General features: G+C 38.4%; 3 protein-coding genes across 3 annotated transcripts; 1 reads left to right on the top strand and 2 right to left on the bottom strand.

Annotated features, from left to right (window-relative positions):
- Window positions 1-9,285: 9,285 nt before the first annotated feature.
- LOC145980559 (uncharacterized) lies at window positions 9,286-13,991 on the top strand. The gene is made up of 3 exons (XM_083113585.1): window positions 9,286-9,362; window positions 11,916-12,376; window positions 13,725-13,991. The coding sequence occupies exons 1-2, from the start codon at window positions 9,351-9,353 to the stop codon at window positions 12,351-12,353; spliced, it is 450 nt and encodes a 149-aa protein (XP_082969711.1). The 5' UTR covers window positions 9,286-9,350; the 3' UTR covers window positions 12,354-12,376; window positions 13,725-13,991.
- A 19,795-nt stretch (window positions 13,992-33,786) lies between these two features.
- LOC145980676 (uncharacterized) lies at window positions 33,787-40,913 on the bottom strand. The gene is made up of 3 exons (XM_083113733.1): window positions 40,848-40,913; window positions 35,763-36,314; window positions 33,787-33,926 (listed from the first exon to the last, which is right to left on the bottom strand). The coding sequence occupies exons 1-2, from the start codon at window positions 40,905-40,907 to the stop codon at window positions 35,790-35,792; spliced, it is 585 nt and encodes a 194-aa protein (XP_082969859.1). The 5' UTR covers window positions 40,908-40,913; the 3' UTR covers window positions 33,787-33,926; window positions 35,763-35,789.
- An 8,056-nt stretch (window positions 40,914-48,969) lies between these two features.
- Window positions 48,970-57,801, bottom strand: LOC145980664 (uncharacterized). Its single transcript, XM_083113717.1, has 3 exons — window positions 57,720-57,801; window positions 50,007-50,483; window positions 48,970-49,168 (listed from the first exon to the last, which is right to left on the bottom strand). Exons 1-2 carry the CDS (start codon window positions 57,729-57,731, stop codon window positions 50,034-50,036), a joined length of 462 nt encoding a protein of 153 aa, XP_082969843.1. The 5' UTR covers window positions 57,732-57,801; the 3' UTR covers window positions 48,970-49,168; window positions 50,007-50,033.
- Between the last annotated feature and the right edge of the window lie 14,288 nt (window positions 57,802-72,089).

The following is a 72,089-nucleotide window of genomic DNA, read 5'->3' as shown; positions in this document are numbered from 1 at the left end:
ACACGGTGCACAGAACGATAGGCATGAAGCCAGCTGACGTTACCAAGTCTGACGAGCAGCGTTTAATTTCTAGCGTTTACTGTCCAAAGTACACACCCACGACAAAGAAAGCTAAATACAAAATTGGAGACCAGGTGAGGGTCAGTAAATTGAAGCGAACGTTCGACAGGGGTTTCACACGAAACTGGAGCACGGAACTTTTTACCGTAGTTCGAGTTTTACCCGGGAACCGTCACACGTATATAATAAAGGACAGTGGAGGTGAAATTTTATTGGGGCGCTTCTACGAGGAGGAACTCTCTAAAACTAAATACCCCGACACGTACCTTATCGAAAAAGTTTTGCGTAAGAGAGGCGACAAACTTTTGGTGAAATGGCTGGGACTTCAGGACACGAGTTGGATCGATTCGAACGAAGTGATTCTATGAGTGCGTGGAATGTCGTGAAACGTCTACCTGATTCGGAAAGTCAAACGAAGAAAAGGAACGGCGAATTGCTCCCCGACAGCATACGGTGTCTGATCGTAGGACCTTCGGGGTGCGGAAAGACGACACTGCTCATTGATAATTTTATCCTCGCACCCAATTGGTTAGACTGGGAAAACAGACACCTCTACGTATTTTCGAAAAGTCTCGAACAAGCGAAATACCAGCAACTTATGAAACTGTACGAGGGATTGGACATTGCAACTTTCGCATCCGAAATCATTCCACTGGACGATTGTCTCGAGAATTCCGTTGTGGTGTTCGACGACATGATCTTGGAAAATCAAAACGAGATTCGTAATCTTTTCACTCGAGGTCGTCACAAGGGATTGGATTGTTTCTACCTGGCACAAACTTTTTCCAAGGTTCCGAAACAACTGCTACGCGACAACGCTAATTTCATATGTTTGTTTCGACAAGACCACACCAATTTAAAACACGCACACGATGATTACGTAGGGGCTGAAATGAATTACAATCTATTTTCTAAATTCTGCTCCCACTGTTGGAACCAAGGTGATTTCGGATTCGTGACCATCGACATGACTCGAAAAGCAAACCATGGAAAATATAGAAATAAAATAAACGTTTATCTAGACGTCTCAAAGGCTAACAAGAGGACAATTTCAGATTTGCAAAAAGAAGAAAAAAATCCAAAAAAATCAAAAGTCGTGAATCTAAAAAATAAAATTTGAAAAAACGTTCTTTTTTTCAAACGTCTGACAAGCATATATAAAATAACCATTACAACAAAAAGTGAGTGTTAGAAAAAGTGGATAGTGTCAAGCGGGTGACGGCAAGAAAACTAGGAGAACCGAACGTATAGGCTGAGAATTCGACGTTTCAAAAACGTTTCAACGTATATGGAAAAATGTCAAAACGTCAATTTCAAGAAGACGAAAATCTCAAGTTATTAATAGAGGAGAGAGGAAACAGTCACCAAACGTAGAAAATCTTCAAATTTTCGTGACGATTTGTCACATCATCGGGAGTAGAAAGAAGGTTCATGTAGAGAGCGACATCAACAGTGTGATAGCGTGACCTGCAGGGTTGCCAGGTCGAGAAAGAAAAAGTAGACAGTTTCACACATGAAAAAATCATCTTGTTCCCTCGCTAGGCTGTCGAAAACTGTAAGTGGTGAAAGGTGTAGGGGGAGGTAAAGGGTGTTGCTGAAGGTGAGGGGTGCTTGTGGGGGGACATTACTGGGTGGCCTTGTTCAGGCCTGGGGGTGTGGTTGCACTCGTGGCTGATATGCAGGCCCTCTCCCATCTTCTACGTACGGAGGTGTTGGTGAATTGAGGCAAGGAGTGGACGATCGCTTCCTGGAAGCAGTCATTGAAAGGAATATTGTGGTGGTTGGTGTGAATGGTAACAGCAAAGTCCAGGTTTTGGTTTTGCCACACACACCAACCACCACAATATTCCCTTCAATGACTGCTTCCAGTAGCGATCGTACACTCCTTGCCTCAATCCACCAACACCTCCGTACGTAGAAGATGGGAGGAGGCCTACATATCAGCCACAAGTGCAACCACACCCCCAGGCCTGAACAAGGCCACCCAGTAATGTCCCCCCACAAGCACCCCTCACCTTCAGCAACACCCTTTACCTCCCCCTACACCTTTCACCACTTACAGTTTTCGACAGCCTAGCGAGGGAACAAGATGATTTTTTCGTGTGTGAAACTGTCTATTTTTTCTTTCTGGACCTGGCAACCCTGCAGGCCACTTATATCCAGTGATGTGCGTCTACACGTAAACAACGATAGTCTACATTCTACAAGTAGACTATTTTATACACGTAGATTACGTAATCTATGTAAACAACATGGCAAAAGGTGATAACTTAGGAAAGGACGCCGTGGAATTAAAAGAAAATTATACTGTATATCAGTTGCTGATGTGTGAAGAGAACTTTTCATACTATTTTTTCCAAATTCGAACAATTTCTCACCTAGGAAGAAACCTAACATAGGAAATATTCTAGTGTTTTATGGGAAAAAGCCCACTCTTGGCTCACGACTGCCATCTGTTGTTGTTTTTTGCATACTATTTATCTTCTTCCATAGTTGGTAATAGAAGAGACGAGAAATTTTGTTGTAAATAGGATTCTTTTCATTTCGTTAGGAACAAATATAGTTGAAAATGTCATTTTTCTTTCATGAAAACCCTTGAAAATTAATTTTAATGGACTTTAGATTGTCTGCGTAGTATAAGTAAACTACAACCAAATGTAATCTACGCGTAGATTACGTGTAGACAACACATGTAGACGTAAACGTATAGTCTACGGCACATCGCTGCTCATATCACACTGTTGATGTCGCTCATTACATGAACCTTCTTCCTACTCCCGATGATGTGACAAATCGTCACGAAAATTTGAAGCTTTTTTTTTATACGTCTAGTGAGTGTTTCCTCTCTCCTCTTTCACTTTATATATATATTCTCTCAAATGTGGACAGTGAACAGGATACATAGCTGAACCATGTCGTGGATGACCACCAACGCATGTTTCTCCGAACGTGCCATCCTAGGTATAAAGCCTAATTAAAAATCCTCAAGCGTCCTTGAGATGCAAGCATCCATCTGGATGACGTTGAAGGTCGCTGCATTCCGTTTTGCTCCCCAGGAATGTCTTGGATCACGCCACAGGAGAAAGCAAGATGGATGGCAGCCATGTTTTATCCCTTTCCTTTTTCCCCAGAATTCTAATTGAGCCAGTTATACCAACTCTCAGATTTTACAATATAGACACATACTACTTTTATGAGACACCAGAAGAACAAAAGGTGTTTTCTGGGGTTCCGGTGACGTGTACATAAAATATATACCACGTGTGGGTTTACTAAGAACTTGTAAACTTTGGCCTTCTATCCAGACCAATTTAAGTCCACTTAAACGTAGCCTTCTGGCGTTCTTAATTGCTAATTACAAATTCAAGTGAAATCCTTCATGAAGCACAGATTCACCAGTAGATGACTCGCCTGCTGTGCTATGCCCACAATATAGCATATTCTTTTTTTATTTCGGTAATGTTATTATAACTCATTCAAATTTCTACACTTTAAAAATATATTCAATCCTATTCTTATTTTACGAACGAGGTTAGTAGTTTTGTCCTGTAAGGTTAATTTTAATATAAGGTTCCAAATGAGAACAACAAGAACGAAAGCATTTCCCAATTGTCCACCACAAGGAACGAAAACAGATGGAACAGGTAAGCTAGTTAGAGATCGGTTAGTTCATCGAACTATGCAGCCTAATATTGCCTATTTTTGGGGGCGCAAGAAAAGGTTTGTAGTATCCTTGCTTTGACTGATATCATCTTCCTGGAGATGAGGCCTGCTCGTAAAAGGTTTATAGTAAGGAACGAAAACATATTGTTGTTGCAGAAAATGTAATTTTTTTGTAGCACTAAAAGTGGATGTCAAACCCAATTACACCTATCGCTAATTCGTTTCGCAAAACACCTTTTAACGCACATTTACATTTTCTTGTAATAATCCGACGTATAGAAACATGACTGGCTCGTTATAATATTACAGCCCTCTTCTACCTCCGTACTCCAATTATATTGAGAAGGGTAATGTTAGTTCCTTGAAACAGGACAAATATAATATTTGTCCTGTAATGGGAATGAGTTTCCGTTTTTGATTTAGGTCCACTGTACGCACAGATAGGCTAATCGGGATTGGACCATTATTTTAAAGTGGGATTCGAAACACTTGGTCCATCCAGTGGGTGTCGAACTTAGGACCACTTGATTACAAGTCGATGGCGTTACCACTACGCCATCGGGAGAGCCCAAATTTTAAGTTGTACATTTATTGTTGTTGGTATATTAAGTTGTAATTAATCAAAAATATTTATTTCTATTCAATGTGAATATACATACTGATATGCAGTAATTATTAAAAGGTAAATATGTCCCCTGAGTATCGATTCGTGCCATAAAGGTAGATACACTTTCTATCTGGTCCGTATTGGAAGAGACGAGGTCAGCACCACGCTACTGTCGCCTTTATCTCCATCCTCCAAGGTTGACCCCATGTATCCATTGATAAGAGGCTTGGTGAACCCCAGAACCATGCAGGAACATGACCTGAATATTTCCTACCACATATAACCTACGCAGGGAATCGAATCCGGGTCTCCCACGTAGCAGTTAGATTTCACATTAACCTATTAGACCGCCGAGCGGGTTTTCGAAAGTAGCCTCTCTCTGGCCGCCGTCTTTGCGCCCGATTTTTAAATTTTACACTTATTTCAGAAAAGCGATATATCTCGGAGACTATTTGAGCAATCTACTTCGGGTAACTTTTGTTTTGCAGCTAGAACATCAGGGCATGCAGCCGTGCAGGAATCATAAAAATCATAAAAATGGGGAGTTTTTTTCACATATTCGATTATGTAATGCACCCAGGAACATTAAATGACTTTCATTCGGTTGAGAAGAACATTTATTTGAAAATAAGGCTAAAGTTTGCCTCCCCATCCCAAAATAGCGGGGAAAGAGGGGCAAACTCCCGTTTTTTATGATTTTTTCATTGAAAGTTGGGGCCGCGGCCCACCCAACCTCTCTTATTCACTTTGGCGTATTGATTCCTGCACGGTTGCATGCCCTGATATTTTAGCTGAAAAACAAAAGTTACGCGAAGTAGATTGTTCTAATAGTCTACGAGTTATAACATTTTTTCGGTTTCGCCGAGGCCTTTTGGCGCGAATTTCAAATTCGTACACTTATTTGACAAAAATGTTATAACTCGTAGACTATTTGACCAATCTACTTCGGGTAACATTTGTTTTTCAGCTAGAACATCAGGACATGCAACCGTGCCGAAATCAAAACGCCAAACCTAATAAGAGGGGTTGGGTTGGCCGCGGCTCCCAAATTTCTATGAAAAAATATCATAAAAATGGGGCGTTTCCTCACATATTCTATAATGTAATGCACGCAGGAACATGAAATGACTTTCATTCGGTTGAAAGAGGACAATTCTTTGAAAATAAGGCTAAAGTTTGCCTCTCCTTCCAAATATAGCGGGGGGAAGAGCGGGCAAACTTACCATTTTTATGATTTTCTCATAGAAAGTTGAGGGCCGCGGCCCACCCAACCCCTCTTATTGGCTTTGGCGTTTTGATTCCTGCACGGTTGCATGTCCTGATGTTCTAGCTGCAAAACCAAAGTTACCCGAAGTAGATTGTTCATATAGTCTACGAGTTATATAATTTTTTGTCAAATAAGTGTACAAATTTAAAATTCGCGCCAGTTTCCATACGTAACTTTGGAGTCGGGGGGAGGGGGGTCCTGGGTGGGTGGGTTTTCTTCCACATGACATTTCAAAGTTTTATCTCAATATCTGTCAGCGTTTACAACCTCACATACAAGTATGAAGGTCCTAAAAGCACATGAACTTTTTAACCAGCATGATGTGTCATAAGTGACCCATCGGCCGACTACGCCTATATTTTCTATGGGTCACATGTGACCCATTGGCCGAGTAAAAGTTAATTTTTTTTTTGGTTCTATTTTCAAATTTATCAACCAAATTAGTCATTATTTGGTTCGCTGAACTGTTATTGCCAAAAACATTTCATTTTGAGCCGGCAAATGGCAGTAATACACCCATGTAATTAACAATGTAATCTTTACAGCTTGTATATAAGAATAAGTCAAATCAAAAAACGATATATTAGCACATCGCGCTACGACGCCAGGGGTCCCCGGTTCGATTCCCGGCATGGGCATGGATGTTTGTGAGTGTCTATTCATCAATTTCATCATATCATCACCCATCCCCATTTTCGCAAATTAGCCAAAAGTGGCACAAAAAGCGAAGTAAAATGAAGCAAATCAATGAATTTCATTTTTGATGCACGAAAATTTATTCTTAGATAATGAAGAAAAGTAACATTTTTAGAATTGAAGACATGCATGGCAGTCCATATTTGTGTCTGTGAATCCTCTCCTAATCATAAGGTGTCCCGGGTTCGATACTCGGTAGAGACACATTGCCTAGTAGTTCTAATCCCACTTTAAACTGTAGGCCCAGTCCCAATTAGGCTGTCTGTGCACCAACTGCATTTAAAAGAAGGCATATTCTTAATCACAAGTAAAATTTTGCAAATCATTTCAGACGCTGCAGTGTTTTGATGAATTGTTAATTCAATACATTTTTTTTAGTAGCCAATGAGAGGGATACATGGATGATCCATGTCCTATTATACTATATTATATTTCAACCCTGTTTACAAAAAATACTTGTCTGAAACGCGACGTCAAGTTCGTTTGTATTACGATTTCCTTAATGACATAAACTTTTTTTTTCACAACCTATCACGTCATTATTTACACAAGGTGGATATCCACAACAATAGCAATTTTTTTAAATGAGTGATTCCGCATTGTTGAACAAAATGGCTCTTTCCGCGTCGCCTTCCGCTTAAATTTTGCCTTGCGGTCTGAGCAACGGATATCGCTGTCAACCGTTGCTCATCATTCATCCTACACAACCTTCGGGCTCCCTATGTTGCATACTGAGACGCGAGAAACCGCTGCAACAGAACTTCTGTTGTCTGCTTCTATTGAAATCAAATGGTGTAACGCCCACTAAAGCGAAACGCACGGAATTTCCATGCCAGAAGTCTACAGTTTATATTAAAGGTTATCGCCCACAGAGACGCCGGAAGTACGTCAGATGCGTTCTGTTGCCGCGTCTAGGTGGGCGTTAAGCTTTACTAAGGGGGCTGAAATTGTAAATGTTGATACTACATTGATGCGTTCTTTGACGGGGGGACGGGATACACAGCAAAATATTTCGTAATTACCATTTTTGACCGTAGCCGTGGTAGCTTAGTCGTTAGGGCGTCTGACTACCAAGTCAGAGAGTACGCGGGTTCGATCCCCGGCGGGTGAGACCCGGGATTTTTTCCACCTGTTCAAGCGGCTCCGGCGCCCAACCAGCGTTGTGTAAAGTGGGTACCTGGAGGAATCTCTGGTGGGTACAGGAGCGTGGTGCTGATCACATCACCCCCACCTTCGGCCGTGATCAAGATAGTGTGGGGCCCTAACCCCACACCCCCTATACGCCTTCATGGCGTGGTGCATTGCACAGGGTAGCACTTTACTTTTTTACATTTTTGACCGTTTAAAAAAATGTGACAAAAATGGTGATCGGGTGCTACATAAGAAGGGGGGGGGGGGTGCATTTTTACAGTTTGTTTTTCTCCTCCCAAGTTCTTTATTTCTTTTGAAAATGTTCATTTTCGCGAAATTTCGGAAGGGGCTATAGCTCCATCAGCTCCTCCAGCCATTGTGAACGCCAATGTTCTCACTTTTATCTGCTTACTTCCAGTGAACATCTCTTAAATATTTATTTCGGAAATGTTGTAACTGTTAGATTTCTTATTCATCAAGACTACCGTTATCCACACTTATTGTTTTATGTACAGTCACGGACACTTCTGGGTTATCCCATTAACTTTCAATGCAATCATTACAACCCAGAAGTGTCCATGGCTGTACAATTTATACGCAGACGAGCTAAGCATTGACTGAATCTATAGTTTTGAACTGGAATTCAAAAGCCTGAACTGTGATGCCCGACACTCCTGGCACCTTCCGTGCGCACGCCCGTTCAGGTGTGTGTGTGTGTGTGTGTGTGATTGTAAGGATTCACTTTGAGGGAACTCGAAACTGAAATCTTCGGTGGCCAGGTGATGAGCGCTGAATTATAATCTCCAATTAATTTAGCTTGCTCCGACCTCCGTGACGGCGTGCTTAGCTCACCGCGCTACTACGCCACGGCTTCCGGGTTCGAATCCTGGCCTCCCCGATGGCGCAGTGCTAGTGTCGTCGTCTTCTAATCAAGTGGTCCCGGGTTCGACACCCGGTGGAGGCACATAGCGGTTCGGATCCCACTTTAAACTGTAGGTCCAGTCCCGATTAGCCTTACTGTGCATAAAGTGGACTTAGAACACCAAATCAATCGAATCCTGGCCTGGGCATGGGTGTGAGTGTCCCTTCATCAAAATCATCACTCATCCTCATCTTCGCGATTAGCCAACAGTGGCAGAAAAGTGACGCTAAATAACCAAAACCGAAATACTTGAGCTTCAGCAGAATCACGAAAAGATGGTGTCGTAATTTTTCACTAAACTTTTCACCAACAATGAACTTACGCAGTTGATAACTGAGCTGCACACCGTGCTTATCGTCCCTAGAGGTACCGGGTTGAAATCCTTGCTGAACCATGAATGCTCTGTAAACCTTTACAAACCTTCAAAGTAGCTGGCGAATTGGCAGTAAGCGGAAGTTTACTGCAATACAATGCACAATAAAGACACAGTCAAGGAGTAACAGAAGTTGTGACGTAATTTGCGTAACGTTCAGCCCGAGTCTACCTCCCGCCGATCTTTACCAGAAGGTTCCGAACTCTTCGGTTGCTTAAACCGCCGGCGAGCAAAAAATAAATACAAAACCGTTTGCACGCTCAACCCGTAACCTCGCAACTACAAGTCACGACATCCGCCACACGAGGATAATAAGGCAGTGGGAATTCACACATGTCAAGCGTTATACAGGGATTAAGTTTGTAGGCGAGGAGGGGAAACACGCATGTGTGTGTGTGTGTGTGTGTGTGTGTGTGTGTGGAGCATTGCTTCGGTGCAGACTTTCGATGACCCGTTTCCGACACTTCCGACCGACTCGTTGCTGGAGGACGCTGCAACTTGGAGAAAGGTTTGAAGGGCGGAGGGCGGGGCACAGCGAAAGTCCGGCACTCGTTTCATATATAAAGCTCATGGTCTCCATTGCTCGGCACATCAGTTCCAACAGCTCTGATATCCAACAAACTACATCACCATGAAGGTTTTGGTAGGTATCTTGCGGCAGGAGACAGTTCCCTCGCACTAACAAACACTTGGTGCCTTCTTCAGCTAGGGCTTAGCTTTTTGGATTTACCAGTACATCGTCCACAAACTGTCAGTTTACAAGAACGACAATTAAGTTTCTTAGCATTTACCAATTCATCGTCCACACGTAGTCAGTTTACAAGATTCACAACTCAGTTTCTCAGTATTTAACAGTACATTATCCACACACTGTCAGTTTACAAGATCCACAACTCAGTTTATCAGTATTTAACAGTACATCATCCACACACTGTCAGTTTACAAGATCCACAACTCAGTTTATCAGTATTTAACAGTACATCATCCACACACTATCAGTTTACAAGATCCACAACTCAGTTTCTCAGTATTTAACAGTACATCGTCCACATGTAGTCAGATTACAAGATCCACAACCCAGTTTCTCAGTATTTACAAGTATATCGTCTACACATAGTCAGTTTGAAAGAACCACAACTCTGTTTCTTAGTATTTACTAGTATATCGTCCATCACACTACAAACATATGCTAAGTTTGTTCAATGTAAAGAGCCACATCCTAGCTATTCCTTACCAGTAGGATTAACCACACAATACCAACAGGAGAATGGCCAATTTACAATAATCACAGCTTAGATTTTTTTACCAGTGTTTTTAACATCATTTCGTTCAATTCACATCAAACGGGATATGGTTCTTAAACCAGTATATGGTTCATAATTCTTCTAACATCAGTATCTTCAATTTATAACAGGCACAAATACGTTTTTTAATAGTGCATCGTTCAGACCTTTACTAACATTAGTATGTTAACTGTGTCTAAAACTTCTATTCTCTCGCAATACTTTGCATTGGGGATTTAGTGTGTACACCTGAAAATGCCCATTGAGCAATTTGAGTCAGATTCTAGATCTCCCCTGTATTGGTCTAATTCATTTAATACTATCGTACGTTCAGTCACTCTGATCTTAGTTAGAACTACGGGAAATCGTGTATTGTTTATTACAGTTTTCAATTTTCCATATTAATTTTCTTCACTACTTTTCTGAAACTAAATTCAGGTGTGTTTAGTACACATTAAGTAGGATGACTAATACGAAGAGTGTATGCAATGTTACAAAGAATATAGTCTTTCAATATCAATATTAATTCAATCTGTATATCCTAATGTTAAAACAATCCCGAAGTTCCATTTCGAATTTTGGAATTGTTTCCTTTTTTCTTCTTCCTCGAATGGAAGATGAATTTGTATCGTGATTGGCAATTCGTCTAATATCATGCAATTTATAGCTTTTGACATTCGTGACTTAATCTACCAATGCTTAGTTTCATTTCGATCACACGATATCTCATCTCAGTCATGTAATTTAGAACAATACCAAACATTCGATATACACTGAAATTTATTTGTGTAAGTTACTAAAATTTTAGTCGGTAGATGTCAGAGTTAATTTACTTTCAATATTTTGACATAATCTGTGCTCGTCTTTTCATATTTGTTTATATTTCAAGCAGAAATTCATTTAAGCTACTTTAGTTGCTCTACTGCAGGAAGAAATAAGTAAATAATTGATGGATACTTACTTTTGTTTGCACAACAAAGCATATCGCACATGTAATTCAAGAACATTAGATATCCTGTGAGTTTTGCATTCTCTGAATTCCAATTGCAATAATATGAACTCCTATATTATTACAGTTCGATAGATCGATGAAAGTCTTCCAGCAATTTTATGAATTTCTTTATTGGGGAGTGGCTTTCTATGCCTATGCATTTATAACATGTTAAAAGTTGTATCGACTTCCGAGGTGTAGTGGCTAGTGCAATGCCTCATGCTTTAGGAATCTAGTCTTTGGCCCATCTTTGCGCTTATCGTAGAAGCGTAATAAAAACGACTTAACGTAAGTATTAAGACCTATATATGTCGAAATGGACTTTCAAATTTAAATAGAACCATTTGTAATTTTGCATAGGCTAATCGGGACTGCAAATATAGTTTCAAGTCTTCCCACTGGAAATTCGAACCAGAAACCCCCTGCTTATAAGGCATATTAACTTTCTGAGAATCGAACCCTTGAAATACGTTTCTAAATGTCAACAAACTTTCCTATAGGCTGTGTAGTACGTGTCTCAGAATGTTTGAACTGGCTGATTTTTTAAAAATTATTTGCATAGGGTGCCCCGTAAGTCTGGACCCATAGACGTTTTCAGCAAGATGGTGCTTCTCCTCATTAGCTTCTGACAGTGCAACAATATCGTAACACACAGTCCCACGCACATTGGACTGTGCGCCGTGGATGAATGAAGTGACCTCCAAGAAGCCTCCGCTTCATTTTTATTTCTGGTGCCGTTGTACACGAGGTCAAAATTCAGAGTATTCTTAAGTAATGCACTACGCAGGTGTGTCTGCTTCTGGACTGGTATCCTTAAAGTGTTGCAGATTTTGTATGGGGGATACTTTGAATATACTCTATAATTCTACGTAGAATTGTGGGACACCCTGTATATCGTACTTTTTCTTCTCGAAAACCACAGGCTGTCGTTGTTCTCGCCTTGGCCGTCTGTGCCTTCGCTGAGGAAGAGAAGAAGGAGAAGCGTGGAGCCGTCGGTCTCGGCTACGGTCTCGGCTATGCCGCCCCAGTCGCCGCTGCCGCCTACGCCGCCCCAGCCTACGCTGCACCAGCCTACGCTGCCGCCCCAGTCGCCGCCTACCACGCCCCAGCCGTCGCTGCCCCAGTAGCCTACGCCGCCCCATACGCCAAGGCCTACGCCGCCCCAGCAATCGCTGCCCCAGCTCTCGCTTACCACGCCCCAACCGTCGCTGCCCCAGTAGCCTACGCTGCCCCAGTCGCTAAGGCCTACGCTGCCCCAGCCTACGCTGCCGCCCCAGTCGCCGGATACGGTCTTGGTTACGCTGGTTACGGAGGTTACGGAGGTTACGGACTTGGCTACGGCAAGGCTCTTCTTGGTTAAGCTATTTCGTCTAATGTAACTAGGTAAGTTACACTTCGTAATCATACAAATGCATGAACAACACATTATAATACAGTATAATAATAGTAACACTCTCACAAAGTATTTATATACAATAAAATACTATAAAACTCCCCTGTGCTTAAGTAACTTTGCACAATATTTGTAACAATATGTTTGTTTTCAAAGTACTAAAGGCTTGATATTTATTACTACACATGTAATGATTCAAATGAATCAAAATAAACAATTACATTTCTATACATTACATAATCGAAGATAAAGTTGTAGTTTGTGCCACTTTATCAGAACAGGAACGTACAACTGCAATCAAGAACTGCAAAAGACAAAACACTATCTACTTTGTCACAGTATATTCTAACTTTTGCTTCTTCTTTCTTTACCACTCGTGTTGCACAAATACTAACTACAAGGCAAATTGTCCACCACGGTGTTCATTCATTTTGTATAATGCCTTGCGAGGTTGAAGAATTAGAACACCAAGCAACATCAGTTCAGTTCCATTGTTTAAAAACTAGTAACACATATAAGAAAAATTAGTTAGTGAATTTAGATGTGTAATTTGCCCACTAGTACTCAAGCACACACTGCACGACATAAATATCATTAGACAAGAAACAACTGCAGATACTAAGATAAAATCCAGTACTATCAAATTAACACCATAAGTCTACGTTCACACTTCGCTCGAAGAAATTATTCCTCATTTATGCACATTATTATATATGTATCACTACTGTAATGATAGCACCTGCGCTATTTTACGAACAAGTATGCAATTTTTATGTTTTTTGCTTGAGAAGCTTATTCGCTTCTATTAATAATTACTTGTATTACATTAAGAAACTTAAATCAAGGTTTTAAAAAGTTCTTACGGTGCTTCTCTATAATAATAATAATAATAATGCTTATTGTTATTATTACCCTCTAGCGTGCACCATATGAGCTAATGCTTTAAATTTTAACAATTCTGCCCCATCTCCTGATGGCAGATGACACTACTAGTAGAAATGTACAAAAATGAATATTACTGCTCTTGTAAATATATTGGCATGTAGCATAAGTTTGGATCTATCTCGATTTAATTATGTTTTACATATATATGATATGGAGGAATTAGATATGTTTATTGTTGTCGAGTGTATAGATCTAAATTGTACTAACTGTCATTCACATGCATGTATTTATTGGTTTTGTAGATTTCTATTGTTTCAAATAATGTTATACGTGTTTCAATTACTTCTTTGACGTTTTACATGTATCAAGTTGCAACATACACCATTATACTGTTCATTATTGACACCGCTGTGAAACTTATACGTCATATCGTGTTTCTTATCTCCATTTCAGATTGGCACACGCGTCTTTCTGTGCCCTTTCCGATGACATCGTTTGTGTCTTCCACTTTCTCATCGCTGACGTCTTTTCCCCCCACTTTGTGTGTCGTAATTTATTTCGCAACGCAATTCCCGAACGCTACATAACCATCGATACCATCATGCTTATGTGGTCGCTGACCTATTTCAACTCAAAGCATAAAAAAAATTGAAAATCTTATACGAATTCTTGCACATTGTACAGAATTCTGTAAATTAAACGTTATTTTCGTATAAAAAACTTGACTGTTTTTATTCCTGCTCCTTCTGTTTACTTTTAGCGTTTTCCTCTAAATTGTGTTCTGTTTAGGGATGGACGATATTGAAAATTTGATATCGCGTTAAGAAAATATCGTCACAGACGATACGATATTCTTTCATTATCGTGGTATCGGCGACATACGTCTCCACGATATATATCGCCACATTTCGTGACGATTACCGCCAAAATATCGTGACGATATATCGCCAAAATATCGTGACGATGTATCGTCTAGTTGATATCGCCTGGACGATATATATTTTTTTTAATATCGCGATACATCATCTGTATGATGTATCGCCCAACAATAGTTCTGCGTCATTATAATAACTCTTGTGTTCTAAACAATATAACTGATTAAGTCAGATGATATAGTGGACGGTTGAGGGCAGTAATAATATGATTGTAGGTAAATTCTAAAAATGAATATTCCTACTTATGTAAAAATGTTGGTACGTGAATGGCTTAAGTATGAACATTCATTTTTGGTATGCATTTATTCTTGGTTCCACCTAGCCTCATTTACATTACAATGCAATTGTTAAGATTACATGAATCATACATACGTATATGACCGTGCAGGTAATATGATAGTAATTTGCTACTTTGGCAAATGATTGTTCCATATCAGCTATATTATCTAGCAGTGGCGGTGATTGGGTTCCAAAACCGGGGGCGGGGCAAAGACAGTATATTTCCATTTGTATATAGGCTAAGGTTTAGCATAGTGTGGGGGCAAAAGTGGCGAAAAGTGGGGGCAGTTGCCCCCCCGTAATCGCCGCCACTGTTATCTAGTGTTGAAGTCTCCAAAGAATGACTGTTGTTCGAAAGGATCAAGTTTATGACAAAGAAAGGTTCGTTGTGCTCCAGATCTATGAGGGCGGCTTGTCACCGTGTGACGCGTCGTGAACGCATCCAGTTACATAGCCCCTGTTTTCTGGCTTTTCGAGACCTCAGTCCACAACTTGTTTTCACGTAGCACCCCAATCGTCCCAGTGGCGCACCCACAGGGGGGTAGCAGGGGAGGCATTGCCCCCCAACCTTGGAGGAATGTCAATTCTCCCATTCATCCATTTCATAATATCACCCATCCCCATCTTTGCAAATTAGCCAAAAGTGGCACAAAATGCGAAGTAAAATAAAGCAAATCAATCAATCAATCAAATTTTATTTAAAAAAATATTTCGTAAAATTTTGTTGCTCGCATCGCTCGTAGTACTTGCTGCTTTTTTACTATAATCTCCTCAAGTTCAGAGCCGTAGCTAGGGGGCGGCGGGACTCTGCTGTGGGAGCCGAACGATCTAAATGTAAATAGTTGTAAAAGAGAGAATGTCATGGCACTCCGTGAAAATACTTGCGCCGTATTAAATCAATATTGTCTTCAGTTTGCAAAAAACTTGGATCTAAAGATTTTCTTCCTCGCTTCGCTCGCAATCCGTTTCTTTTCTAAAATGCATTATACATTACCAGAGAGAGAAGTAAAACTTCTCTTAATCGATCTTGTCTTAAATGCATGAAGAATTATTTTGAGGAAAAGAGCGTGCACATTTGAGACAATTTATATCATTTTTGTTGTTGGTTTATTATGAGGTGGATGGATGAATTGATTAAATAAACGAGCACTGTTTTATTTTTCGTCAATTTTGTGCTTGTTCTGGACAAGTGTTCTGCGTGACCTTTCAGCCTTATAAGGTTACCTGGGTTTGATTGATTGATTTGTTTTAAGTCCACTTTATGCACATTAAGGCTAATCGTGACTGGACTTACAGTTTAAAGTGGGATCCGAACCACTTGTGCCTCCACCGGATATCGAACACGGGACCCCTTGATTACAAGGCAACAACGCTACCACTGCGCCATCGGGGAGGGCAAGGTTACCTAGGGAATCAAATTCTACCTCGACTAGTACCAACTACGTAGCACAGATATTTATTAAAATATGACTCGACATTTGAAACGATTATCTATTTTTGATGGCTTATGGTTAAAGCACAGGTGTTTGCGCAACTTCAATTATTACAGTTCTTGCAACAATGAATTTAAATGCATTTTCTGCCAATTGTTTTAGCGACAAAACTCGAACAGTTGCTTCTACAAGGTACAAAATTACATTGTGAAATAAACGCGCCACCATGTAACCACTTTAAAAGTTCGGAGTTCAAACCCTGTGCGTTGCCACTGTTTTGTCGTGGTCTTCCTTGGTCTGAGGATTCTGGGATGGTTCTCATAACGAAGGTCTCGGTAGCTTCTTGCCGGTTTCCTACTTATGTTTATACTTAGGATATTTTTGTGTCGCTTTTTGTCTTTAGGTTAATGATGACGATTTGGATGGAACTGATAAAGGATCATCATAAACACCCATAACCAAAAAAACATTAAAATACAAGGTAGAATGTAAAAATATATATACACTAAGTAGGTAACGTTTCCAGCCTCTAACAGGGCATTATTCTGACAAATGTTCACAATAGATTCTATTGTGGAAACGTTACCTTTTTAGTGTACATACTTTTTATACTATAAATTCTGCCTTGGTCAGTATTTTAGTGTTTTTTTTTAACATGGAAGCAAGGATTAACAGTGTTACCCATAAGCCGGCTGAGATTCGAACAGAGAACCCCTGGACAGTGTGTCAAGCACTCAACAGGTTCGGTGTCTACCGTTTCCCATTACTTTGCATCCATTTCCATGTTGTGGTTAATTTTAATGGTGGGAAATAAGATACACACACTAACAGTATCGTCGATCATAGAAGAAATTATTATTTACGTTAGCTTTCAGTTCTGATGCTAGATATATTTCTGGTGACATTAGATATATACCCAGTGCCGGATCTACAACCCGCAAAACCCCGGAGTGGGGGGGGGGCGGAGGCAAGTAAGCCTTTAAGGAAGGCCCTAAACCATTGACATAGTAGAGGATTTGTATATACGTATGCAAAATATAAAAGTCGTTACTCAGGGGTACAATATATGCAGGTAAAGGTATGTTCCCTGTACATATAACACCGTGTCATGAAGGCATATTTAGGGTATGGCCCCACATATTTTCGATGTCGGCCATCTTGGAGGTGATGTGATCAGCACCACGCTGCACCCCACCCCCGGTGCCATTTGATTTGAGCCTGGGTGGGCCCTACAGCCGCTTTATGCAGGAACAAAACCGGAAAAATTCCGGGTTTCCCGCGTTGCAGTCAAGCTAGAATTTCGCGAGAAATTCAGTGATGAAGGTTTCTTCAACCTATCATTAATCAGGAAAAAGTTATGACTGTAACAAATGTATCATTTTCCATTCAAATTGTTTTAGTTGAATTCGATATTGTGGCCACAAATGTGGTTGCCCTTAAGCCTAACCTGTTTCTATTATGACCAAACCTAAGCCTAACTCCTTTACTTTTGATAGGGGGTGTTAAGGGACTTTGAATCAACCTCTAGGCCCTTATATGTGACTTTGTCAACATGAGATCAAGAATTACACACACACACAATCATATATATATATATATATATATATATATATATATATATATATATATATATATATATATATATATATATATATATATATATATAATATATATATATATATATATATATATATAATATATATGCGGTGTAAAGGTAGGTATGTAGATCGGGCCATTGGTAATATTTTGCGGGGAGGCCCAAGATTTGTAGATCCGGCACTGTATATACCATTTCTCAAAGCTAATGAATTGCATATTTCTTTAAAATGTCGGTATTTCTATTAAAATACTTATATAGGGCAGTTGATCTGAGATTATGCTTGATACTTGAGCTAACGATCAGAGACTTGGAGATTTGTTGTCGCAATTAGTCCCCCTGGACTTGGACGTCATATACACGTCAAATCATACACCCAGGGACTCTAGTCGCAATAAAACAAGCCCACCATCTATCGGCACGCCCCTGAGATTTCTGGAAAGAGTTAATGTCATTCAAATGGTTAAATTGTAGAGATATTTTATAACAAAAAGTATTGCTTTGTGTGACTTACAGGCTGTAAATTACAGCAACTAGTATTATTATTATTATTATTATTATTGAAGTAGGGTTACATTTAAGCTTACAGTCTACTTTACACTGATTATCTAACTATAAAAACAGCTTTTTGTCATACATGAATTAATGTTAAGTATACAGTTATGCAAATTGTATATAGATATACATAATGTGGAAATTATAAATTATGTATTTTTGAAAATAACATTAGTAGTAATAGTAATGTAATAATAATAGCTAATAACGGCAACAAAAATAAAAACAATAATAACAGTAATAGCAATAAAGTAATAATAATAATAAGTTTCTATGAATGCCCCCCCTGAGAAAAATCCTGCGGCCGCTCTTGACTGTCGGTCTTCTGGGTAAACTAAATTCAGTCGATTAACCTTTACGATTATTGCCTTTCATAGTTAGCCATTGATATGGAATAGATAAGATGATATTTTGTTCAGGTAATCCACTCCGCATAAGAAAAACACGCTGCGCAGTACTTCTTGAGTAGCAATAACAGTTTGATAATTCACACTATAGTTTTTCCCTGTCGTTGTGGCTGGTGTCCAACACTTGGGACACACTCCGTCCAAACTTCCTGTAGCCCGTTCTGGAAGTTCTTCATACTCAAGTTTCTTATTACACCGTTACATTAAATATTCTTCTTTTTTCTCTAAGTTTTATATTACCTATCTCTCCAATATTTATTTTGAGTGCTCTAATTTTCGTGTCTCGTTCTTTCCCAGCACCACAGAAGCTTTTATTTTGCGCTTTTAACGTACAACGGAAGTTTTGGTTCTCCAAATAACGTAATTCCACCTTCGAATTACGAACAAAGATATTTAAACCATGGTTGTAAAAGGTCCAGGAATTTTAAATAAATTCAATTCCGGTCCAGGAGAGAAAATCAACAAGTGTAAATTGGTTCTGGACCGTAAAGAACCTTTTTTATCTGTAGAGTATTTCAATTCGTTCCAGGAACACTTTTCCGGATAAGTTTCAATTCGGTCCAGGAACCTTTTTTCCTCATCAATTTAAATACGGTCCGGGAACCTTTATTTCGGATTAGTTTAAATAGGGCCCAGGTTCCGCATTGAAGTGAAACAATACTCAACTTGGACAGAATTTAAACTGTACGAGACAAAAGTTACCGGTCCAGTTGCGAAACCCAACAGAACCCATTAGAATATATGAGTTTCCGGACCATTAACAATCCTGCCTTAAGCTCCTACTTCCTTCCACATGGCCAACATGGCTCATGCATGGAGGTTCAAATGAAACCAAATAATGAATCTGTATAAAAATACTGTGATAATCAATTCCTTAGTGACAAATATTTATTTTATTCACCACTGTTTATATACTAAAGCGTGACTTGTAGTGGTCGGATTGACCATTACTGGTTTTTGTATATTGTATTAATTAATTTCTGGCCAGCTACAAGGTGTAGGGTTAAATAATGTGTTTCCATGAGTGTACTTTTATGTTATTATTGCATGTAAGTGTATGTGCTTATTGCATTGTGCTTTACTGGATATTAGATTCCCCTGTTTTTTATCTCCCCGGTTGGGGGAGCTAGCTGTCTTACAAAAGACCGTTGGCAGTGGACTTTTCCCAACGCTACGGGGTCCACGTCCACGGACGTTTACCCCTACTATAAAAAAGGCCAATGGACTTAAGCAGAATAACAGTGTTTCCCCATTGATCGACGAAGAGGAACGTCTCCTCAAGTTTAGTCAACTTTTGGTGGCTAGACTGGATATAATAATGTAGCATCTGGTTAAGCCAGCCCCTGTGGCTGTCCCAAGTCCCCTTTTAGAAAAAGCTTTGATTATGTGGATATTTCCGTATTGAATAATTGATGCCCAAAAGAAAGAGTGAAGGCGTAAGGAAACGCATTTGTAATGAACGGAATATCATTTAAGCTGAGGGTAGGCCCGCAGAGATAGTTATGCTAACTCTGCGGTAAAGGAAGTGCCGATGGTGTAAGCCATAGGTGCGCAATTATGTTGATTTAGAGATTTGTGAATTTGGTCTATGCAAGACACACATGGAAACGCCATGTAAATATGTATATACCATATCCTACTGGAAATGTTATGATTCCAAGAAATACGGTACTGTCCATTTTAAACCAGTTGTATATTCACTTGCTGTACATGTGTAAACGAACCAGGCACTAAAAAAAATGTTATGTGAAACCCCCCTTTGTAATTCCGGTGCAAATATAATCTGCTCGCTTGGCATCCAGGGTGAGGTGAAAGGAGAGATTTTGAGGGATTAAAGCAGAAAGTAATCCAGAGTGCCGGTTAAAACAAGGGACTGGGGCAGACTCAAGGCGAAACTATCATTTTTCATTCATTAACTTCTTTGACTGACAATTGTTGATGTGTACGTACTTAAATCATTATCTTGCCAAAACTGACAGGCGATGACAAGGTTATTGTTTATAGTTTTACCACTTTACTTCAATGACTTGCAATGACGGTAAAGTTCCCATGCCTCATAATGTTTGCACCAGAGATGGCACTGCTACGATACTCGGCTACATCTCGTCTTCTTCTGTGTCTGATAAATCCTGTGCCTTTCTCGTTCCCGCGTAAAGCCTTAAATATTAGGTGCGCCAAAAATGCAAAATACTTGTTAAAGCAAACTAGAAACACTGGTGTTTTTCACACTAATTATTATTGTGACTTGTGTATAAATTGCAAGACAGTCATTATATTAGTTTGTCTGAATGATTCGCAGGATGAAATCTAGGTATCTTAAAATAACAGTTTAAAATAATAGTGTATAAAACAATTTGTTGTAAACATGTTTTTTTCAGACTGGTTTAAAACACATACTGATACTTGATGTTTAATAGTTTGTGGTTGTTTCCGTATTTTGTAACTTTGTTTTTTCATTCATTCTGTTTCATTTTGTTTATTCTGTGCAGAAATCTGTTCAGTGACTGAAAATCTATAATCAGTTAACAAAGAAACATATCGTGGGTCTCTTTAAAACACCTGGCTGTTTTTTTTTACAAGTGTATAAAAAATAATTAATAATTTTTCTCTCTTACTTAATACACTGCCCACAGTTGTTAATGTCAATATTTTGTTGCATACACGAAAAATGTATTTCGAAAAACAGTAGCTACCATGTGTATAGTGGGACCTAGCAACTGTGTATTAGTTTAAGCTTCTTGAGCAGTCTACATGAGAGATTTAACCTTTTTTAAAAAATTGCTATATTTTGGCTACCTTTTCTCAATTTCTTCGTGCATCTCTGTCATGCAAAAATTTCATGCATCTTTGAGTCATGCACCCCTAGGTTCATGAACCAAATTCATTTATATCTAGGGTCATGCACATCTAGGATCATGCATTAAATTAATTCACCTATTGGGCAATGCACCAAGTTCATGTATTATATACATGCACCTCTGGAACAATGCACCAAATTCATTAATCTCTTGGGTCATGAACCAAATTCATGCACCGAATTCATGAATCTCTAGGGTCATGAACCAATACTCATCTACCTCTAGGGCCATGCACAAAATTCATGAAATATCTAGGGCCAAGCACATAATTCATGAATTTCTAGGGCCATGCACCGAATTCATGAATCTCCAGGGCCATGCACCAAATGCATAAATCCCTAGGGTCATCATCATCTAATTCATGAATCTCTAGGGCCATGCACCGAATTCATGAATCTCTAGGGTCATCATCAAATTCATAAATCCCTAGGGTCATCATCAAATTCATGAATCTCTAGGGCCATGCACCGAATTCATGAATCTCCAGGGCCATGCACCAAATTCATGAATCCCTAGGGTCATCATCAAATTCATGAATATCTAGGGCCATGCACCCAATTCATGAATCTCTACGGTCATGCACCAAATTCATGAATCCCTAGGGTCATCATCAAATTCATGAATATCTAGGGCCATGCACCGAATTCATGAATCTCTACGGTCATGCACCAAATTCATGAATCCCTAGGGTCATCATCAAATTCATGAATTTCTAGGGCCATGCACCGAATTCATGAATCTCCAGGGCCATACACCAAATTCATGAATCCCTAGGGTCATCATCATCTAATTCATGAATCTCTAGGGCCATGCACCGAATTCATGAATCTCTATGGTCATCATCAAATTCATAAATCCCTAGGGTCATCATCAAATTCATGAATCTCTAGGGCCATGCACCGAATTCATGAATCTCTAGGGTCATCATCAAATTCATAAATCCCTAGGGTCATCATCAAATTCATGAATCTCTAGGGCCATGCACCGAATTCATGAATCTCCAGGGCCATGCACCAAATTCATGAATCCCTAGGGTCATCATCAAATTCATGAATATCTAGGGCCATGCACCCAATTCATGAATCTCTACGGTCATGCACCAAATTCATGAATCCCTAGGGTCATCATCAAATTCATGAATTTCTAGGGCCATGCACCGAATTCATGAATCTCCAGGGCCATGCACCAAATTCATGAATCCCTAGGGTCATCATCATCTAATTCATGAATCTCTAGGGCCATGCACCGAATTCATGAATCTCTAGGGTCATCAAATTCATAAATCCCTAGGGTCATCATGAAATTCATGAATCTCTAGGGCCATGCACCAAATTCATGAATCCCTAGGGTCATCATCAAATTCATGAATCTCTAGGGTTATGCACCGAATTCATGAATCTGTAGTGTCATGTACCACCAAATACATGTACGTATAGTGTCATGCACCAAATACATTTACTCTAGTGCCATGTGCCAAGTTCATGTACCTCTAGAATCAGGCACCGAATACATTAATATCTAGTGTCGTGCACCAAATTCTGTACCTCTAGGGTAATGCACAGAATACACGAATCTCTAAATCATGCACCGAATTTTTGTACCTCTACCGTTATGCACTATATTCATGAATCGCTATGGTCATGCACCAAATTCATACACCTCTATGCCAATTAAACAAATCGATGTACAAATTCATGTCCCTCTAGTGTCATGTGCCAAATTCATGCACCTCTAGAGTCATACACCAAATATATGAATCTCTAGTGCCATGCACCAAATTCATGTACATCTTGGGTCATGAACTAATATTCATGAATCTCTCGTGTCATGAACCAATCTTCACGAATCTCTAGTGTCATGGACCAATCTTCATGAATCTCTAGGGTCATGAACCAATATTCGTGAATCTCTAGGGTCATGGACCGAGTTCATGAATCTCCATGATCATGCACCAAATTCATACACCTCTATGCCAATTAAACAAATCGATGTACACTTTGGGTCATGAAGCAATATTCATGTACCTCTAGGGTCATGAACTAAATTCATGTACCTCTTGGGTCATGAGCCAAATTCATGTACCTCTATAGTTAGATACCGAATTCATTAATCTATAGTGTCATGCATCAAATTCTTGAATCTCTAGGGTCATGCACCACATTTATACACCTCTAGGGTCATGCCCCAAAATCATGGATCGGTAGGGTCATGCACATGGGCGTCCGCAGGATTTTTTCCAGGGAGGGGCAAGCTAGGTATTTTTTTTCAGAGGGGGCAAAGGAGGCATATTTTCCCCATAATAGTGATGCCCCTCTCAAAAAACACTGTTTCAGTCTGAAATTATCATATTCCTTCTACAACCTTATAATAATTAACATAAATTACTGGAACTGAAATGAAATTATGTGTGAAATACATACCTTTTAGGTGGACATTCATTTTCCAGGGGGGTGCCGTGCCCCCCCCCCCCTTCCGGACGTCCATGGTCATGCATCAATTCATGTATCTCTAGGGTCATGTACGAAATTTATTTATCTCTAGAGTCATGCACCAAATTCATGCATCTCTAGTGCCATGCACCAAATTCATGCATCTCTAGTGTCATGCACCATATTCATGCACCTCTAGGGTCATATGCCAAATTCATGCACCTCTAGGGTCATGCACTAAAGTCATAAACCTCTAGGCCCATGAACCAAATTCATGGATCTCTATGATCATGCACTTCTAGGCTCATGAACCAAATTCATGCACCTCAAGCTCATGAAACGAATTCATGTATTTCTAGGGTCAGCCCGACTGGGCCTAGAGTTTGGTCCTGGTCTCATGTCGGTTTTAGCCTCATCCGTATTGAACCGAGTAACATCTACAGGTATACAATCAGGCCAAATATTTCTCACATTAAACAAGAGAAAAACATGCACAAGATGCATTTGAGAGAGAAACGTATGAAAAAGATAACATCTTGAAACAGTTACAGTGCAAGCAAATGCGTTGTCTTCATCGCACCTTACATAACACCTCGTTACTCCACACGTCACAGTCTAGCCTGATATACAATTGCCGTTAAGACGTGTGATACGTCGCACACCGACATGTGAATCTCATGAATGCCCGGAATACATTCCAGGAAGGCTGAGTGCATGGGAGAATGCCTTTTTTGCGTGGTTTATGATCTGGTGGGGGGAAAACCCTATGTACTTACAGTCAAGCTTCTCTGAGAATTTTCTCTTCGAGCTTGTTTCGTTGAGATTAACTGCTGTTTGTGGAGTTACGTGCGGCGTTTCTGCAGCGCTTTTACACGGGGGAAAGTATTTTTTTTATGAGGTACAAATTATTGTCGTAGTTACACCTTCGTAGCTCTTGTAACATATATCACAGCCATGTCTCTTCCCTCGTTGCTTGCACACAGTGTTGCAGCAGGCTTAATGTAGCTACTTACAAGTACATAGACGCTCTATGGAAGGGGCAAGGCGGATTATTATCTTTAATGTATGCAACCACGCGGATATGTTCAAGTTGCCACTCATGGATTGGTTTTGAAATTACTTTAAAGTAATGTAAATTTTAAGTAAATTTTTCAACGGAATCGATAGTATCCAATGCTGTCTCGGTTACGTCTTGATTTTACACTGTCTTCTCCAATCAAAAGTCTTGAAAGTCCTGTGCTCATCTCGATTTTTACAACGCCGTCTCTGCACTATTCCTGATTTGCATTCATTTTCAATTAGATGGCGTTTTGAGTATGCATCTGGATATATGACTTGCAATGTTGTTATTTCTAATCTCAACTCTTGTTAGACTTCACTTTGAATGTGCACATAAATTCTCCACTTGTACGATATTTTAACTTAAGTGTGGTTATTGCATGACTGGGACATTTTCTTCATCCATGCAGGGTGCTTATACAGCTTGCCACACATGATGACGGAGCATCATGGAGATGGAAACACTGAGAAACAGGCGGGCGTGGATTGGCTCTTGCAGTCACGTGACTCCTCACTGCTCACCGCGCATGCGGATTAATCAGCCGTTGTGTATGGCAAGCCGTATAGTTGGGATATTGTGTGAAAAGCCATCTTTGCCTCAATTAGATTCAAGCTATATTTAAACTATATTTACACTATGTTGTAAGATTATGTATTTTAATGGTCTGAATACTTTTATGTTCAACTAACGTGAGATTTTGGACTTGTGGTGTAGTAAATATATGAAGTGAACTAGTATTTGAAACTTTCAGTGAATATTATATCTACAACTTTAGAGGAGAAGGTCTAAATATGGGCGAAGGTTTAAATAAGGGTTTTGGAATTATCAGCGCTGCCGGGTGCTGCAGCATGGCAGAGGCTATTGGAACTAGTTATCTGTCAAGGACAAAGGTTGAAGCGCCAATTCACAAGAGAAAGTGGTGGTTAGTTTCGGCCTTGGACGCTGTTATAGAATTGCGACCTCCGAAAACTTCTTGCAGGTATGTTTTAACTCAGAGTTTTCTGAATTCTTATCTCCTTTGTATAGGTTATGATATTAGAGGTACATAAAACAAATGTGGGCTTTTATAATGCCATGATTTGTTTGTGAAATATGTACCACACAGAGCGAAAATAAATTTAAAATATAAATAGCGTGATGGTCTAAATATGGGCTGTGACATGATGTCTAATGTTGAGATCACATTGTCAACAAATATTTGGATGTTTTTCTTAATTTCAAGTTTTCCCATTTCGCGTGATTTTCAAAACAACAGATTATTCATAAATATGAATTTTATAATGCTTCAGCGATAAATGACTGTTCTTTTTAATTGTAATTGCTTTTTGTGATATTGCCACTAGTAGCCCATATTTGGACCACAATTTTGAAATACATCATGTTACCATTTTTTTGGAAATTGATTTTCTTTTAAAAAATGGAGACCTTCTATACTTTAGCATGCTATTAGATTTAAGTACATATTTCATAGATATGTATTTTAAAGGCAGGTGCTTCATATATGAATTTTTTTCCTCCGAAAATGACAACATGAAAAGGGGGGCCAATATTTAGACCTTTTCCTCTATTATTGACAGAGATAAGACGTCACGTGATTTAATTATTGCTTCTAATAGGTAGGAAGACTAGCATACGAGATATTTTTATGATGCATTCAACTGTTACGAGTATTAAATAGTATTATCGGCCTACCAAATTTTGTATCTGTAGCTATATTCGTTTTTGACTCCTGCACTGTCGTCCTGGCTTTCTTTTCCGTATTGCTCTTAATGTCTGAAAATATCGACAGGTATTACTGGAGGAAGGGAAATGGGTAAGAACGTTCGATTATTCGAAAAGTTTATAACGTAACGGTGTATCTAGGTAAGGATGTCGAATCGACCCTTCCTACTAGAAATATGTATGATACAACGTTGGAAAGGGTATGAATCAAGTATTCCAGAAATGTAGGATTTCTGGTGAGGAAACAACAGGAAGTGGAAAAAAAGTAGTATTAATTGCCCCCAGATTCCGAGCTCCGCCTCTGGGGTAATTGTGCAGTCCAGCCTAAAAGACAAAGACAGTATACAGCGTGTCCACAAAGTCCTGCTACCATTACAATGAAACATAGCTCCTAAACTATATGAGAAAAACACATGCGGTTTTTTGCAACGTGTTCTACAGCTCTCAAAGTTTTAATAAGTAGTGGCATTTTATTATTATTATTTCAATTTTTTATTGTTTTTTGCAGATTACGTTGTGAGCGACAATGACGACAGCACAGGAGAAGGCACAATGTGTGTGGTGGTATATTAACGGGGCTCATGTGGAAGTGTGTTAATTGTAAATATAACTTTGAGAGCTGTAGAACACGTTGCAAAAAACCGCATGTCTTTATGTCATATAGTTTAGGAGTTAAGTTTCATTGTAACGGTAGCAGGACTTTGCGTACACGCTGTATTTCCCTTTGTATATAATATTTAGCATAATGTGTGGGAAAAAGTGTGGGGGCAACTCCCTCTTCGCCCTCCTAATCGCCGCCACTGGTTAGATGTTTTGTATTAACAAATTCAATAGCGACACTAACTTGGAAAAGCATTTTCACTTTTTTAAACATAATTGAAAAACAATTGTTTTCCGTCATTCTCCGCAAATTCCTGCCTTGCCTCTACGATGAATTATAACGCCATATAGTATGAAAATTCAAGTATACGCAGTTTTCGGGGTGGAAATAACCTTTTTTTATAGTTCCATGGCAAAGTTCGTTTCCAAAATCAACAACGAACATGGCAAACTCGAAGTAATTCTTGTACCTCTAAACATTCTATAAAAATGATATTTTCGTATTGAGTATCAATATCTATGTACCTGGAATCTTCCTACGTAGATGTCGCTCTTGTTTGAGGCACTTTTTTAAACTAGGAATTGATTCATCTGTGTTACTGATCTGTGAGAAACAATTTAGGATTTCTTTAATAACCCTAAACACACGTTGCTAAGGTCTTAAAAAAGGTGGGAATTCTATCCTTAAAAAGGGGTGAATGAGTGATTTTTTAATTTTCTCGATCTTTTGGGACAATTTCAGGGGGTTCATAATGGAGCATTTTTTTCTTTGCCTACGGGGCTTCTTTCATGGAGAACATTATGTCAGTGAGTGGTGGGATCCGAAGCGACACTGGAAACCTTATATAAATGTAACTTTTCATTCCGAACTGCCAGACAAGATGCACGTGTCGCTCAGATTGGGCCGTTTTCTGAATAGTGTGCATCGTCTTGTCTCGGTCACAAACTCAGTGAATGTCTTTTGCTGCTGTTGTTGTTACAGACTGCAGGAGAAATCGCCTATTCCTGTGTGTGTACAGTTTGTGGTTGTGTCGTTTGTAAGTTTGGTGTGAAATCCCTGTGTCGCTTGCCATTTGTCGTTTTGTCACTTCTGTTTGAAGCTGACAAATTTTCGACGTAAAGGTATTCACGATTAAAATTACCACCTGAGCGCTAGTGTCGCTTCCAATATGGCCGCTCTACGTAGGATAGATCTTTGTTTACATTCAGTAGTAATAGCAGCGTGTTGTCATTGCTGGGATGAAAGGAACGTTTAAATTACGCGTTATATTTAAATATTGCGAATGCGATGTGAATTCCAGGAACTATAACGAAGGTGAAGCTGTGCTGAGAGCGAAGCATTAAATTATGATAATAAAAAAGTAACACGGGAAACGCACACGAAACTAATGTATACGCACTGGCTTTTCAAAGCGGTGCTGTTTCATCTGCAATGCACCTCGGTTGTAACTGCCTAACTCGGGCTCTCAGAAATGATTTGAAAATAAAGCAATTCACCTGTATTGCAAAGCTTGGGAGGAAATAAATGAAAACATGCTGTTGCAGTTTTTCCCCCAAAGAGGCAGGCTGGATTAATAACACACCGGATAATGATAATAATAATAACAATAACAACAATTTTATTGAGACTATTTTCACTCTTCACTGAAAATTGACATACTGAATGAAATAGCAACGTTAGCATGTCAATTATGTTTTTCTGAGTTACCTATATGATTACGGACATTAATTAATTCTCAAACTATTTTCATCTTTGCACTTAATCGACTTGCACCTGTTCCAAATTACATACATAATACATTGTTTTCGAAAAAAAGGTTATATTCATAAAGAACAATTTAAAACTTACTTTCATGGCAATAAATTCATCTTTCCGTCGTACATTCTTCGTAATTTCCTTTCCGCATTTCAGTTATGCCAATCTTGTCAATCAGTTCTGTTTTCCCTGACTCATTTAAACATTTCATTTTGTTGATTCCACGGGGTGGAAAACACATGTAAGCTTTTCACTTGTCCTGAACCACAAAACGATTTAGAGCAAAAAACTGAACAGTATACATTACTTTTTCGCATGTTCCCCATGCTTTGAATGGCTTCAACACGGCGAAGCGCAGCGAGGTGTCCTACGTGGAGTGGTTCCTCAAAATCTCACCAGATGGCATATCGGATAATTTTAATCGCGAATTGTCGTGGACAAAATTTAGGTGGACATTCATTTTCCGTGGACGTGGCCGTGAACCCCCTTGCTCCCCTTTCGGACGTCATGCACCAAGTTCATGCATCTCTAGGGTCATGCACCAAGTTCATGAATCTCTAGCGCCATGCACCAAAATCACGAATCTCTAGGGTCATGCATCAAATTTATGCATCTCTAGGATCATGCACCGAATTCATGAATCTCTAGGACCATGCACCAAATTCATGTACATCTAGAGTAATGCACCAAATTCATTAATCTCTAGGGTCATTAACCAAATCATGCACCTCTAGGGTCATGCGCCAAATTTATGTACGTCTAGAGTCATGCACCAAATTCATGAATCTCTAGGGTCATTAACCAAATCATGCACCTATAGGATCATGCACGAAATTCATGCTACTCTAGGATCATGCACCAAAGTCATGAAACTCTAGGCACATGCACCAAATTCATGGATCTCTAGATCATGAACTTCTAGGCTCATGAACCAAATTCATGCACCTCTAGGCTCTTGAAACAAATTCATGTATCTCTAGGGTCAGCCCTACTGGGCCTAGAGTTTGGTCCTGGTCTCATATCGGTTTTATTGTCGTCAGCCTTCTGATCATAAAAACAAACGTGAGAACAATGATAATTAACTTTTAAGTTATAGTTTGTTGTTGTTTGTGTATGTCTTCGTGTGAAAGCAACATAATCTGTATAAGTCCTATTACGCCACCTACACTGTGTCGAGAATGGGGGGAGGGCTAGTCGTCCCCCCAACAGTGCCCTCTGGCAGAGTGCAACCCTAAAAATCTATTTTTTCCTTGACATGCCGTTCCGCAATAACGAACGAATATTTTCTCATACTGCAGAGTAATTTTTTTAAATATTATAGTTGAGATAATTTTAATTTACTTTAAACAGAGAGAATTGTGAAAAGGTTTAATACAAAATATGTTGGAAATACTTAAAACGATACATAATAATAATACCTTATTATTATTTAATTTATTTTCCTTCGATTTTGTGTAACTTTTGATTGTTTGATTAATTGATGTAGTTTGATTTATTTTCCTGCGCTTTTGTGTCACTTTTGGTTGATTGTTTATATTCCTTCGCTTTTGTGTTACTTTTCATTGATTGATTGATTTGGTATATTTTCCTGCGCTTTTGTGTCCCTTTTGATAGTTTGATTTTTTATATTCCTTCGCTTTTGTGTCACTTTTGATTAATTGATTGATTTGGTTTATTTTCCTGCGCTTTTGTGTCCCTTTTGATAGTTTGATTTTTTATATTCATTTGCTTTTGTGTCACTTTTGATTGATTGATTGTTTATTTTCCTGTGCTTTTGTGTCACTTTTGATAGATTGATTGTTTATATTCCTTCGCTTTTGTGTCACGTTTGATTGATTTGGTTATTTTCCTGCGTTTTTTGCCACTTTTGATTGATTGTTTATATTCCTTCGCTTTTGTGTCACTTTTCATTGATTGATTGATTTGGTTCATTTTTCTTCGCTTTTGTGTCACTTTTGATTAATTGATTCATTTGGTTTATTTTCCTGCGCTTTTGTGTCACTTTTGATAGATTGATTGTTTATATTCCGTCGCTTTTGTGTCACTTTCATTGATTGATTGATTTGGTTTATTTTCCTGCGTTTTTGTGTGACTTTTGTTTGATTGTTTATATTCCTTCACTTTTATGTAACTTTTGATTGATTGATTGATTTTGTTTATTTTCCTGCGCTTTTGTGTGACTTTTCATTGATTGATTGTTTATATTCCTTCAATTTTATGTAACTTTTGATTGATTGATTAATTTGGTTTATTTTCCTGCGCTTTTGTGCGACTTTTGATCGATTGATTGTTTATATTCCTTCACTTTTGTGTCACGTTTGATTGATTTGGTTATTTTCCTGCGTTTTTTGCCACTTTTGATTGATTGTTTATATTCCTTCGCTTTTGTGTCACTTTTCATTGATTGATTGATTTGGTTCATTTTCCTTCACTTTTGTGTCACTTTTGATTAATTGATGATTTGGTTTATTTTCCTGCGCTTTTGTGTCACTTTTGATAGATTGATTGTTTATATTCCTTCGCTTTTGTGTCACTTTCATTGATTGATTGATTTGGTTTATTTTCCTGTGTTTTTGTGTGACTTTTGTTTGATTGTTTATATTCCTTCACTTTTATGTAACTTTTGATTGATTGATTGATTAATTTGGTTTATTTTCCTGCGCTTTTGTGTCACTTTTGATTGATTGATTGTTTATTTTCCTGTGCTTTTGTGTCACTTTTGATTGATTGATTGTTTATATTCCTTTGCTTTTGTGCCACTTTTGTTTAATCTGCGAGGATGTGGATGAGAGATTCTATGAGAAAGTGATGAATGAACACTCACAAACACCCATGCCCAGGCCGGGATTCAAAAAATGGACACCTGACGCCTTAGCACGCTGTTCTCACTCCGCCAAAATGGTCGCTTATCTTATTCTAAATTTCAGTGTTCACGTTTTAAAAAAAAAGGCAGAAATCTGTCACCTTTTGTCTTACTAAAGTCTGTTGTACTACATTTTAGTTAAAATATATGGTTGAAACTTCCTTTCCTCCTTCAAGATGGGTTGAGGAAGAGAGCAATTCTTGATAAATTATGATCAAAGGATTTATTTAAATCTCTTGCATCAACATTTTGTTGCTGAATACACTAATCCAACACATTTCAACGTTAGTCTGAACAAAGTTATTTATAAGACAATCTTATATTTTGTGTGTGTTCAGAGGAGATCTCTGAACATATCCAGAGGAAAACCAAATGCTTTCAGACATCGGCAAAACCCATCATTTTGCAATACTTTCTCCATGTTTGTTTTGAGTTTTATTTTGGCATAGTAATCTTATTATCTCTCATAGAAATGCGATGATTGTCTCAAATTATGTGTCAGGAATTTTCATACCGTTATGGAAAAAGAGGAAACCATACTATTCATAATGTCCAAATGTTCAAATATTTTTCTAAGGGTTTTATTTTCAACTTCTCTAAATTTTATGTAAAAGTAACATTTTTTTACATGCTATTATATAGTACTTACATCAAAGAAAACTTTCAGATTTATTTTCTAATATTTTATCGTGTAAATACAGATAACGATTATAATGTGTCTTTCCGTACACTATAGATATACAGGGTGTATCATAAGTAATAGCGCAAATTGACACAGTTGAAAGTACACGATAATAGAAGCAAAAAAGTCTCAGTAAACATGGGTCTGCAAACGAGCCGTTTTTGAGATATTTGCGAATGTGTGGTTAGAAGCCGCCACTGACTTCATTGTTTGTAAACGTCGTCCTAGTTGGTAAAATGCTAATACTACATTAAGAAAAGTCATAGGAGATCTCATTGCTTTTATTGAATATTCTACTTACATTACCAAACGTTAGTATGTTACATGTTACAATTACTGTACACTCGTACCTGTTAAAGGAGGTGTTCAAAGTGTCGTCCTTGCATCTGGATGCAATACTGTACGCGATTTCGAACACCACCGGTTCATTTCGGAATTGGTCACAAGCATGTACAATTCTCTGCACTGATTGTATCCATCCTGTTTGATTACAACGCCACCTCTCGGAAATGTTCTGTTTTGTAAACAAAGAGCAAACCTAAGGGAGTAAGGCACTCGGTGTTTACAAAATGCAATCAGTGACGGCTTCTAACCACACATTCGCACACCTTATTAGCATTTTACCAACTAGGACTACGTTTACAAACAATGAAGTCAGTGGCGGCTTGTGACCACACATTCGCAATTATCTCGAAAACGGTTCGTTTGCGGACCCATGTTTACTGAGGCTTTTTTGCTTCTATTATCGTGTATACTTTCAACTGTGTCAGTTTGCGGTATTACTTATGATACACCCTGTATATATTTTTAAATGTATTCATTAAAATTACATTAATATGTTAACAATGAAATCCTTTGTGCGTACTTCTAAAACCGTCGTGGTTATTTTCTTACTTTAGCGGAAATTGGCCCTTAAAACATCATTTCTCTAATCAACTTTCTACAGCATTGAGTAACTTCTTCCGTAAGAAAATATTTTGTTGCGCTGCAAGGGCAACAAATTTTTCAAAGAAATGTGTTGTAACTATTTCGTTCTTTCTTTAAAGTGTAACACGTACACATTTCAGATGTATATTTTTTCTCATTCTGTGAACATTTCAAAGAATTTCCCCTAAATGAAAGCCCCTTTGCAAATGGAGACCGGGGGCTCCAGCACTTCCCTCAAATTCGGACATACCCTTAATACGCATTTTTGATGTTTTAACAGAAGTGGAACGAAAATCGTTCTACCCCTCACACATTTGTTGGTGAGACGTATTTTCAAAATTCCATGAATGATCCTGTAAACAGTGTAGGCACCTGAGTTAAATTGTTGTAAATAATAACAAAGCATTTTTAAACTTCAAGATTTATTTTCCTTTTTCAAACATTTATTTACAAGTTGAGATAAATTTTGGTTTTGTAAACGTAATTAATTTAATTTCAGGAAGGGTCGCTTCCTTGGCAACTGAAAAACAGCACAGCTGTTGTTGGACATCCCTGAAAGGAAGAATAAAATAGTGTCATTTGATATAATTTGGCTGATTATTAAGAGATAAGTTGAGGCAAAAATATAATTTATTTTCAGAAATTAACAGGTTGAAATGAAGACGTCATTTGTAATTTCTATAATTTTGAATCAGTACCTGATTTGTCTTTTTATATCGCAGAAATGATGTAGGATAAAGTTAAGAAATATACGAGGGCTGTACCGAAAGTAATGCAAAAGTGGGTACGTTTTTCATTAAGTGACATAGGTTGTTCAAATTGCACACATTGGTAGATTGATAGATTTGCCTTCTTTTACTTAGCTTCTTGTGCCACTGTTGGCTAATTTGCGAAGATGAGGATGAGTGATGATATGATGAAATTGATGAATGGACCCTCATGCCCAGGTCGGGATTCGAACCCGGAACTCCTAGCGTCGTAGCATGATGTGCTAACCAATTCTCCAGGAGGCCGGCACACATTAGTAGAGTAACTCTTTCTATACTAAGGTGTTACTCACATCATCTTCATAACAAGCATGCACTAGCGCCATAGTTGAATCCAATTCTCGAATCATCTTTGAAAGTTCCAGGTGTGCACCGTTGTAGCCACTTCTTATCAGCCTAAGAAGAGCCCTTCCAAAGATTGATTCTTCATTTCCGGATCATAAAGATACAGCAACGTTTTAAAATCCCGTCACTAGATGTCTCCATTAGCTTTAAAGGCTTCCAAGCCAGTCAGAGCAGAATCACAGCATTATTTCCTTCACATCTGGTGTCATCTGACTAGGTGCCAACTTGACACACAATTTCCTATACACCCACGTCTTCCATGATGTTCTGTGGTATGATCACAGTCCAGTTGTGCAGCACGCTCACGGATTAAGGTTCGTCTGTCCGTCTAATAAATTCGTCCACATGCTGATAAAATGTGTCCGTGTCTCTGTTGATGGTATCCCCTTCACACTGAGTATTTGGATTTCAATGCTGGTTCCCCTTCTTTAAATTTCTTCACCCATCTGTGCGCATTGCTCTTGTCAATGATGACATCTCCGTACACATGCAGATGTCAGCCAGCCTGCATCCATCCTTCATGAATAACCCAATAAAGGTTCCTTCTGCTTCATATCCAGTCTTTACCAGGAATGACGTAGAAAAGTTACTGTAGTGGAAGAGTTACTCTACTAACGCTTGAAATTTCAATAAATTTCGTTCATAAAAAAAATGTGTGCCCACTTTTGCGTAACTTTCTGCACAGCCCTTGTATATACTAATTTTAAAACATCGGAGCTTTAGTCACTTTAGGCACTCTTGCCTAAAATGTATTGCTTACCCCTGTTGCTGCTTTTCCTCTCAGCACAATAGAAGGCAATTTCTTGTCTATGAGTGTCCCTTCATCATTTTCATCTGTCCACCATTCGTTATCATCGTTACGATTAGCCAAAAGGAACGAAAAACATGCAAAACTCTAATAGAATACAGTAAGGCCACAACCAAGACAATATCAAGTTTATATCGATTGTCGATCTCTGTGGCGGAGTGGTTAGCCACGTGTCCCGGGTTCGAATCCCGACCTGGGCGTGGGTGATGTTTGTGTTTCGTCATCAATTTCATTGTAACACCACTCTTCGCGATTAGCCAAAATTGGCAGAAAAGGGAAGCAAAATTAACCAAATCAATTTATGCTTACTGCCTATTTTGGTGCCTTTTTATAGTGCCCATTTTCATCATTTTTGTGCCTATTTGCTTGCCTGCTTTAAAGATTTGTATTGCCTATAAATCCGCACTCTAGCAACAAAGCGAGTGAAACATATTGTGGATAATATTGAGGGTAGGAATAAATACGTACCAGATGCTTTTATAGAACAGTTACGAGTTATCCATGAACCGCTTTGCCGTAATTTGCGTAACCTATAGGGTAGCCATAAACAACCGGTGCGTGGACAGCCCTCGCAATGGGAGCTGCTATGTACGCCACTGGAGCCGACGCGTAGGCGGCGTAGGTCGCAGGGGCGTAGCTCGCAAGGGGCGCCGAATGGTACGGAGCTGAGTGGTACGGCGACGAATGGTACGCCGCTGCGGGCGCTGCAGCGTAGGTCGCTACGGGCGTAGCTGCAGCGTAGGCACCTTCTGCTGGTGCAGCGTAGGTCTTGTGCACCGGTGCCGGAGCGTAAGCCAGCGCGACCGCCGGTGCAGAGGCAGCGTAGGTGGGGACGCCCTGTGCAGCGTAGGCCTTCGGGGCGGGTACAGCGGCGTAGGCGACCGGTGCAGCGTAGGTCTTCGGTAAGGGTACTGCGGCGTAGCTGTGAACCGGTACCGCAGCGTAACCCAGGCTAACAGCGTTCCTCTTCTCGGCGCCTGGAGACGCTGCAACAATGGCTAGAGCCGACAACAATACAACCTGCAATGAAAACAAAGATATATATATATATATTAATAGAACAGCAAGTGGACATTAAGACTGGACAAATCCGGATTTCACTGTACTGATTTTCTACAAATTCTTCATCAAAACTGCACTATCCGGATTATCCTTTGTATCCGAAACGGATAATTTTAAACCCGGATATCCGTTATCTAGATCTTGTGGCTATCCTTAGTTCAAATACTATAACGTTTATAATGACAGAAGTAGTTGTATAAAATAAGATTAAATAATACATGAATTTAAAAAGTTTTCAGTTTCCAAACGTTGTGTACTTTAAACCACTTTATAGTTTACAGATGGCGCGATCAACATTTTATTTCATAGTGCACAAGAAAATCGGCTCTTTTTCCTTTAAATTGCTAAAAAGCCAAAATGTAAAGTACAGGAATATCACATATATATTTCTGAATTTGTGGAGGGAATTTCTGACTTTCCCCTTTACTTCCCATGCCAGCGATATGGTAATTTTCCGTGGTATCTAAATGTATCCATGAGGTTAAAGGGTGACTATCCTGTAAGATAAGTTTCCAATGACACTCTCGTTATGTTATTCCTCAATCCAGTATCATGTAATAAGGATATTACAGGAGGAAATGAAGTAATATTAATTAGTATTAGTATTTTAATTGCAATAATGAAGAATGACTGATGATGGGAATGTTTTCGAATTTGAACACAGAAAGGCTGAAATGTATTTGAAGCTTAGGAGCGAGTCATAACTCCCGAAGCATCCAATCAACAAGCGAGCCTCTGACGTCATATCAACGCAGCACCTATAGCTAACCCTCTTGCTCACGCTCTAGGCTCTTCGTAGACTCGCTAGTTAGACTCGGCAAGTCTGCTGGAGATGTTCCGAATATAATCTGATTCATACCTTTGTTTCCACAGATTGTTATGTTGTGATAATATTCACATGAAGATGTAAAGATAGAATTTCGATATTAATGTAATATATCACCCTATAACTTGTCAGATTTAATGGAAAATCAGTTTTCTTTTAGGCCGTAACATTAACTGTTGCTGATTATGTCCTTAAACACAGCTGCCTCATGCCTCACATATTAGATGGCGGTTACACAGAGGGGGAGGCAGTCGCCCCCCACTTTTCGCCATTTTTGTCCCCGCACTAGACTAAACCTTATATACAAAGGGAAATATACTGTATTTGCCCTCCCAGTTTTGGCACATTGTCCCTCCGGTTTTGGAACCCAATCGCCGCCACTGTATACATCGGAGTCGGCCATCAGTGTTTGTAGACGCTGTCTCGGGAATCTGTGGAGTAGATTGCAGCAAATATGTTTGCATGTTGCAAAACGTATTCACTGTAGCAGAAACTTGCGCATTGCAAAACGTATTCTCTGTTTTAGTCATTTCAAACTTGCTGTGTGAGTAAACATTTTGCATAATGAGAAGAATGCAGCGAAAATAAATAGTCATTTTAACTAATGATGCGATGATGAATGCATAAAAACAAGAAGTGCATTAACCTCTTGATTCATCTTGACACTTAATTTTCTCTTTAAAGAGAAATACAAGTTAAAGTTGATATAATAACAGTCGGTATTTAACATTGTAATTGAAATTGATACATAATTTGGTTCCCGGTGGAGGCACATACTGATTCGGATCACATTTTAGAATTCAGTTTCGGACCCTACTGTGCATAAAGTGGGTGTGAACTTCTTTTTGTAACTTCGGTTAAGTGTGAGTGGAAGTACACATGATCTAGACGTCTTGAAAATCGACTCGATTTTCCTCGATAGCGCTGTGGTTATCAAATGAGGCTTTGTAATCAAGGGATACTGGTTCATTTCCTAGCAGCGAGCGCATTCAAATGCCACTACAAACAGGAGGCCAAGCCTCTAATCTAACCAGTCTATCTTTATGCCTAGTGGTTTTATTCAACACCCCTAACTAGTTTATTTCTGTACCAAATGAGCTTAATCAACACCCACTAACCGCAGCGCCACCTGTCCCCCACTTTCTAGGTATCTTGTACTTCCACATTTAAAATATAAAATTCAGGTTTAAGTTGTTGTCATAGCAGTCGATATGTTACATTTAAATTGAAATCCATATGTGTTTTCTTCCTGTATTAATATACCTTCTTACATAAAAGGCCTGGACAGACTCTTGGTGTATACACAACAATGTAATCAGTGGTAGATTATGGATCACTACATTATTATCAGCATTTCAGTTGGACGTGTGTCTTAAATTGGAGGACAGTTGACTTATAGTTTCAACGTAGTATTTCTAGCGTGTTGCCTTAGTGTGCGAAAAAAAATGTATAATCGCATATTTGCGACTGTTATGCTGATATCGTGTTGATGCATGACCTACCACTGATGACGTTGCACAAATAATCTCTGCGCAGGCCTTGTGTGCAAGAAGGTGGCGTCACTGTGCCTTATGAGCTTCGTGCGCATGCGCATGGAAAATCATATTATAGTCTAACTCGTGGAACGTGCTGTGTGAAACGCTTTTTCATAAAGTTTTACAGACTTGTCACTTAAGTTTGTAACGATGGACAATATTATACAGACAGCAAATGAAAGTTTCAGTTTCAAGCTAAACTAAAATCAGGGATCGAATAGTTCCCTTGTTCGCATAAGAGAGACAATTACAATTTTAACAATGAATTACAGTGTATTTCTTGTACGCGATTCACAGGTGACTTTTGCATTGAAGTTCGCCCGCAGGATATTTTCAGGGGGGGCAGTCATAAAAACTTTTATTATTATTATTGCTATTATTTTGCTACTACTACTTACTATATATAATTTTTAAATTATATACATTTATAAGTTTCCTATTATGTATATATATATACATATTTGCATAACTGTATTCTTAACATATTAATTCATGTAGGACAAAAAGTTTTTTTATATAAAAAATGAAAGCTTAAATGTAGCCCTACTTTAATAATAATAATAATAATAATAATAATAATAATAATAATAATAATAATAATAATAATAATAATAATAATTGTTGCTGCATCTTACGGCCTGTAAGACAAAAAACAATAATTTTTGTTGTAAAATATCTCTACAATTTCACCATTCGAAATACATAAACTCTTTCCAGAAATCTCAGAAGAGTTCAAGTGCCCCCTGGCCCTCCGCTGCGGGCGCCCTTGGTTGCATTGTTTCCCGTCGACAGACAATGTATCAACTTCACAGGTGCCGCTAGATAACGTGGCAACACTGAAACAGTAACAATGCGCTAAGCGACATAGCCTTTGCAGTTTTTACAGAAACATGACGCTCGTGTAAATCACGCAGACGTGGAAGAACGCTAGCTCGTGATGTTGTAGGAGATGCGACGAGTTGTCCTCGGGAACCAGAACGAATAGTTTCCTCGGATGAAAGTGGGAGGGGATGCCGGAGGCAACACGGTAAATTTTCACGTCCCCCCCCCCCCCCACCAAACACGGGCATGAAAATTAATCAACCAGTAGAGCTCAGTCTGCTAACAATAGTTCTTCACTTACGAATTAATCAACTCACCCTAAGCAGAGGCCTCCCTGGTGGTGTAGTGATAACGTCGTCGCCTTTAAATCAAGGCGTCCCGGGTTCGATACCCAGTGGAGACACACAGTGGTTCGGATCTCACTTTAAGCTGTAGATCCAGTTCGGATTTGCCTTTCTGTGCATAAAGTGGACTTAAAATCAATCAAATAAACACACTCTAATCGATGTAATTCTACACGAACACCAAATTGACCTAATCAACACACCTAACTGATGTATCTCAACACCAAATTGGCTTGATCAACACACCCCTAACTGATGTATCTCATCACCAAATTGACCTAATCAACACACCCCTAACTGTTGTATCTCAACACCAAATTGATCTTATCAACACACCCTTAATTGGTCTATCTCAACACCAAATTGGCCAAATCAACGCCCCTAACTGATGTATCTCAACACCAAATTGACTTAATCAAAACACTCCTAACTGATGTATCTCGCCACCAAATTGGCCTAATCAATATACCTCTAACCAATGTATCTCAACACCAAATTGGCCTAATCAACACACCTCTAACTGATGTATTTCAACACCAAATTGGCCTAATCAACACACCCCTAACTGATGTATCTCAACACCAAATTGGTCAAATCAACACCCCTAACTGATGTATCTCAACACCAAATTGGCCTAATCAATACACCCCTAACTGATGTATCTCAACACCAAATTGGCCTAATCAATACACCCCTAACTGATGTATCTCAACACCAAATTGGCCTAATCAACACACCCCTAACCGATGTATCTCAACACCAAATTGATCTTATCAACACACCCTTAATTGGTCTATCTCGACAAAGGTGGGCTTGATCAACACAACCTTTATCAACAAAAAACATTTGAGAAAGAGTCCTTGTCTACAATGAAACAACATTTCTGGTACTAACTTTTGGCAAATATGTGAATCAAAATAACAAAACTACTATAACCACTGCACAGCTTATGTGGCTAACTTACCAAGGAGTTCATCTTTAGTCCTGTAGCCAGATCGAATCGAGAAACAGTTATAGCGTGCATGGATCCAAAAAATCTCATATATATACCGATACATTGTTATAACGGCAGTAATTATGTTCTACTGTCCTCATATCTCACACCCGGCTTCCCGATAGGCTGTAAAATTAATGCATTTCGTGTGAAATCTATCCCAAAATCAGCCGTTGTCGACAAACAGCCTGTGCAGAAATTCCGGTAAATGATGTGAAAAGTTCCCAATTTTTATGGCACCCTGTTGCGCTGACATGGTTGATTTTTACGCTTGCGAATCCGCGTTTTATCTTTTCTCCTTCTGAAACTGATTCTTGCTCCAGTAATGAAACAGGTATTAATTTCTTCAGTGCAAGTGTTCCAACCGTGGGAATGCGACACACAGCACACGCCCACTTCTCTGTGAGTTGGGCGCCAATACAGCAATTATACTCGTCAGAATTGTGCAATGGAGCGAATGCGTAGTGAAAGCTTGCGTAATGTGTTGCGTGCATCACACGCACTCGTCTTGTTGCTGTAATTTGCCGGCGTGCGTATATATACGCGTTATGTCGATGTTGACAATAGTATCGTCACTTCTTATTGCAAATAAATACATTGCTTTTGGCAACACTTCTTCACACTCTTCGTGTAATGAACATTGTTGTTTTGTTGTTGTCCTGAATCACATTCCTAACATTATGGGTAAACGGAACCATAGGATGCATGATTGGTTTATATAGAATATTTTACTTCGCTTTTCTGCTAATTTTGACTAATCGTGAAGATAAGGATGAATAGTGATATGATGAAGAGATGAAGGGAAAATCACAAACACATATGGACAACACACAGCTAAGTCCAATAAAGGCTTAAGCGCGCTTTAGACGAAAATATTTCATGACATTTCTCAAGGATAGGCTCGCTCCGTACCATTTTTCGTAGCGTAACCAATCAGAAGCGATCTCTAGGTCACGAGTGCAGTTGTAATGGCGGTCGCGTGAGATGTAAACGTATCACTTCACACTTTTAAACGACGATAACTATTCAACCGAGAAGAATATCGCTTCGTATTAAATGGTTTTAGGTAGAGAAGAATGGCGCTGATTAAATACATACTTTACAACGTTTACTGTACACGTATGGAAGAATATTTTAGCTTTTTCAATTCTAAACACCGTGAACATAACATTGACGGTGTAACTCGACGTGCCTTTCGTGCTGTATGTATTGTACATTATAATTGAAACAGCTAACAGAAATGTTCCGTAAAATGCTTTCGTGTAAAATACTGTCTGTTATAAGAATTTTGGAATCATTTGCATAGCATTTACGCTAGTATAAGTGTTAAAAGGAAATGCTTTCGTCTAAAGCCGGCTGTATGCTGGCCATGTAGGGGTAGCGCCAGGAGAGCGCGAAGGGATGCTTGCGAGCCCCCTAACTTTCTTCCGCACCACCTTCAGCACCCCTTCAACCGAAAATACTGTTAATTCTTCACAGAGGAAAAAGTTTGGAATGATCAAAAATAGTTTTCTGGCAACCAAACACTTGTTTAAACAAGCGACAAACAAATAATAAATTTACCTGTAGTAAATGCTCTTTACTAATCGACCACATGTGCTTATAGTTACCAAAGAATTTGTTCAAAATTACCAACTTTAGTAAAGAGTACTATGTTTCTTGTTTATCGTTAACAAATAACTTAACTAAACGTGTTTTGTTAATTCAACCAAATCACTTTTTCCTGTGTTGCAGTGGCATATGACTTACGAAAACCACGTCGTCATGATTGTATAATATTGAGTATTGAAGAGAGGCTACTATTATTGTATACTACAGGCAAGCTATTGATACTAATCTGAAGAACATGTTGTGGTTAGAGCAAGCAAGCAAATATTCAGCAAGTCATTGGCATATTTTCATAGAAGCCTACTAGAAGTTGATTGGTTTTTGATGTAGTGGCTAAAGCATACATGCCTCTTTCATTTGTCCTTTATTTTAAACATCGCACCACCTAAATTTCATCTCGCACCCCCTCAGGACCACTAGATGGTTAAGCCGCTGTATGAGTCCAGGCACAAAAGCCTCGTTAGGCTGCAAAATGCAGTTCAGGGACTCTTCGAAAACGGTCAACCCTTAAACTCCACAAGATGCATGAGTATTATATGTAATTTGCATATGAAATAGTACAACTACAATGCTAACCCAGAACCTTCAGAACACTGTTTTGTGATGTAATGACACTGAAATGTGAGCCTTTACCTAGTAGTGCAGCCTTGAATCTGAGACACTAAAGCTAGTGAGGCACTATCAACTACAGTATATTATTTCCTTGTGTATAGGAAGTACTTGAAACTAGTACAAGTTGATTTTATTTAATCACGAGTTTTATTTTGTAGTTATTGTGACTAAGAGCGTCCTATTCAGAAAGAAAAAGTGAATTCATAAAGAGACAGACCACCAATAGAACCTATTGGGAACTTGTAGATCATTTCTCAATAGCATTTGTGAAACTTCGTGACTTAACCACACTTGTATATTTCATAGACATTGTTGGAACTTCTGTATTTGACTTACACATGTATTTTTATCCATAGTGTTTGAGAGGGCAATTCTTCACAATGTGTATTTCAATATAAAATATTTAATATTCCATTATGTCTGCCTGATTCCGTTTTCTATAACTGGAAACGAACTTGACTTAGAGACATACAGTATAACAATATAGAGGTCATTGTTGATTTTAAATCCCAATACAGTTCTTAATGCCATTACAACGGAAAATACGTAGCCTACATAAATAATTTGAACATTTCCTACATACATGAATTTATGTTAAAGATTATGGCATGAAACAACTTTCCCGTTTGTATAATGTACTTTTAAATTATATTAATGAGATGTATAATAAACACTGCATGTAGAAATAATTTAAAAGTGTAATGTCTAGCTTCTCATATGTAAAATAATGCCTAGGTTTAAGTTCACTCGTTCATGTGCATTTTGTAATGTCTTACTGGAAGGGTAACTATTTTAGTATATATGTAGTTTCAGGCTCAATTATTATTCATTCTGTGTTAATTTCATTCAACACTTCATTAATAAGACATGATATTCTCGACAGTATAATCTCATATAATAAAATGACCAAAGGTGTTTGACGGGCCCATTGAACCATTCTACTACAATAGTATACTTCACGTGCATTTTTCTTTGAGCACAGACATTTATCTCTAGATTGGAAAACGTGTTTGATACTTAATACCTTGCGCGTCTTTATTGCGCATAGCATGGTATGATAGATAGTGATGATCTATGCGTGTTCCTGATTAATGAAAAGTAGATTACTACAAGGAAACTAGAAGGAACTTAACAAAACAGTGTTCTTAGTGTTCACGTTCAGATAACCCTGCTTGGTGTTTTGTGGTTTCAAGCTGACTAATTGTTCCAGTCTAGTGCTAGATGTCTATGGTTATCAGATATTAACTTCACAATTTTAGCTTTTGTTGATCACTTTCACAGAAAGAACTGTAGGGTCAAGTGCCCATATTTCGGATAGGTTCCTAATTTCGGATACCAAGAAATTTCCACCTTAGAACAGCAGCGCCGAAGTGCAGATAGTGCCAACTAACACACTACTTCATCCCCCAGTTTCACCCTTGTGCGTGACCTTGAGCAATGTTTCTTTAGTGTGTGGCTGATATTTTTTACTTTTCTGGAGTTTTGATATAATATTTCACCATCCAAACTTAAGGCTTCCAACTAGAAGATTAGTATTTATTCAATTCTGTCTAAATTTTATATAATCTTGAGAGATTCAGCAATCATTATTACGTAATTTCAGTCATATTATTTCAGAGGGGGATCGCACAGAATCGCCATATTGAATATGCAACTGGGTTTCCTAATTTCGGATGCTACACGGGTACCTAATTTCGACTATCCGAAATTCTGCACCCTTTCCAAATACTCATTAGTAACCCTATCCGAAATTAGGAAATACCCTATCCGACATTAGGCAACCTTTTTGTCAGACTAAAAATATGCATACAATTCTTTGTTTCATAAAATATACCAAGTATTTCTTATATATGTTAATATAACTTTCAGAAACATTAATAAATATATGTTCAATGTTTATCAACACATTTATGGCTTATTTTGTTTACATTTAGGTACTGAAAATCTAATTTGAAATTAAGTATCCGAAATATGGGCACATGACCCTATGAAGAGGGTTAGCATTAATGATTTACTTACATAAATAACTATCATGTGCGCAAACAGTAGTAAGTTAGTTTGCAAATTTAAACTGTCCTAGAGCAGAACATAGTGCCACTTGCTAAACGATATACACGAGGGACAGTCAAAATAAAACCTTAATTTGGTTTCGTTTTTTATCTTTTAGATTTTTGCATGTATTGTTGCACAAGTTTGCTGCATTTTAGAATATATATCAAAGGGTAATCTACATATATTTTCAAGTCTTTAGGTAGTGCCTGTGTATCTCAGGAAGAAGAATCTTTGGGATGCACGCGCAGTCACTTATGGCCCATTGCGACGGTCTTTCCACCCATCTGCCAGCGAACTGAAGGCATTGTCGTACTTCTCCCTCCATTCGTAAACTTGCTGGCGTGGTAATCATGCATGGATTTATTGAATGTTCATTTGCCAGAGAATTTCTATACGTTTTAGGCTTCCAGAGGGCAAGAAACCACTGATCTTCACTAGTGCAAGTGTATGAAGGAGGCGCCATCTTTAAAAATGACGGAAATGGTATTGTGAAGCTCAGTTGATCAGTGTTGCACCCTTGTAGTCGTTTTGTAAATAAAAGTTGATACCTGTTACTTTGATCTGCATACAGTCTGTCATATAATTTTTATCGAACTCTTTAACGCTTTCATTTGACTCTCCCCCGTAGTAACTGCAAACGCTTTAGAATTCACACTTGGAAATCTCTGCTGTGTAAACGTACATTAATAATGGAGACAGGAACATGATTGACCTCATGCATCTATGCAAAACCAGTCAATCACGTGAGCGTTTCGCAGATCAACCACCTGGAGCGCTCGCGTAGCAATCGTTCTCCACAAAAAGCAGCATGCGAATCAAGTTGTATCCTTTGCTTCAATTGTTACGAAACCAGCGTCTTAAGATTATAGCGTGCAACACAAAGAAGCCAGTTTCGAGAGTGCATATGTACAGTACCGTTATGTACTTCTAAATATGGCTTGATTTTGTTTCCTTATTCATAAGACGTGTAATGCGATCCTCAAGTGGGTTGAAATCTTTACCAAACATGGACGCTTGATTCTTACACTGTAGTTTACAATATTGTTCGGTTCTTGCAATGAACCAATTCTATTTAGATTATAGTTCACGGGAAATGACAAATCGACTATTCTAGAAGTCCACGATTTACTGGAAATGCTGTATTATCAAGAAATAACTACTTTTCAGTTAATATGAACTTGCTCCAGAGTTATCATACGTCCTCTTTTCCTCACACACGTTCTCTTACGTAATAGAAAGAGAATCCAGGTTTTCTAGCAAACTATCTAGCCTTCCTAAACCCGAAGGTTTATGGCTGCAGCAACACAGGCCTTCCATCTGTCCCTATCTTGAGCAAGATCTATATACTCTTTCCATCCCTACCGATTTCCTTTAGGTTCATCTCAACGTTATCCCTCCAGCTTCGCCTTGGCCTTCTACATTCCTCTTACCATCAGGTTTCCCAACAAGAATCCTGCAAACTCTTCTTTCCTCTCTCATTCTTGCCACATGGCTTGCCCACCTAAATCTTCTTGATACAATTATTCTCATAATATCTGGACAGGAATACAAATTGTGCACTTAGTTCTACATTTCTACATTATGTTGCCTTCCCCACTCACCTGTCTCCTCATCCGGATTTTCTACAAATCCTTAACAAAAATTTTAAAACGTTAAAAATGAGTATAGCAAGTCACAGCATGCTCGCTAGATGTCACGCTAATCCGAGAGCGAATACGATGATCACTAAAATCGATACTCAACGCCGTTGATAGCGATATATAGGTCGATATCAAAAGTTTGAAGACTGAGTTGTTAGAAAACTGTCTTCAACTGTGTTTTTAAGACCTTTCTGTGAGAAGTTTTAATGAACTTCCAGAAGACAATGTACAAATGAACATGCTTCAAGTTGTAATAAAGGACAAAAAAGTTTATGTTCAAATATGTTCCCTCATTTATGCTAATCCAAAACTCGAAATACATTAAATCAAGATTGATGCACTTTTATTACCCTACATGAATTGATACCCTTCAATGTGTAATTTTATCATCTTTGAAATGATTTTTTCTGATCTTCACAATTAATGCATTTTCAGTGCATCAAACTGAAAATCAACTTATAAAAGTACCCTTTTATGCATTTCTGCGTGTATTTTGACACAAAAAATTGCATCATTTGCAGTTGGAGTCAACATATACAGTATGTGTCAATTGACACGTTTTGGATTTTGTGTAAAGGTATGTATGTATATGTTAATTCATTTAAGTTTTTTGCTGAACATTTAAAGAGAGCTAAGAAGTCCTTCGTCTTTTTCACTTAACAAAATATGATTACCAAAACTTTATATTCGAGTGCTAAAATAATGGCGAAATCATTGTTAGGGAAATGCAAATGTATACAATATATCAAGCAATATTTTCTTTAGAATTCGATGTTTCATTGTCATTACAAGTTAACGAAATATTAAACAAAAACAGATTTACAAGATGTCTTCAGTGTCACAGCGATTTCATGCATTTGGTCATGACATAGCTTTTAGACCGTACGGAAAGCTTTATGAATTATTAATTTAAATGTCCATGGCCAGTTTCCAGAGGATAATTGCAATGCATCTTGGGTACTTTCCTGTTGAGGTTTGGGCAAGTGATTGGTTCCCTATTTTAAGTGCAGCATATCTGAAACTTTAGCATGTATTGGATTCGCTTAGTGCCTATGGATAATAATCTATGTATATACTGAAGCGCCTACAATTTGCTTTACTACAATTATTGGCATTGGGTAACTCTTTAAGACGACGAGCATTTATTGAAGTGTAAAACTACTTTCAACAGTAATTTTGATAGATTTATATGATAATATTTAGAAATCACTGGCCGATCACTTAAATCATGCTTACCTCATCGAGATAACATTAAAAGCCCAAGAATTTTCATAATATTCTGAAATAAATCACTGTTTACTTATTCTTAATGCATAATTCGTCACATTGTTCAATATCCATTACAAACACAAAATATCACATCATTTTATATACATTGTTTAATCTTTTTTCATATTTTCATAATTATGACCCTCACACTCAAACTACCTGTCGTCAACTAATGCGTGTAGTTCTAATGCCCTAACTTCTAGATTTGTACGGAACTTAGTTCTAACCTTGAAAGCCTTTTAAATATGCAAATAGGTATTCTATATGAATTAATCTTGGATATTTCTCGATATTTAACACTAAAATGTACCCACAAACGTCAACAAGTCTTTGTAAGGAAGAAATGTGTTTTGTGATGAGAATTATAACACAGAACACTCAAAAACATTGGAATAACTAGACTTCCTATAGTATCAACAGTAAATATGGCAATTGTATTTACGACAAGTTTTAGTCAATTCAATAATTTTCTGTGTATTCAAGGTTTCTGAAATAAGACACTACGTATTTCTTAAAAATTTATGTTAACGAATCTCAAATTTATCCCAATATGGATCTTTACCATTAAATTACTACGGCCAATTGTCTTAACTTCTGTTATACTGAGCATAACCTAGGGCAGTATTATTTTAATTGTATCCATGACATCATTTCCTGGACCAGCTGCTTCAAATGTTACTAGAACTAGATAACTGAAGTAACCTTAATGTAATCAACCACATTATAGTTGCAGTAATATAGTTGAGTACTTTCTCACATTGTTCAATAAGTCTAGTGTATTAAGAAATTAATTGAACACTTGCATTCAGAGAAATTATTCTAGGGTGACATCTGTTAATATATATATAACCACAACAATATTAGAATATGTTGAAAATGTAGGTATCGTACAATTGAAATTAAAAGCGGCATTTATAAAAATACTTTCTTTATTTCATTTTGTATTGGTAAACACGTGATTAACCTCATGAGGCTTGTGTTAAGAAACCCATTGGATGTGTCGACTCATAAGTTAGAATTCGAATGCATTCGATGAGAATGTGATGTGGATGATGACGCTGATGTTGCAATGAAAATCTTCCTAGCGCATGTTGACGTCATGGATGATTCCTGGAATTACAACAGTACTCATTTAATGATTTGTATATTTATAAATTTAGCATTTTTACGGTTGTGTCTATATACTACAATGTTAAAAATTATAGGATATATATATATATATATATATATATATATATATATATATATATATATATATATATATATATATATATATATATATAACCTTTTTAGAACAGAAAAGTATCGGTAATTGACCTTTTAAGGACCTAAATGACATTGTAATATTTGCTTGCCCTTAAAAGAACGCGTGCAATCAGACGATTGCATAGATTGAACGTTTGTTTGGCAAAAACAGACGACAGATCACGTAGTGGCGAGAACTGTACCAGTATAGACGACTGTCCTATAAGGTTAGATTCAAGTTGAATTCACATTCTAAGCTGCATAGCTTCATGTTATAACAATTTGGATTCTTACCGGAATAGCCGGCCCCCGTGGCGTAGTGGTTAGCCCCACATTGCGCTACAACCCCAAGGGTCGTGGGTCCGAATCCCGGCTTGCGTATTGATGTTTGTGAGTGTCCATTCATCAATTTAATCATATCATCACTCATTCCATCTTCGCAAATTTGAAAAGTGGCACAAGAAGCGAAGTAAAAATAAAGCAAATCAATCAATATTACCGGAATAATCTTTAAGATATTGAACAAGAAATTATTTGTACATTTGCAAAAACATTTTATGATACAATGGTATCGGGTTTTATCAGTGAAAAATTACAAAGGGGGTGAAAATACGCCACACTCACAAAAACTGTCTTAAATGGGATTCGAATCCATCATCTTGTTTGAAAAGACAAGTAAATTGCGTGATAGAACTTTTCTTACCTTACAAACTAAATGAAACTTCTAAATTTAACCATAGATGGCCTTGCCGTAGCCAGCATATCCAAGACCAGCGTATCCAAGACCGGCTGGGTATCCGGCGTATCCAAGACCGTATCCGGCGTAGGGAGCAGCGTAGGCGGCCTTAGCTACGGGTGCAGCGTAGGCAGCGACTGGTGCGGCAGCGGCGTAAGCTGGGGCAGCATAGGCGGCAACGGGTGCAGCGTAGGCCTTAGCGACTGGGGCAGCGTAGGCCACTGGGGCGTGTGCGATGGCGGGTGCGTGGTAGGCAGCGTATGGGGCGGCAGCGTAGGCTGGTGCAGCGTAGGTGGCGGCTGCTACTGGTGCAGCGTAACCACCGTAACCAGCGTAACCCAAGCCACCCAAGCCGTAGCCGTACCCAAGTCCAAGGGCACCCCTCTTGTCCTTCTTCTCTTCTTCGGCGAAAGCGACAGCGGCCAAAGCCAGAACGATAACTGCCTGCGGAGGAAAGGAGGTAGAATCAGTACAATGATAAATTGGCTTTGTGGTAGACATTTTAAATATAAATGTTGCTGCAGTGCTTCATTATTGAACTCAATGGGTAAAGAAAAAAATATGTTTCCAAAAGTCGAACGTAGATGGCAGCACTACACCAAAGAACGTAAATTATTAATAAGATAACCAAAGATGATGGAACGAAGATGAAATATGAATGAAAATATAACAAATAAAGATTATTAACACAGAATAATGATAAATTGATAAAGGGGATGTATGCATGTATTAATAACACCACAACCCTTTCCCCCAAAATAAATCCACTGAGAAACTTTACGCCATTTTGAAAACGTCAGCCATGTTGAATCACTAAGTACAGACTCTATCCTTTTGACAAAAAAACATTGAGTGCATTATGTGGAGTGTAAAATTTCTCTACATGGATCATTTCTCTCATAATTTCAGAATGAAACGAAACAGTATTATAATTTGGACTGAGAAAATGTTAAGTTGATGAGCAATGGATAAAACTTGAAATAAACTGCGGATCGATGCTAACAAAAAATATTCTTGCTTTTAAAGCCTATTAAGTCTAGGATTATTTGACGAAATATCACTCTGAGAGGAAGAGATAGTGTTTCGATTCTACTTTCTAAATTCGCCCAAATATTCGTTCTGAACCCTGTTGCTAAAATGCTCCTTCGCAGTATACCTATAGTTCTGATTTGCGTTCATTTTCTTCAAAGAAATCAAGTCGTGTATTTTACATTTCTGTATTTTTTTTAGAGCTTTAAGACCAGTTTACGGGCACACTACTAGCACAGTAGGTTCAAGTCTAACCTTGCTGTTTTGTGATACCGTATCTTTTTTTTTTAATGCAACTTCACACGTATAGATGCCACTTTACTTCAATTATATGTTACTCTGTTCTTTCTCTAGCACAACAAGGATATATGAAGCGTTAATTTGCAGCTTTGAAAAAAAATATATCAGGTTCATTTTCTATCACCAGCAAAGTTAGTTGATGCTTACTATTCAGTCTTACTTAGATATCTTTCGTCTCTTTTAGGCTAAATTTAAAGATGATACTTCTTATTTCGTCTAACTTTGCGGATATAAACACCACTTTCGACAGTCGTGACAAACCGCCTGACTCTTGACTATCCCGCCATGACAAATGACTAACGAATTACTGTGACACATACGAAGGCAGAGTCTTCTACAGACTGGAACTTCGAGAACTTCATTAAACCGCCATGATCCAGGTATGCGAGGTGATTAATGAGCTAATCATATCTGATGTAGATGAATCTACATGCACTTTAGACATTAGACAGTCACGTGACTGTGATAGCCAATCTGCGTGCTTGTAATGAAGCTTCTTATAACGAAAACATTCCCTTCAGGAAATCTGGCAACGTCGATACCCTGTTTATCTGTCAGCTGGGCCGTCAAATGTGTCTAAGTCTTTCTATCTGCATAATCCTGGTTTGAATCAAGGAGAAAAGTAGTTCATCATGAAAATTACAGTGAGAGAAAAGGCACAGAATGTAGAACATTTAAGAAGCACAAAAATGACAAAGAGAACCTAAGATGTATATCTCAACCATTGACACGTTTAGATCGTCTTGAGCGAACGCACCCAAAAATTTCAGCAAAATCCGTCCACAACTTTCCCTTGACAAATCTCCCAACTTGTAGGAGGATACCAAACAGCTTTCCTTATGCAATTTATGTCCCTGATGGTTATGCTGAATGACTCAAGAGGCATCAGAAAGCTTTAGCTAGCACAGGAACCGGTTTAGCACGCATTACTGCTCCTTGCAATGAAAAGAAAAGTCCGTTTCTAGACCAAGTTCAACCTTTGCCAGTCTGAGCAGTGTTGCCAGCTACTTTTTCAAGAATATCCCTACAAGTGAAGATTCGCAAAAACTCCCTACGCCATAAGTTTGGGTATTATTACCGCGTTTTGGCTCAAAGCCAGACCTTCTTCGCTTATCTTGGTCTTCTAGGTTTGATTTTGGAGACGAATTAAATACATATTGTCTTATACTACATGTCTAGTACGGTCAATTTCGATGGGTGTGTGCCCTTTTCCAAAGACAAATGTCGATATTTCACAGTGTACGTAGAAATGTGTTAAAAGTTTCAATTGTTGCTGGGAAATACATGGGGACAGGGGCTCGTAGCCCCCCAAAATAAATTATGGAATTAGGAAAACGTCAAAATTTAGGGTTGACTACAGAAAATGAAAGCACAGTCACCACACGTGCGAAATTTCTGAACACACCACCATTGTTGCCAATCAAATTTGCTCTATTTCCAGTAAGTAATTAGAAGTTGAATATTAGAGATGTCTTGCTTTCATAAAACTGCTTGGAACGGCGGTTTTGTCGCAATAGCAATATTCCTTGTGCGATATTCAAAATATAAAAGTGTGTCCTTGGCGGAGTGGTTAGCACAGAGCGCTATGACATCATCTTTGCGATTAGCCAACAGTAGCAGTAAACGAAGTAAAATAAACGAAAGCAATCAATCAAAAGTGTCTGCGATGCAGTTTAATAGAATGACGAGGACGTTGAATGTTTTACCTCGCAACCTCAGGTTTCACGTTCGAGTCCCGGTCTGTGAATCATTTTTCATCAGTTTCATCTAATCACTCATCCTTGTCGTCGCGATTAGTCTACGGAGGCAGACAAGTGACGTGAAGCAATAAAAGCAACTGCATGATTCGGCTGAAAATCTGTATCATTGATTTGGTGAAATTTGCCGACGGTTGACAACACTGAGTCTGGCGAACCTGATGACTTTTTCCTTCCTTTCCTACATCGAACGTTTCGCAACGTAATGTCTTCTGGATTGTTTTCTGCACGTGACACCGTGCCACGTTACCTAACCGTGAAGGCAGAAATCGTGTTTCCGAGGCGTGATCAGAATACCTGATCTGCTCCACCTTGGACAGAGGTTGTCCTAGAGCAAGCGTTGAACCCTGCAACCACGACTGATCGGCATGCGAAACAGGAAATGCAACGACAGCTTCTGTTCATTCTCTGATCCCGATTTGACACGCAGTTGTTACCGCTCGAAACCAATATTCGGAAAGTTACTTTGTAGAAGTAACCTAGTTATAGTTCTTTGGTTCAAAAAGTAATTAGGACTGTTAATTATTTGGTTCAAAAGTAACGAGATAAAGTTACTTTGTTCCAAAAGTAACAGAGTTAAAGTTACTTTGTTCGAAAAGTAACAGAGTTAAAGTTACTTTGTTCGAAAAGTAACAGAGTTAAAGTTACTTTCTTCGAAAAGTAACAGAGTTAAAGTTACTTTGTCCGAAAAGTAACAGAGTTAAAGTTACTTTGTTCGGAAATTAACAGAGTTGAAGTTACTTTGTTCGAAAAGTAACAGAGTTAAAGTTACTTTGTTCGAAAAGTAACAGAGTTAAAGTTACTTTGTTCGAAAAGTAACAGAGTTAAAGTTACTTTGTTCGAAAAGTAACAGAGTTAAGGTTACTTGGTTTGAAAAGTAACAGATTATTTGTTTTAGAAAGTAACTGGGCTACATTTACTTATTTTTGAAAATTAACTCAGTTACAGTTACTGTCTCTTGAAGAGTAACTGTAAGTTACATTCGTAGTTACTTTCTGCTCGCAATTTTTTGTCAAACAAATTACAGACATTTAATGATCATTGATTGCAAGAAAATCAATATATGAAGACTTACATTAACTTATCTACGTTTCTAATAGCTAATATAAGTGTTCAATTAATTAAAACAGATGAATCAAATTGGTTTGCTTGCTTATTTTAATTCGAAAAATCGTTCGTATACTTTACATGCGGTGGCATCAATTCGACTTGCACATGTTTCTTGCTCTTCCATCGCGCTACGACCCCAGGGGTTCTGGGTTCGAATCCCGGACTGGATGTTTGTGAGCGTCCATTCATCAATTTCATCATATCCTCACTCATCCCCATCTTCGCAAATTAGCCAAAAGTGGCAAAAAAAGCGAAGTAAAATAAAGCAAGTCAATCAATCTTTCTCTTCCATTCCAAGCTATACAAGATGCAGTCCCTCGACAATGATTGTTTTTCCTATCTCGATTACTATAATAAACAATCAAGAAGCCTAGGTTCTTTGCTTTAAACGATTCAACAAAAATACTTTCACCTTAGCATCCAGTGAAGACAAGTAGTTGCCAATGTTACCTCTTTCCCCGCATTATAAATTTTGAAGTTAACAACTGAAGTGTATAAAAGGAACTGTTTATAATATTACTTCTATTGCAAAAAAGTAACTCGGCTACAGTTACGGAACTAGTTAATTCCAAACACTGCTCAAAGACTTGGCAACTCAAATGTTTCATGTTGTGCAACACTGCAACAAACAAATCTATAATCTTGTGTTCATGACCTAACCTATCTTGCTGTGGCTGAAGAGGCAATTACTATTAGAAACAAATTTAACAACAGACATGTGAGATGCAATTAAAGAATAATGGTGGTAATTAGCACAAATTATGCTTTCTTGTTGATTTATTTTAGTGTTTATGTAACATAAAAGCTGCTTTCAGCCCTCCTTCAGAATTCAACACGTTGTTCCTTACTAGCGACAGTAATCATAATTATTATAAAGTATAATTTTTGGTGGGCGAATTTGTAACGCATGTGGAAATATTGACTCATCAAACGTATGAACTTTGAAAATTTTTATTTGATTTAGTTTAGTTAGCGTCAGATATCTGCCGCTTCTGCATAATTGCCACGATGGGAATGAAATTAATAAAGAATCAAGCTCAAACACACGTGGCCTGCAAGATTGCAGTTATCGTGATGTAAAAGGGATTGTAAAAATTTACAAGATCCTGCTTCGATTATTTGACCAAATAAAGCCCTTCCACCAAGAAAATCCTGCTTATTGCTATATAATGTTACTGTTTAGGAGTTACGATAGAGGCAAACCCACTTTATGTAATGTGGAGTGCCATCAGTAAATGTTGCCAACATCTGAGAACAGGATTACCTATTTCTAGGTACAAAATTTCCCCTTTCATACCATTTTCCTATCGCATTACAAAAATTAAAACAGGCAGTCAAAACTTCACTATTATTATTATTAGCTAACCCAAAGCAAGCATTAATCCACAGAAATAAAGAATGTGAAAATTATTGATATCAAATTATAAACTTTGTAAAAAAATAAACAAAATTAAAATTTTATGAGAATGGCTACCTCATTAGGTTTATACTAATTGTGTTATTAGATTAATTTTAAAAATCAAATATGTAATGGAAAGATATTAAATGTTACAAGCCGAGAATATTATTTTGGTGCGTATATTTTTACAGCGAAAGTCTTGGAAAGAATGTAATGTAGTGTGTGAGCTCGCTGATTTCTTCGCATTTACATAGTTTTTTTTTTAAAAAAAACAAACATTTCTCTTTTCCCTTTTCACTTAAAATTATACCTAAATTTTGAAAAAATAAAATTTTAGCGTCAATTGAATTAGTGTAATTATGCATTAATCTTGAATGAAGATATACAATATTTAGAAAATCAAGACTTATATTGGCATTTCACTAAAAACGTGCACATCCTTTGTAATAAGTACTAATAAACTGAAACTTTACTATTACAATTGCATTTAAGAGTGTGACATTTATGTTCCAAAATTAAGTAACAGGTAAATAAATTTAATTTTCACTCCTGCGCCATCTATTAAAGGATTGCTCTACCGAAAACAAGTTTTTTTAATATTATCATTGATGCAGTTAAAACATAAATGATAAATATAAGTTTAATAATTGAATACATAGATGGCAGCAGTGGAAATATTTGTTTATATACTCTAGAAAAACACAGAAGAGTACAGACAATTATAATTTTGTAGAGCGAGTTAGTAGGATTAATTGTTAACTGCGCAGTACTAAAGCGTTTCATTTCCTAAATGTAAATCTTTGAGTTGTATCTATGATAAATCCAAGTGCATACGTAACATATTTTTAAATATTTCTTCAAGTTCAGGCCCCATAGTAAATGAATGTGGTCTTATATTTTTGTGGTTCATTGACGTTTCAACGTTTCAGGAGCAAATAACGAGTTACGCTACACATGTACGGTATATCTGTGTTGAATCATTGAACAAATAGAAATAGTGTATGCAGCCACATAAAGTATACATTTTACATTACTGTTTACTACAAAATATATGCTTATGTGAACCTTACAAAAAGAAAATTAACAAGCTATATTTTTTTTCGGAAGTTATAATTGTCAAGCTTAAAGTTAAAAAATAGACTCAATTTCTTCAAGAACACATTAACTGTACTGACCTTAACCAGTATGTAGTAATACTTGAATTAATTTGTTTATCAAATAGTGCAGCACTTTCGATTTGTAAAGCAATCAGAAACAACTTTTACACTGAACTAATAAACAGTTTCATTTGAATGGAAATGTTATTGTAATTAAGAATGGTTTAAACACTATTTATTGTAAAAGTTTAAAATAATTCTAATGAGTGAATTACTTTCGAACTTAAATTAAGAATTCAATAATTGTGCCCAAAATTAAGTTATATTTTAAAAAAAAGTTAACATATATATTGGTTTAATCCATTTACTGACTTTGTAACGCGGAAATTAGGTTCGTTTAAATTTCGAAACTGAATCCTGAATCTACATTTTTGTGGTAATATTTACACGACGAAAGGCTTGGAATGTAATATATTAACACCGGCCTATTTATTCAAATTTCCTACAATTTAGAAAATTCTAAAACGGAATTGTTTGTACTTTTGAGTTTCCTGTCACTAACTTGTCTCATAATATAATAAGAGAAAGAGATTAATTCTGAAAGTAAAAACTAATGTAAGAATAATTCAAATTCAATATTTGTGACGAAAATTATGTTTTCTTAAAAGTTAAAATATTGGTTTAATCACTTCTATTGACATACCCGGTGAAGGCGCATAGTGGTTCCGATCCCACATTAAACTGTTGGTCCAGTCCCGATTAGCGTATCTGTGCATAAAATGGACTCAAAAACAGAAACTCAAGCCTTTTACTGACACTGTAACGAGGAAATAAGCTCATTTGAACTTTGAAACTGATTCTAACACGGGATTACTTGAATGATGAGACACGACACACACACACACAGACAGAGAGAGAGAGAGAGAGAGAGAGAACAACAAGGAAGTCGTACTAAAGCCAAACGGGAAGACACAAATTCGGTACGTACCAAAACCTTCATGATTGTAGAGTAGTTGGTGGTTTTTCCTTGTAGTTTGCAGAACTTGCCAAAGAACAGATGTGGTGCCGTGCCAAGGGTCTATCTTCACTTTTATATCATCCGAAGCGAAGCACTTTCGCCGGCTCCGCCCTCGCCAGCCCCGGTGACCTTCGGGCCTTTCTCTTCCAATGCAGAACTTCCCTGCCGACGAGAGCAGAACCAACCAAAATATCCCACTCGTACTTTCATTTTCACACCACTTGGGCAAACCTCCCTTCATGCTTTTTTTTCTCGTTTTGCACGCTGAGGGGGGCAATTAGTAAAGTTCTCATCCATTTAGCTTGGAACCTTTTTTTCCGCCATTAAAAGGTCTTACCGTAATTGTATTGTTCTCTTGGCTTCTTATTTTTACTTGCTGATGAAATATGCAAGCGGTTGGGACACACTCGGTATGTGTGCAGGGCGGGGGACTTTTTTTTATTGCTCGGTTTTTGTTGCTGTCATTGTTCTTGTTTATTCCATCACCACGTTTGCAAAGTTTCTGGAGGTCCATCATGAACAACGAAACGGAACCTTGTTCTTCAGCGTTGTAATTATGAGCTTCTTTTCATTGTGGAAGAAATATGAATGTGGTTGAAAATATGATTCCCAGAAACATAAAACGATTATAAACTTTACACATCCCGGAAATAAAGTCTCAAGATTAGGGGATTTGTAAAATTGAGGCTTTTAGGCTATTCTTTTTTTGTGTCCTGCCAAAATTAGTATTATTATTGCAAGTTTTGTTATCATTGTACTTCGCTTCATTAACTGCACGCTCAATAACTAGGGTGACCATATGTCCCGTTTTAGAGGCGTGTCCCGTATTTACAAACCCTATAGTGCTGCGGAAGCTCCAGCTTCTGATTGGCTGTCATTCCGGAAGTTAATGCAGTGTTCCTTCAAGGTAACGCTAGATGGCAGGGTTGAAAGTGACAGTGTAGATTTCAGATATCCATCCCAACAAGATAAGAAACCCCTTCAAACTAAAGTTAATTTTTAGTACATTTTTAAGTTAATGCTTTGAAAGAGAGGAAATCAGAACTCTTGAAGTTAATGAAGTTAATTAAAGTCACATCAGTGCAAACATTGTAACAACTTATGCACTCCCATTTATTATATATTTTCTATGTCACGTCCATGGTTGGTCTTCGAAATAAGATCAGTGATCGGTTAGTTCGTATGAACTTTCCAGCCTGATCATTACCAGTGCGTAGTTAGAGATCGGTTAGTTCATTGAACTCTCCAGCCTAATTATTGCCTATTTTTGTGGGAGCAGGAAAAGGTTTATTATCCATTATGCCTTGACTCATCTCGCTCAACAGGTCGCTAGGTGCGGTGGCTTGCTGCGAGTTGATAGCTTCCTGGAGATGAGGCCTTGCTCGAAAAAGGTTTATTATCACGTCCAAGGTTGATTATACAGAAATGAAATTATTTAGTATATTCCAAGATATGAAATTTCTCCTTTAATGCAGTAATCACTTCATATAATTATATTACAAGCGCTTTCAGAGATATCAAAATTATTATTTTCCGTGGCCCCATATTGATTGATTTTTATAACTTGAAAAATATTTTTTAAAAAATAACAGTGTTTTTTCATTGTAATATATATTTCTTAGCATAATTTCGACAATTTGAGTATAAATTTTATTCCTAAATAATCACGAGTCTGATCTTTCCATACTTATCCTGTAAACAGTGAAACAAGAAATGACGGACACGGAACGTAAACACTTCCGGTGCGCACAGCCAATAAGAGAGCGTTATATACATCTGGTTCTGCAGCACTCCAGGGTTTGTAAATACGCAGGAGTTATCTTGAAAATCAAGTCTAATTTTGAGACAATTCATGCTAAAAGAGGTGTATTGTTTCTTATGTGTTCCGTTACTTATAGAGCAGCAAAAAATCATGCGGTTTCTTTACGGAATCGGAAAAATAATTTAAATTTCCTGCGTCTTGACACAAAAGAAAAATCTAGGGTTGTGTGTATGATATGTGGGGTAAGGTTTTCAGGGAGATTAATGTTTGATGAAGAGTAAAGCTGCTCTCAAGAAGATTGGTTCTTCTGCTAAATACTTCTGGCATTACTCAACTTCAGCATAGAGGTTGATCAGAAAGGACGAGAAGTGCTATGTAAGTCCTACCGCCATTGTAATAATTAATACCTTTTGACAACGGGAGATCATATTTCATTTATTGTTTATGATGTATCATTTATGTGATAAATCTTTTAATAAATAATAACAATACGTTAATAATAGCAATAATTTTATGATTCTTCAGGAAAGGGGGAGGAGTAGGCTGATTGGTAAATGTCTGTTATGTCGGAGACATATTAAAATCGGATATTTGTTTCGGATGGTTCGTACTTACCAATTGTGTATTGCGGAACATAGTTGAAGGTGACAACTTCGATGTTTCACATTACGAGTAATTCTTTTGGTTTCTTTCTTCCGTTGCGGAACATACAATATGGCGCGCACAGCTGTGGATCATATCGCGTCTTGCTTGTGTTTTGTCGATTTGGAGTGGGTATAGTACAGTGTTTCCAACTTTCTTAACCGAAAAATACCTACCTTCGTGTTCATTATGTAATCACAAACCATTGACGGATAACCCCAAAAACCATTCACGATAGCCCCACAAACCATTGACGGATAGCCCCTAAAACTATTCACGATAGCCCCACGAACCATTGACGGATAGCCCCAAAAACCATTCACGATACCCCACGGACCATTTCCGGCAAGGTTAGGTTAGGTTGGGTTAGGTAAGCATAGTTTTAAAAAAATCGTGAAAAAGAAGCACGTTTGGAAACACTTGCGAGACCGCGTGACTTTCGACGCTCGCGTCATCTGAAGGTACATAACGGAAACAACGGCATAATGCCGTCCTTGCTAAGAAGAAACAAAATGCAAGTTTATTATATCAAAAGTGCTTATTTCTTGTTGTGCAGCATTCTACGGTGAGAAAATACCTCCACGAACTTTCAAAATGCTACAGAAACTCATTTCCGTAAGTTGTTTCTTCTGTAAAAATGAATAAATGTGTCTCCGATATAACAGACATTTACCGGCTGATTTCCTTGAGATGTCCCGTTTTTTGGGTCAAAATATTATGGTCGCCCTATGACAATAACACTTGTAAACTTTAAAATGTAGAAACTTCTTTCTTCTACATCTTTCAGGAAATTATCAAGTAAAAGAACTTGATATGTTGATTTATTTTGTTCTTATCATAATATTAAGGAATTTTTGTGGATGATCTTTTTAACCTCTGCGTCCTCAGCGTCTCTTTATTCTGCACTCCCCCTGAACCTGCGGCCCCTATGCTATAGTCTAGGATAGCCTAGTTGTAAATCCAGAACATTTCTTACATCCCTTCCACCGAGATTCCCGTGTTCGAGTCCCGGTCTGGGCGCACATGTTCATTGTGAGTGACCCTTCATCAAAATAATCTAATCACTACTCATCCTCATCGTCGCGATTAGCGAAACTGACATAAGAAGCAACTGTAAATAGCAATACAAAAGTACAAAAAAACTATCCTTCCTCCTTCCCAGTCTTGAATCCAGCTACCTTCCTCCGGGGAACTTGAGACTTCGCGGGGGTCAAATTATAATACCAATAAAACAGTTATAATATTTTAAAACTTCCCTTACTTCTCAAAAGTAAATTAAATGCAATTAGATTTAATTAACTATCATTTTAAGAATGAAATTTTATGTGGGGTCCTCGTCCCCCTCAGCAGTTGATACCTTCACACAGTATCGTATTCTGATGCAACGTCATCGCCTTGTAATCAAGGGGTCCCGGGTTCGATACCGGTGGAGGTACATGGTGGTTCGGGTCCAAATTTAAATTGTAGGCCCAGTCCCGATTAGCCTTACTCTGCATAAAGTGGACTTAAGGCACCAACTCAATTGCAATAGCAGTATTCTGATCCACCATATTTCTTAATTTAGCAGTTACCAAAACTGACAATAAATTTAATTTGTTCATTATTTTGACTTTTAATTATAAAGAGGACTGAACCAGTGCTTATTACTACGAAAAAACACAGAAAAGGTACGTTCTACATTAAGCAAAAATGAACCTGATTGCCAAATTTCTTACCTATTGTCCGAATGCTCTGCCAGGTTACTGAAATTTTAGCGGGAACTTTATAATTTCCTGGAAGATTCCTCCCCTCCTCCCCACCACCTCCTGGAAGTCACCACTGTTCCTTTTTCTCTCTGTGACTCTTCATGTCTGCCGACCTCCATTGTTATCACAGTGCGTTATGACGCCAGGAGTCTCGTGTTCGAATCCTTACCTGGGCATAGGTGTTCCTTATGTGTGTCCCTTCGTCAATTAATCCCATCATCAGTGATCATGATCATAAGTACTCACAAGTGGGAGAAAACTGACGTAAAATAATCTAATCCAATCAATCTTCTGTCTTCTTGTCCCTCTTTAGCATTGGGGGCTGTTGCCCCCCTCCCCCCGGGTTTTGGCAGCCAATCGCCGCTACTGCTCTTTAGGTATCTCTATGTCCACTTTTATCGACCATATTACCACCTACTTGTGTGTGTACCGTTATGTCATCTCTATTTTTTTCATTCAATTCATTTACAATGATGCTTAATGTATTTTTTTGAAAGTCGTAAACTTTTTTATTTTACCCAACCGAATAAAAACACAGAGAGAAAATGCAAAATTAAATTTGCAGATGCGACACTGCTCTGTAAGACAATATAAGAAATTGGCAGACTTCGTTAAATATTGTAAGATTCTTCACATGATACTGTATATTACTGTAGTACTTTTTAAAAATTAAGTACGTGTACTTAGTACTAAAACATACTTTATTTATTACTAAGCAGTTTTAAACCTTCATATATATATATATATATATACACACACACACATACGAGGTGTGGCTAGAAAATAACCGGATTGATGTTGCTGTCGACAAACGGCAAGCGCGTCAAGGTCAAGCGGTGCATCAGTGTATAACGTGATATCCTGCCTATCGACTGTGTGATTGCCCAGGGTGCACGGTGCTCAGTTCCGCTGTAGCTTGTGGACGAAGTGAACCGTACATCTGTGCTCCGTCGGATAAATGTTAAGTGTGAAAGTGGAACAGCGTATCAATGTGAAGTTTCTTATGAAACTCGGAAAATCCGCCACAGAAACTTATGTTTTGTTCAAGGAAGTGTACGGAGATGAGTGCTTATCACGCACTCAATTGTTTGAGTGGTTTCAAAGGTTTAAAGGGGGACGAGAAGTGATCGCGGACGACTCGCATCCTGGACTGCTTTGCACGTCAAAAACGGAATCAAACATTGCAAATGTCGGTGAATTGATTCGAATCGGGTACCCGAAGGTCAAACTGTCAACCAACCTTATTTCATTACGGTGCTGACGAGCCTTCGTGAGCGAGTAAGAAGACGACGACCTGATTTGTGGAAAAGCAAGTAATGGATTCTTCATCAGGACAATGCTCCTGTCCACACGGCATTGTCAGTCAATGCTTTTTTTGGCCAAGAATGGAATCCCAGTGCTAGAACATCCATACTATTGACAGTTCCATTAAGTTTGAATTGTGTTTCATCCGACCAAACAATGTTACCCATAAATCCCGGTTCACATGCAACCATCTCCTGAACCCATTCACAAAATTGTACCCTGCGATCTGGGTCGTCGTCACTTAGCTGTTGCACCAGCCTTGTAATACACACGCAACTTGCCTTTCTTCAGAATGCGTAGGACACTACTAGCACTTACACCACTCTCACGTGACCCTTGCTCAGAAATGTATCGAAACTGAAGGCCAACATTTTGAACATTTACTTTAACCACCATTTGGAACATTCAGTTTGACCAGAAAGTACACTTATTTTTCAAATTGAACTGTAGCCTTTCTTTTCCCAGAAATTTAACATTGTAGGTTGGAAAATAAATTTCCTATGACAGTTCATAGTGTGTACACATTTTTTTGACGCACGCGGTATATATATATATTGTGTTACTTCATGCAAGTTATGCTTTAATAAACGCAAATATTTGCAAGAGATCAGAGTTCATAATAGTTTCATGGCAATTTACATTTAACCATAAACCTGAGAAGTATTCCACTGAAACAGCGTAAAGAACTCGGTGGACACAAGGAATCTTGATAAACACAATTTAGTGGCTGTACCGTTGCGCCACCTATCCTTGACCCAAGAACTAACAATAAAGAGGCATAACTTGCTTAAAGTAATTAGAATTACATGGAGAATTTCAAACGGAATTTTTTAGGAGAGATTAAATAAACAATGTTATGAAACAATGTATTACTACATTCTAGAGTATCGGAGAATGGAAGCATATGTGGAGCTCCAAGACCAGGTGTGTGACGTAAGAGGCTGTGCTAACGGCCCTGTTAAAGTTAATTATGTACATTCTGGAGTTGCGAATGCTTGAGGGGGTACTGAAACGCATCCGAGAACATACTCATGTAGAATTACATTTTAGAGAAGATTTAGTATTATCTTTATCAAGACGCATATTTAAGGCCATATATTTTCTTAAGTACTTTCATAGCCTACAAGTCGAGAATTATTAGATTATTGAGGATCAACATATCCAATTCTTAAGAACTTAAAAAATGTTGTTGATTTTATCGTGCTCTTTGTAGTTATATCATGAATTCGTCCACACCTCATTCGTGTAAATTATCTCAAAAAATAACCTTAGCCAAATTTCACAGAATCTCATAATTTCTACGTCGAACACATTAAGAATATCAAGATTTGATAAGATTTAATAAGTCAAGAACTAGTTTGATTACAGCGCCCTCTGTTAACAAATTAAGGTAGTGATTTATGTAGTTTACTAAAAGTTAAATTAATCACCTAACCCAGTGGTTCCCAAAGTGTGTGCCGCGGAGCCATGAGGCGCCGTGAAATGTTTCAATATTTTCAGTAAAATGAAAAAAAAAACAAATGTTTCTGAATTTGAAATATATGTTTATTTTTTAACTTCAGGCCAGCAACCTAAGGGCGCTGTGAGATGAAAAAGTTCGGGAACCCCTGATCCAACCGGTTATAAGATTGAAAAATGTGATATAGGACTGGGAAGTATGTGACCAAAAATAGTCAAACAATAATGTTATCAGAAAATGACCTATTAAGTTATTTAAGATCAGCTGTTTCCAAACGTTTTGAATCGCATAGCACTTTTCTGGAGAGAATCGTCACCCTTATGGAAAATACTCGTGTGAACATTTTTGCCACTTTCATGTAACTGTCGATATCCTTTCGTAACAATAATAGTTATAAATAGCTTAAATTCTAAATAAAAACTTACAATTTTCCCATCGAAACTCATTAGAAATTAACTAAACCTTAATATTGCGCATGCGCGTTTTTGGCACGATGATGATGCTATTGCCACCTAGCAGCCACATCGGTACTAAATCGAATTATAGTAGTATTTACGATGGAAAGTATATCAAAGCATTTTGTCTTAAAAAAACATTGAGTTCATAATGTCTGCCATTTTTTTAAGGGATCCCAAGCCAGATAAAAGTAATTATTCGTGTACAATTTGCGAGTTTATAGGACAATGGTGCTTCCAGTTAAGCAACTAATCAGATTTTTCCTGACTTGCTTTGACATAATACCCAAAATAATAAATTTATATTCTAAACAAAATTACTATATAAAAACCGTGTTTAAATAATGTAAATTCACTACACCATAAACATTTAATTAAATAGAAACAGAGACGAGATTTATGACAGAGAATGCTATTGGATATGATAAAAAATTGTCATTTTGATATGGAAAATAATATTTGATAATGAACACACCAGTTTTTTAATTCAGTGAACGTCGCACCAGTCATAAATGAAAAGAAAGAATGGTTTGGAAACTTTAATTACCTTTCAAAACATTCTGCTTATTCCTGTTAGGTAATAATACGAAATATTTAAATTAATTGCTTATTAACTGCAGTAATGTTAATATTGTGATCGTATAGGATACTTGTACTTCAGAATAAGGAACAACAAACCTCGATTTTTTCGGATCTCTGAAAAACTTGGTTACAGGCCCCGCATATATTGTATGCCCCATCTACGGCCGGCCCTGTACACCAGACAGCCTCATGCTTGAGACAATGGCGTCTAGACTACTGTGCTTGTCCATCTGTGTACTTGGTACAACTTCGCCTTCTCATATTTTTTTAATGACACAATGACGCTAGCTTGTATACGATTTACTTTCATTGTCTAAACAGATTTGAGTTTTTGTCGGTAGATGGGGGAACCGACTATAGCTTCTCGCTGTGTTGAAATTTGGTCTTGATGAGGAGTTTATCTCCAAAATATTCGCTTGTTTAATTCACTGTCTTTCAAGTTATTGGATTTTAGCTAAGGAGTTCGTACTTGTATTGAGATTAGGGCGAATATAGCATTAGTACAGAGGCACCCATGATAATATCTAATACACGAACTTTCTTGTGCACAGCTCATGGCCGCACAATTTTGAGACTGTCTGTCTAATTCTTTTATTAAGTATGTTTGGGTATTAAAATTTTAAGTTAGAATTTTTAGTAAATTGTGAAAGTGTTTGAATGAAATGACAGCCGACGCTTAATAAAATCAATGAAATATACTTATGGTCTGCAGCTACTACCTGGGTGGTAAAGGCGGAAGGAGAATGGTGTTGACCACACGCATCTCGTAAACAAATTGCCTATATTGAGAATGTACACCTCTCCCTGATAATACCTCCACGGTATATTGCAATGTGCAGATGTTTTTACCTTTTTCCTGAACCCTTTGGTTCCTATCTGCCTTTGACACATGCATAGCTCGAAATGGAAATTTTCACGAAATGGCAGTTTCAGCCCATACATAAGTTTTACAGTTATTGGACTCATTAGTTGAATAAATGCAACACAGATAAACTCACATTATGTAGAGAAATTTGAAAGATTTAATGTTTTGTGATTAACATTGCATTGTTATACATACTGCAAATACTGCCAGTACTTCGTATGACCGCCTTAAGCCTTCACCTTTGGCTCATTTTGAGCCCATTTTGCCGGCCCCCGTGGCGGAGTGGTTAGCACATCGCGCTACGACGCCAGGGGTCCCGGGTTCGAATCCCGGTTTGGGCATGAGTGTTTGTGAGTGTTCATTCATCATTCATTAGCAGAAAAGCAAAGTAAAATAAACCAAATCAATCAATCAATCAAGCGAGAAACAAGGTGAGAACGTAGGTCTATAAATGTTCGCTGTATTCTCAAACAATAAGTGGGCCTTCCCCATGGCGCAGTGGTAGCGTCACTGCCTTGTAATCAAGGAGTCCCGGGTTCGATACCCGGTGGAGGCACAAGTGGTTCGGATCCCACTTTAAACTGTAGGTCCAGTCCCGATTAGCCTTACTGTGCATAAAGTGGACTTAAAACACCAACTCTTATACAGAAGGTTCCAAACGGTACATGCTGAGTCACGTCAGTACCGAGAACGCGTGTGCAGAGTGTTGTGCCATTTACCTACAACGATGCCGAAGAAAATCGAACCATACTGGTAGGACTACATAATAGTCCTTTCCGATGCTAAATATAGCTATTCGGCAATCAAAGGAATGTGCAAGAAGCGTGGTTTTGTGATATCGAAGAGCGGGATCGGTGCGGTATTGAACAGAAAAGGCAAAGGTCGACTGGGCCTAATTCCACAGGGGAAGAAACAGGCAAATCCGCGAGCAGCCATGAATCGTACACCGGACACAGTGAGAAAAGTGAAGGCCCTTGTGTTAGGTGGTAACCCTGCCCCCCAAAGGAGGGAATGTCTTTGTCAACAGTGAACACCATAATCAAGAAGGACCTGCAACTAGAAATGCTGCATAAGCGGCGAGTTCACAAGCTGTTGCCTCGTCACATTGCGGAACGTCGCACGAACGCTAGAAAGCTCTATGAGACCTATCTTGCAGGGGAGAGATGGAAAAATGTGGTGACATTAGACGAAGCATATGTCTACCTTAGTGACTGTCACAAACCCCGTGCGATTTACTACCGCCCTCGCGACAAAAACAATTATCAAACATTGTATCGAGAATGCCAGGAAATTTTTCCAAGGGGTTTCATGATCATCGCTGGATACTGCTATAATGGCAAGCTAGCAATTCGCCGTGTAGCTAATAATGTGAAGGTGAACTCCACGTACTATCAGGATGAGGTTTTAACACCCATTTGTAACATAGATATTCCGGCACTGTATGGGGGGGCCAAGAACCAGGTCTGCGTTCACCAAGATAAAGCATCCAGCCATACCTCCCGTTCGACTCGTCTATTCTTACAGCGAATGGAGGTGGAAACTGGCATCCGTGCAATTCCTTACAGCGACATTCCGGCGAAGGCGCCAGATGGGTCACCCATGGACTTCTGTGCATTTGGACTCCTAAAACGGGTCTTAGGAAAGAAACGTCCACGCACTCTCAATGGCCTCTGGAAAGCCTGTCAGGAGGAGTAGGAAAAGTTGGACATGATAACTCTTCGGAAAAGTCTGTTGCAATGGAAATTACGTTGTCGGGCTATAGCGCGGAATGCTGGTTTTCCAATTGAGCATGATCGTTGGTGGCGACATGGGTTTTCATGAACTTATCACCCTTCCAACATTGTCCTCAGAGATCCCGAACGACCTTCTGTATACAGAAAACACACGTTCCACTTCGCAAGATACAAGTGGACTGTATTTTAGGGCAACCAAGTCCGACACATCAAGTTCCAGATCATCAACACAAAATACAGTATATGCTCGGTATTGGATGTGGGTGCAAAAATATGCACATCAACTTATTTTGATAGAAATATGCACCTGCATATGAAATATGCAATTTAGTTAAAATTCATTAAATATGTAATTGCATAATTATTCGAGGCCTAGTCATTTCCTTGTACAAGCCTGCACTACACCTAGAGTGCACGGTAAATCTCCTGCATATGGCCTTGAACAGCTGAACAGCACCAGCGAATCACAGACGTGCGGCGTTGCCTAGTTCCGTGACAAGGCGTTTCGCTCAACCACGCTGTCTCTTTTCCGTGTGAGATTTCGACATGGCACCGCTGCAGTGCACTACTATTGGCTATCGCCATATGCAGGCGATTTGACGCGCACTCTAGTGTCAGAAAGTGCAGCAAAATAGATGGAGCTAACAAATGCCTGCTGCTTCTTTCCGAGTTCGTTTGATTGGTTAGCAGGCACCACTTGCCCATACCCTACACTGTGCACCGCTCCAGAACGTGGTGCAAACGGCGCAGACACCAAATACGCTACTTGGCACCAAATCAAGGAAGCAGACCGAGTCGGTGTTGCACTTCGTATACAACTAGACACCTGAGTGCAATGGGAGTGTAAAAGCGTAGCGAACTAGGGGGTGGGGGTAATGTCTGCGCTCTTTCCGTCAGTCGAAACCAGTGATGTGCGTCTACGCGTAAACAACGATAGTCTACATTCTACACGTAGACTATTTTATACACGTAGATTACGTAATCTATGTAAACAACATGGCGAAAGGTGATAACTTAGCAAAGGGCGCCGTGGAATTAAAAGAAAATTATATTGCGTATCAGTTGTTGAAGTGTGAAGAGAACTTTTCATACTCTTTCTTCCAAATTCGAACAATTTCTCACCTAGGAAGAAACCTAATATAGGAAATATTCTTGTGTTTTATGGGAAAAAGACTACTCTTGCCACACGACTGCCATCTGTTGTTGTTTTTTGCATACTATTTATCTTCTTCCATAGTTGATGATAGAAGAGAAGAGAAATTTTGTTGTAAATAGGATTATTTCCATTTCGTTAGGAACCAATATAGTTGAAAATGTAACTTTCCTTTCATGAAAGCCTTGAAAAGTAATTTTAATGCACTTTAGATTGTCTACGTAGTCTATGTAAACTACAACCCAATGTAATCTACGCGTAGATTACGTGTAGACAACGCATGTAGACGTAAACTTATAGTCTACGGCACATCACTGGTCGAAACCACAGTTAAGGTTAAACTGAGGCCAGGGAGGGTACGCGGGGCAGTTGCCCCTCCGCTTTTTGCTACTTTTTTCCCCGTATTATGCTAAATCTTATGTATAAAGTTAGGGTAAACTGTACTTTCACCCCCCCCCCCGTTTAACACCTTGCCCCGCAGTTTTGCTACCAATCGCCGCCACTGGGGAAGGCATTTCGGTTTTGGTGAACGTTGTTTTCTGAATCCGCAGAGATTCGTTATGAACGGGTTTGACTGTATATGAAAAACAGTAAATAACAAAATAATTCTTGAATCTGTAACAATTGGATACAATATAGTTAGATCTCGGCCACGTGCTTTGAACACTTTCGCTCAACAGAGAGCTTTTATTTTGTTTTACATTTCTGGAATTTACCCCACTCGTTAGTCATGGACATTACCTCCGAAACACAAAACCGAAAATATCCGTATGCATAATATATTCGTTTTTTCATCATATCACGCAAAAGGTTGTGTGGTCTAAATTATAGGTAACCACTCATAACAAACAGCATCGTCTACTGTGGGGATTTTCTAATGATTCCCAACTTCCGGTCTGCTTCTAATGACGTAGTTTGTCTCGCACAGAATTTCCCGACGTCATTACTGCCAAACCATTAAATACTACCGTGCCACGTGCTGGTTAACGAAGACGTGTCTGTTTCTTCCGTCTACCGTGAGTTTTCGGAGTTACGTCATCGCTGATATAACGGACACGTGACAGACCGTGACCGAGACAGAGTTGCCAGAACATGTTCTTTTTTCTGGAGAACTTCGTGCGGTGGATAAGCACTGACACAGACTTTGATTTTCAAGAGTGACAAGAAAACAGTGATACGGCGGTTAATTTAGGCTACAAAAGTGACGGAAGAAGCTTTGTCGATGTTTTTGGTTAATCGCGAAGATGGTGATGATGATGAACTTGATGAGTGACGCTCACAAAGAACACCCACGCCTGACCAGGCCGGGATTCGATCCCTTAACCACTGACTTCGTAGCGCGGTGAATGACTCTCGATGGCACAGTGGTAGCGTCGTCGCCTTCCAATCAAGGGGTTCGATTCCCGGTGTGGTTCGGATTTCACTTTAAACTGTATGTCCAGTCCCGATTAGCCTTACTGTGCATAAAGTGAACTTAAAACACCAACTCAATCGTAGCGCGGTGTGCTAACAGCCATGGATGTCGACTGCACATATAACTTGACTTTTGGTTGTGCAATATATGTCCCTATCCTCCTCCTCCCCCCCCCCCCAATACAGGCCAAGCACTGGTCTCCCTCAAATCATATCATATAATCCCCATGAAGTATTTAATTACGATGGCGTGTCTATTACTATCATACTAGCTGATTGAATGGCCTTGCTCGGGTATTTATTTATACCAAACTTCCATTAGACAGGAATATAATGAATTCTAACTATAGTGTAAAATGAACTTGGATTAGAACGGCATTGGGAGTGTCACTATTCATCTTAGCGGCCCCGAAAACTATTGATTCCACACTAATATCGGTTGTTTTACATGTCACTTCCTTCCCACTCCCACCCCTAGGGGTGCTAGAGGTGTCTTGGAGTTGAACGGCATTGGAAGTGTCACTATTCATCTCAGCGGCCCCGAAAACTATGGATTCCACACTAATATCGGTCGTTTTCGATTATTTGTACATGTAACCCCCTTCCCAAACCCACCCCTAGGGATGCCAGGGGTGTCTTACCCCCACAGTATTTCTTTCGAGATTGCAAGTGATACGTGTACCAAGTCTGGTTGAAATAGCTTCAGGCGTTCGAGAGTTATGCCGGAACAAACAAACACACACACATACATCCACTTTTATATATATAGAAGAATAGATTACTGAAAGATATTTTTAAAATTTACTGAACACTTTACTTGATCTCCCACACTAAATTCTTCCTTTGTGTTACGTATAATTAAAACTGCATGTTGTTAAATAAACACTAAATTTAGAAAATAATCATTTCATACACTGTCGTCACGGACACTGTCGGTTTGTAACGATTCCATTGCAACTCAACACATTCATTACAAGCCGGCAGTGTCCGTGACGTACAACATGTGTCATTGCTTCACTCCATTCTAACAACAATGTCACAGAATATAAACTGTTAAGTTAAATCTGGCCTTGGTTGAATATTTAGCCATCCTATACTCTAACTCTTAAGACTTTTATTCATCTAACTGTTTAAATGTGGTGCACATACTAACAAAAGTTATTAGGAACCGGCTAAAGTAAATAAATTACTAAAGAAATACCGGGTGTCCCAGAAGTCTTTCCCTG

This window comes from Lepisma saccharinum, chromosome 28, assembly GCF_977018435.1.
Source record: "Lepisma saccharinum chromosome 28, izLepSacc3.1, whole genome shotgun sequence".
Taxonomy (NCBI): domain Eukaryota; kingdom Metazoa; phylum Arthropoda; class Insecta; order Zygentoma; family Lepismatidae; genus Lepisma; species Lepisma saccharinum.
Note: the sequence above shows the minus strand (reverse complement) of the source record. Positions and strands in the feature narration are given on the sequence as shown.

Coding starts and splice junctions, on each gene's coding strand:
- LOC145980676 (XM_083113733.1), bottom strand. CDS start 40,907: ATGCACGCTATAACTGTTTCTCGATTCGATCTGGCTACAGGACTAAAG. Junction 36,315..40,847: donor GACTAAAGATGAACTCCTTG/GTAAGTTAGCCA, acceptor TTTTCATTGCAG/GTTGTATTGTTGTCGGCTCT.